The sequence below is a fragment of the Oryx dammah genome, unplaced genomic scaffold (genome assembly GCF_014754425.2).
Source record: "Oryx dammah isolate SB20612 unplaced genomic scaffold, SCBI_Odam_1.1 HiC_scaffold_7, whole genome shotgun sequence".
Taxonomy (NCBI): domain Eukaryota; kingdom Metazoa; phylum Chordata; class Mammalia; order Artiodactyla; family Bovidae; genus Oryx; species Oryx dammah.
Genome location: NW_024070191.1, coordinates 30207700 through 30279788, shown reverse-complemented (window position 1 = coordinate 30279788; position 72089 = coordinate 30207700).

Below are 72089 nucleotides of genomic sequence, written 5' to 3'. Positions count from 1 at the left end.
TGTTTTAAATACTCCATGAAAACTACCTAGCCCTATTCCTTTCCCTCTTGAAAATATTTCTCCTTTTTTATTGTTTTGACACTTTAATTTCTATTTTATTACAGGTTTGTTTTTGTTTTTGTTTTAATTATCAACTTACCAAGGAAAGATGATAGATTGTTCTCCCTGGCCTGGGAGCATCTGTGCCCATGAGTCTTAACCAGAGTCTCTCAAAATCACTGTTGAAGATTTTTCTGAACCTTAGCCTTTGATTTGTCTCCCTGCAGAGACGCAGGTCCTCTGATATGCTATGAGTCTCAGAGTTACTTTCACCAAAGACAGCCATCATATCGCTCAGGTAGATCAGGGCTATAAAGTAATATTAAAACCCACCAGTCTAGTGAAGAATATGTATTCCAGATTGAGTGGGGGTCATTAGAAAACAGAGTCTTAGATTTTCCCCCTGAGTATCTCATCTTTGTGTACACACGCTACTCCCTCATCCGGGAAGTCCTTTCGACTTTTCTGATTCACCTTTAAGTGCCTGGCTCAGTCATCTTCACTCTGGGATGCCGGCTCCAGGCTACCAAGCATTTGTACCAGCTTCTGTGTTCTCCTCAAACCTTGAAGTTAATTTTTGATGCCTTGCACAAAATCCTTGCAAAGTTTGCTCTTCCTCTTCCTCGACTTCCAAGTCTTGAAATTTAGGGATGATAGAGATCATATCTTTATATCTCGAGTACAAAAAAGCCTGCCTGGCTTACAGTGAGGGATCAATATGGGCCACTGAATGGATGAAAACGGATGCTTCAGGGAGAGGACAGGCTGAGTTTGAAGGAATTGAGAAATGGATTGTAGGGAGAAGTGTGAACAACACAAAGACCACCTAGGGGCCCCTTAACACGCTGAGGACAAAGACCAAAAAACCTAAGATGAATCTTCTCTGCTTCACAAATCTGTCCCTAGCCTGTTAGAAATTAACAGGAAGCAGAAAAAGCATCACTTTAAGTGTGAAGGTGTCAAGACTGCTTCTTTAGCTCCCAGTGTCCAGCAGTCCATTCTTCCTAATTTGGGGTGAGAGGGTAGATGCTAAGATTGCACCCCACTTGTAAGTACTGATAATTTTCTTGCTCCAGCCTCAACACGGCGAGCCAGAGGAGATGGCACTGGTGATGGGTTAAAAATAATAGAGATGCTCTGAAAGTATGATGAAAGCTTCAGGGTAAATATTATTTTAACATCAGAGGCTGCGGCAATAAGACTAAGCCCTAGACCTTATGAAAAAATAATGAGAAACATTTGAGAATATTGTTGTTTATAATAATAATAAAAAAAGGAAGAATGTTATCATTTAAGTCCATCAAAACTGAAGCAGCCTGACAGACTCCATAAAAAGCAGAGTTCCAGGAGCAGATGGAGACTTCCTTTGCTTTACACACGGTGACTGGGGGAAACTTCTCTCCTCCTTTACCTTTATATCAGAAAATTACCATGAGAGCAGGGCTCGTGGCTCTGCAGCAAAAAGAGAGAGAGAGAGAGAGAGAGAGAGAAAAGGCTGGATTCCTTAAATCTTACCTGACTTTGCAGATAATCGCTTGCCCAGATGCCCAAGGTGAGTGGAAATTGAAATGGTCCTCACCAACGGTAAAAGCAAGATGGTTCCCTCCTGAAAAATGCCTAAAATATACATGTGAACTCTGTCCCTGTGGCTGGCTACCCTGTTCCTCATCTGAATACCCTACTTTCATTCTCTGAGTCCCAGGGTTCTACAAGCAACTTATGCAGCTCAATTCCAGAAAAATAAACGACCCAATCAAAAAATGGGCCAAAGAACTAAATAGACATTTCTCCAAAGAAGACATATTGATGGCTAACAAACACATGAAAAGATGCTCAACATCACTCATTATCAGAGAAATGCAAATCAAAACCGCAATGATGTACCATTTCACACCAGTCAGAATGGCAGCGATCCAAAAGTCTACAAGCAATAAATGCTGGAGAGGGTGTGGAGAAAAGGGAACCCTCTTACACTGTTGGTGGGAATGCAAACTAGTACAGCCACTATGGAGAACAGTGTGGAGATTCCTTTAAAAATTGCAAATAGAACTGCCTTATGACCCAGCAATCCCACTGCTGGGCATACACACTGAGGAAACCAGAATTGAAAGAGACACGTGTAGCCCAATGTTCATCACAGCATGGTTTATAATAGCCAGGACATGGAAATAACCTAGATGTCCATCAGCAGATGAATGGATAAGAAAGCTGTGGTACATATACACAATGGAGTATTACTCAGCCATTAAAAAGAATACATTTGAATCAGTTCTAATGAGGTGGATGAAACTGGAGCCAATTATACAGAGTGAAGTAAGCCAGAAAGAAAAACACCAATACAGTATACTAACACATATATATGGAATTTAGAAAGATGGTAATGATAACCCTCTATGTGAGACAGCAAAAGAGACACAGATATATAGAACAGACTTTTAGACTCTGTGGGAGATGGAGAGGGTGGGGTGATTTGGGAGAATGGCATTGAAACATGTATACTATCAGGTAAGAAACGAATCGCCAGTCTATGTTCGATACAGGATACAGGATGCTTGGGGCTGTTGCACGGGGATGATCCAGAGAGATGATATGGGGTGGGAGGGGGGTTCAGGATTGGGAACTCATGTACACCCATGGCTGATTCATGTCAATGTATGGCAAAACCAATATAGTATTGTAAAGCAAACTAAAGTTAAAAAAAAAAAAAAGCCAGTGAAAAGCAAACACAAAGTTGGCCAAGTCACAAATTAGGAGCAGATTCTGTTTGGAGAAAACCTTGGGTAAAATTACACACACCTGCATAAGACCTGAAATTGGAAAGCAGGTGAGCGACCATAAGGAGGAAACACTCCAGTCTGGGGGAACCGCAGGGAACACAGAACCCCAGGGGAAGTGAGAAACAGAGTGACCCAGTTGCTCCAGGGCACCCTTTGTGGGTTCTCTGAACGTTCCTGGCAGCAAGTTAGTATTGGGATTAAAATAGCAAAAGGTGGGGGGTGGAGGGGCTTTTTCCCCTTCACCTGCTAGAGCTCCTATCTACAAAAATCACAGAACTGGGCAAAACACCTTACTAGAGTTTGTATTAAATTATTATTATTTTTTAATTTATTTATTTTTTATTTTACTTTACAATTCTGTATTGGTTTTGCCATACATTGACATGAATCCACCACGGGTGTACATGCATTCCCAAACTTGAACCCCCCTCCCACCCGCCCTCCCCACAACATCTCTCTGGGTCATCCCCGCGTATCAGCCCCAAGCGTGCCATATCCTGCATCGGACATAGACTGGCAATTAGATTCTTACATGATATTATACATGTTTCAATACCATTCTCCCAAGTCATCTCACCCTCTCCCTCTCCCACTGAGTCCAAAAGTCCGTTATACACATCTGTGTCTTTTTTGCTGTCCTGCATACAGGGTCATCATTGCCATCTTTCTAAATTCCATATATATGTGTTAGTATACTGTATTGGTGTTTTTCTTTCTGGCTTACTTCACTCTGTATAATTGGCTCCAGTTTCATCCATCTCATCAGAACTGATTCAAATGTATTCTTTTTAATGGCTGAGTAATACTCCATTGTGTATATGTACCACAGCTTTCTTATCCATTCATCTGCTGATGGACATCTAGGTTGTTTCCATGTCCTGGCTATTATAAACGACCCAATCAAAAAATGGGCCAAAGAACTAAATAGACATTTCTCCAAAGAAGACATATGGATGGCTAACAAACACATGAAAAGATGCTCAACATCACTCATTATTAGAGAAATGCAAATCAAAACCACAATGAGGTACCACTTCACACCAGTCAGAATGTCTGCGATCCAAAAATCTGCAAGCAATAAATGCTGGAGAGGGTGTGGAGAGAAGGGAACCCTCCTACACTGTTGGTGGGAATGCAAACTAGTACAGCCACTATGGAGAACAGTGTGGAGATTCCTTTAAAAATTGCAAATAGAACTACCTTATGACCCAGCAATCCCACTACTGGGCATACACACTGAGGAAACCAGAATTGAAAGAGACACATGTACCCCAATGTTCATCACAGCATTGTATTAAATTATTATCACAAAACCTAATAGAGGACTGACAAACTCTGGCATCGAGGTGTCCCCATCAGAACTCAAATTCCCAGATACGGTCAAAGCTCAGTTTTTGCTTCTCTGTTATCTGGCTGTTCCTGAACTCCTCTAAAGAGAAGCTGTGACTTTTTGAGTGACATGGTGGATGGTGAAATAAATGGAATTTATGAACATGCCCTCTCTTCGCAGGATGTTCCCTATGCTGAGGAACTGAACAAACTAAATCTAAACTAGGGGCAAGGAGTGATTACTGTCAAGAGTGAATAGTCCAGTGTAAAGAGCACATGACTGGTGGCATGCTCCGTGATTCGAAACTGATTGTGGCAGAAACTGCCGTGTGCTTGCTGAAACTGGCCTCATTTTCCTCTTGGGCACAAAATAGACTACATTTACCATATTCCTTTGCTGTTTAAAGTGGCCATATTACTAAGCACTGGCCCACAGAATCATGGAATATGAGTTGAAGTGATATTTGTCATTTTCATGCCTGGCCCATAAAAATGAACTTTCTCTTTCCCTATCTACTGGCCGAATGAAGGAGACGCAATGCAGATCACCTAGAGAAGGGTGCAACCACACGACGGAAGGATGCTGGGTCCCCGCAGGGCCACGTGGAATACCTCTCCCTGATGGCAGATACGTCCAGTGAACTCTGCGTGAGTGTGAATGTTTTCTTTGTTAAGCTGCTTGGATGTAGGCAGTCTATTAACACAGCTTGCTTCATTTACCCTAATCAAAGTAAGTGCTTATAGGATGAACTTCATGGCTTCAGTTTCTTCATCTTTAAAAAAGGGCTATTATCCTTCCCTTTGGGCTTCCCAGGTGGCTCACGGGTCAAGAATCTGCCGGCCAATGCAGGAGACACAAGAGACCCTGGTTTGATCTCTGGTTGAGGAAGATCACATGCAGGATGGCATGGCAACCCCCTGGAGAATTCCATGCAAGGAGCCTGGTGGGCTACAGTCCATGGGGTCAAAAAGAGTCGGAGGTAACTTATCAGCTAAACAACAGCAAAAAATTTGTTACATTTGACATTCTTTTCTGTCACTTAGTTACATCCTAAGGCTTCATCTGAAGCCGGAGAGAAATCTATTCAGAGCGCCATACACTGTTCCTGATAAGCACTGTCAGGACCCAGAAGATACAAACAAGCAGAACTCTCATTTCTTCTCAAGCATTTTGTCTCTGTGTAGATCTAAAGACTGAGAGTAAACGCAATAACAAAGCTAGTGAGAAAGCAACTTCTTCTAAGTTATTATTTATGTGTGCATCTGTGTGTTTATTCAGAGATACAAGTTAATAGATTTTTTTGGTATAATCAGATGCAAAATGTTAGGCACCTTATTTGGGAAAAGAAAAGAATGTGTGAACTTGACCTTACGTTGGCTTGTTCATCCAAATGGTCACATTTGGACACATAAGCAGCCAGAGAGTTTCATATACATAGAACAATGCACTTAACTAAATACTATCTGGATTGGTCGGTTGGTCAATTCTGAATGAATAAAAGCAATAGAAAGCAAAATAGACTTTGTTTTAGAAAAAGGCAGTCAATCACCCTTTAATTTTCCCCTTAAGAGCACTTAAAAAATGATATAACTTGGATTTACTTCTTGTTTACCTAAAGAAACATTTGCATCAGCATCTGGAGGCATTCCTATGAAATACACATGTATTTTAAAACACCTGTAAAATGACCCAGTGCAGCTCCGTCAGGCCCATGGTACATGAAATGCAAAATAAAAATAAAAACAATTTCCAGCTTCTTCTTTTCCCTAACAAGCAGGAAAACCTATTTTAATACCTGAATATTCAGCTGTAATGTGTGTAATTTTGTAGTCCCGCCATAAAGAATATATTTCCTCCTTGTACAAAGACATAACAGATGCAATTAGAGGATATTATATTGTCATATGCATCAGAGGAATAGAGTTGGTATTAAACCTTCCACATGGCACTCAGGCACGAAGGCATCAGAAAAGGAAATGGCATCACTCAGAACCCCTTTCACCTTTCAACCCCGGGGGGCCTCATTATATCCGGGGGAAGGTATTTGTAAAAGTCAAATGCAGAATGGGCTGTAGCTTGGTGGGGAAAAGAAGAAGGCTCACTTGTCAGAAGCAGCACCCTCTCAAGGACTGGGTGAAGTGCTGATTTTACATGCTTTGTTGATCTCAGATACTGCGGGGATAGGATGGGAGAGGTTTGATAGATGAGACAGCCCATTTAAGATCCCAGACAAGGGTAGGTGATGGTGTTGAATAACAATGACCAGAGAATAGTTCATGCACCATCACTTGCAAATCCTGATTACAGACAAGACACCTACAAATGACTCTGAGATTTGAAGGTACCACCGTCCATGTTTGATCAGCAACTTGGAGCAGCCTCTGCAGGGTCATCAACTGCCAGTCTTCATTGTATTAATATTCTAGGTTTCATATTCATTCAGATGAAAAAGTAATGAAACTTCAAAACAATGTAATCATATTATGGTATGTCTAAACCTAGCTTCTAAGACACCCCCTGTGCTTTGGATAATGCTTTGTGTCATTCAGCAAGACATTTTTTCTTGCTGCATTAGATTTTGTAAAAAGCCAGAGAAATAGTGATATCTGTGCAGCTTTTTTGAAGGATGCTTCTCAATTCCTGAAATATATTTTTCTTGCATAGAACTTTCTTCTCTATACATGGGAAGAGAAGCTGATTTGAAGGGAAATTGAATTTCTTTCATTTCAAACTAGCCCATATCCAAACAATGTATTTTTAAATTCTTGCTGCTGCTACTGCTAAGTCGCTTCAGTCGTGTCCAACTCTGTGCGACCCCACAGATGGCAGCCCACCATGCTCCCCCATCCCTGGGATTCTCCAGGCAAGAACACTGGAGTGGGTGCCATTTCCTTCTCCAATGCATGAAAGTGAAAAGTGAAAGTGAAGTTACTCAGTCGTGCCCTACTTTCAGCGACCCCATAGACTGCAGCCTACCAGGCTCCTCCGTCCATGGGATTTTCCAGGCAAGAGTATTGGAGTGGGTTGCCATTGCCTTCTTGAGCACCTATTAAATGCCAGATATTTTACACATGCTATTTATTCATTTAATAAATATTTGGGGACTTCAGCCGTGGTCCAGGGGTTAAGACATCACCTTCCAATGCAGAGGGTACAGGTTCAGTCCCTGGTCAGGGAGTTAAAATCCTACTTGCCTTGAAGCCAAAAAACCAAAACATAAACCAGAAGCAATATTGTAACAATTTCAATAAAGACTTTAAAAATGAGCCACATCAAAAAATCTTTTAAAAAATTGATATAGCTATAAACAAGTCAGGTAAGCTTGCTTTCTTCATGGACCTTTCCATTTGTGGGAGGCAAAAAATGAACAAGAAGCAGATAAAGACAAACAGAGACTGTAAGATATACTACACTAGAAATAAACTGAGTATGCCAAAGATTTATTGATTATCTATCATGTGCAAAGCAATGAATGATGAACAGTACTGTGTGCTTTCAGAACACAGTAATGAATAACAAAACCATCATCCTCTCCTCAAGAGGCATACCAAAGTTTGGGAAATGAAAATCACCCATCACTTTGCTCATGTCAAAGCATTTTACATATTGTCATTTATGTGGTTTGTGAGAACTGGACCTTAAAGAAGGCTGAGTACCAAAGAATTGATGCTTTTGAATTGTGGTACTTGGAGAAAACTCTTGAGAGTCCCTTGTACTGCAAGAAGATCAAATCAGTCAATCCTAATGGAAATCAACACTAAATACTCATTGGAAGGACTGTTGCTAAACCTGGACCTCCAGTACTTTGACGTGAAGAGCTGACTGATTGGAAAAGACCCTGATGCTGGGAAAGATTGAAGGCAAAAGCAGAAGGGGGCAGCAGAGGATGAGATGGTTAGATAGCATCACCGACTCAGTGGACATGAATCTGAGCAAACTGTAGGAGATAGTGAAGGACAGGGGAGCCTGGTGTGCTGTAGTCCATGGGGTCATAAAGAGTTGGACATGACTTAGCAACTGAACAATAACAACAAACTCTAAGCTCAATTCCTTATGTTCGCCTCCACAAAAAGTTCATATATGAGAATGTGGTAATAAACAACAGCTAAATTTAAAAGAGTTGCATGCAAATCTTTGAATTTAAATCCAAGATAGGAATTAATTGAATTTAAATCTAAGACTCCAGTCAATGACCTGAATTTAAATCCAGGAGAGATGCTTCCTAGAAAGTTTCATAAAGAATAATTTTGTAATGTCAATGTGTATTGGGGGACAATAACATAAATCTCTCATGTGTTCCAAAATGTAATAAGCTGCCCATCTAACAATCAAAAGTGGTGATTTGCCTGATTTTGTAAGAAAGGACAGAAGTTAAGCAGGTTGTGGAGACACACACATGCACACACAGACGTTATCACACACACACACCTGGCCCGGAGTCTAAGCAGCTGTAGGAGGGTCTAGGGGAACATAGACCCATCACAGGCCCAGCTGCTGCTTCCTGCCAAGAAGGCAGGCCAGTGGATCAGCAATGTGTGTAAGTGTACTGTGAAGATTCAAACCATCCTTCCTATCTTGGCATACCTGACAATTTTCATATCACGTGGTAAGTTCTACAGTCAAGGCATACACTTGGGCTTCAAGGTCTATAGAAGCTTTTCTCCCAGTGTGGGAGGCCATCGAAAACTTTCTAACTAAATCTTAAATAATATGTATGAAATAAGGACACAAAGAATGATAAGAACAGAGTCTCAAAAAAGAAAGCATCACAGTTAAGACACACAGGGAGTATGTAAGTCAAGTTTCATTAGAGGATGCTATGACAAACAGCAAAATCTCAACACAGGTTTTCTTTTACTCACATTAATGTTCAGTGCACTTGGCTACATCTCTCCTAGTTTTCCTCATTCCAAGCCCCAGGCTGGAAAAGCAACGCTCACATAAGACACACCTGTCGTAAGGGAGAAGTAAAGGAACAACTACGTACATGACATAATGGCTCTCTTAAAGCTACTTGTGAAAATTACAGAATTCATGTTCTCTCGTATTTCCTTGGCCATATTTCAAATAAGTAAAACATCGGTGTCTTGATCCCAAATATTTACTTTTTTCCCTTTGTATGCTAATTTCACTCACTCTCCCTCTTTTCCAGGGAGACACCCCTTCGCTTGAGTGTGGTTGGAACCTAAAATTTCTTCTAACTAAAAACAGTATAAAATCAACACACAGAAATCCCTTGCATTCGTATACACTAATAATGAGAAAGTAGAAGAAGAAATTAAGGAAACAATTCCATTCACCATTGCAACAAAAAGAATAAAATACTTAGGAATATACCTACCTAAAGAAACTAAAGACCTATATACAGAAAACTTTAAAACACTGATGAAAGAAATCAAAGAGGACACTAATAGATGGAGAAATATACCATGCTCATGGATTGGAAGAATCAATATAGTGAAAATGAGTATATTACCCAAAGCAATTTACAAATTCAATGCAATCCCTATCAAGATACCGGCGATATTTTTCACAGAACTAGAACAAATAATTTCAAGATTTGTATGGAAATACAAAAAACCACGAATAGCCAAAGCAATCTTGAGAAAGAAGGATGGAACTGGAGGAATCAATTTGCCTGACTTCAGGCTCTACTACAAAGCCACAGTCATCAAGACAGTTTGGTATTGGCACAAAGACAGATATATAGATCAATGGAACAAAATAGAAAGCCCAGAGATAAATCCACATACATATGGACACCTTATCTTTGACAAAGGAGGCAAGAATATACAATGGAGTAAAGACAATCTCTTTAACAAGTGGTGCTGGGAAAACTGGTCAACCACTTGTAAAAGAATGAAGCTAGATCACTTTCTAACACCGCACACAGAGATAAACTCAAAATGGATTAGGGATCTGAATGTAAGACCAGAAACTATAAAACAGTTGGAGGAGAACATAGGCAAAACACTCTCTGACATAAACCACAGCAGGATCCTCTACGATCCACCTCCCAGAATTCTGGAAATAAAAGCAAAAATAAACAAATGGGATCTAATTAAAATTAAAAGCTTCTGCACAACAAAGGAAAACATAAGCAAACTGAAAAGACAGCCTTCCGAATGGGAGAAAATAATAGCAAATGAAGCAACTGACAAACAACTAATCTCAAAAATATACAAGCAACTCCTGCAGCTCAATTCCAGAAAAATAAACGACCCAATAAAAAAATGGGCCAAAGAACTAAATAGACATTTCTCCAAAGAAGACATACGGATGGCTAACAAACACATGAAAAGATGCTCAACATCACTCATTATTAGAGGAATGCAAATCAAAACCACAATGAGGTACCACTTCACACCAGTCAGAATGTCTGCGATCCAAAAATCTGCAAGCAATAAATGCTGGAGAGGGTGTGGAGAGAAGGGAACCCTCCTACACTGTTGGTGGGAATGCAAACTAGTACAGCCACTATGGAGAACAGTGTGGAGATTCCTTAAAAAATTGCAAATAGAAATGCCTTATGACCCAGCAATCCCACTGTTGGGCATACACACAGAGGAAACCAGAATTGAAAGAAACACATGTACCCCAATGTTCATCGCAGCACTGTTTATAATAGCCAGGACATGGAAACAACCTAGATGTCCATCAGTAGATGAATGGATAAGAAAGCTGTGGTACATATACACAATGGAGTATTACTCAGCCATTAAAAAGAATACATTTGAATCAGTTCTGATGAGATGGATGAAACTGGAGCCAATTATACAGAGTGAAGTGAGCCAGAAAGAAAAACACCAATACAGTATACTAACACATATATATGGAATTTAGGAAGATGGCAATGATGACCCTGTATGCAGGACAGCAAAAAAGACACAGATGTGTATAGCGGACTTTTGGACTCAGAGGGAGAGGGAGAGGGTGTGATGATTTGAGAGAATGGCATTGAAACATGTATAATAACATGTAAGAATCGAAATGCCAGTCTATGTCTGATGCAGGATATGACACGCTTGGGGCTGACGCGCGGGGATGACCCAGAGAGATGTTGTGGGGAGGCGGGTGGGAGGGGGGTTCATATTTGGGAGCGCATGTGCACCTGTGGTGGATTCATGTCGATCTATGCCAAAACCAATACAGAATTGTAAAGTAAAAATTAAAAATAAATAAATAAATTTAAAAAAAATAAAAATAAAAATAAAAACAGTAAAAACACACAAAGGTGTTGGGATATCACTCTGGTGATTCCGTTAAATCATATGGCACAGATGAGGGATTTTACAGATAAACACCCCTAATTAGTTGACTTCAAGTTAATTAAGAAGAAGATTATTCTGGGTGAGCCTGACTTTTCAGGTGAGCTATTGAACGAGGCTCTGAAGATCAGGTGCGGAAGAAGCCAGGGGAATGGTCTCATGCTGGCCATTGAGAAGCCAGAAGCCTCGTGATTACTTTCCGATCAGCCAATGAGTGATGCAGGGGGTGTGGCCATAGCCTAATTTAGCAGGTAAGGACCACCTTCCTGCAAACAAGAGGACGTGAATTCTGCTAATCACCATAGCGCTAAGAAGAGGCCTCAAGCCGCCTGTAGGATGCGGGCCTTGACTGAGCCCTTGATTGTAGCCCTGTGGCATCGTGAGTAGGGGATGGGAGACCCAGACTCCTTACCGGTGGAAACAGAGAAACGTAAGTTGTTTCACAGCAATAGAAAATATTGGTAATGTACCACATTTAGTATATTATGTTAAGAGGCTAACATGGTTTTCTAAACCTAATTTAAGATTCTATTTTTATTTGTTTTGAAAAATATTTATGTGGCATGCAGGATCTTTAGTTGTGGCATGAGACGTCTTGTTTGCAGCATGCAAAATCTGTTAATAGTTCTGGAGCCTGAGATCTAACTCAGCCCCCTGCATTGGGAGTGTGGAGTCTTAGTCACTGGACCACCAGGGAAGTCCCCTACGGTTCTTTTTTTTTTTTTTTTTTAAGCTTTCAAACATTTCTTTTTGCCTTAAGCTTGTATTCACAAACACTAAATGCTAAGTTAAGACTCTGGTGCCAGAAGCAAGCTGTTTTGTAGATGGCTATAGAGCAATGGAACTCATCTCAGTCATAATTCTCATCACTTCTCCTCTTGAGCCAGCGTGTTTGCTGTGGAGAAACAAGGGGAGCAGGTGTGTCCAGTCAGAAGGACAGGATTTGCTGACACTCAGCCCTTCAGGAAAGGAAGCTGGGCAAGGAGCCGGTGGGGTAAAAGGCTAAATGAAGTTTGTTGAGGATACTGAGAGTGAGAAGAAAGGGGTAGAAAGGGAAACAAAGGAAGGAGAGGAGAGAATAAGCTTCATGGCTGCTTGATAGACCCTGAGTACATGATGGCTTCTGCCATTTACCCTCTTCAAACCAGCAAGGGAGAGCCTGCCTAGGAGCAGGCCGTGACCCTGCAATGTCCTTCATAATGAGTCTTGCCCCTGCAAAATGGTCCAGAGTAACATTAAGCCATTTTGGGACACCCAATAGGCCTGTCTAAAACCTTCTATTTTCTGTCGTGTCTGTGGGCTCCATTACAAGCGAGGAGGAAGAGGCTTAATATCTGTTGGCTACAACAAAAATTAATGGCCGTGCAGGAAGAAAGCATTAATGGTGAAATGGAAAGAAGTGTAAAAACGTTTAGTAATGTATGAATTCCCATCATTTCTACTTACATAAAACACATTTAACATTTCAGTTCTGTTCTAAAGGCTCACATTAGAGCCAGAATGCAAAACTTTATGAAATTGCTAAGTGTTTCAGACTAAATGATGAGTAATACTTTGGGACATGGTGAAAGATTTGTTAAACACACCACGGAGCAGTTTAAAGTGTGCGATGATTCAATAAGGTACAGGAGATATGGTGGGAGCCTTAGATTTATTATTTATGGAATCACTCGGGCTGTGGCTATGCAGTGATTTTTCGATGGTAGGTATATATTCTTGACTGCTATGGCTCATGGTTATGGATAGAGGGAAGGTGGAGCTGATTATCAATTTAAGATGGAGAAAAATAGCTTTACTGAACTCAAAATAATCTACCTGAGAAAAGACAGATATCAGGACAATGGCCAGTATGAACTTTTCACCAGTACATAATTTGAGAGTAATTTGTATATTTAAGATACTACCTTTAAAACACAATCCATTCATTCATTCAAAAAATGTTTTATAAGTACATATATATCCTTTATTCACAGTGATCTAGACACATCTTTCATTCAGCCAAAGAGATACATTAATCTCTTTCATTCTCCATGTATAAAGCTATTTGACTAATTACAGTATATAATGGTTTTGTCAAAAGGCCTTTACCTATGTGAGAATTCAATTAAGTAGGATACGCAGAATTAATCACTAATACTTTTACAGTTTGCAGCCATCTCCTTAGCAAGAATAGTCAGAAAGGGAATGTAGTTGGCCAGTAAGTTAAAGATACTTCTGTTACTTGTCTGCAGTATATAAAATGAGGGAGCTCGTTGTTTATAAATTTATGTTTTGGACTGAACAAAATAGAGTTCAGACTCCATACTTTATAAAGCTCCATCAAATATTTTAAATCTGACTAGATAAGTAGTTGAAAAACTAGTAAAATTAATATTCCCTTATGCCAGAAGAGAGAAAAATTATAATCAGTAACAGTCTGATGTTAGTCACTCAGTAATGTCCAAGGCTTTGTGATCCCATGGACAGTAGCCCATCAGCCTCCTCTCTCCATGGGATTTCCCAGGCAAGAATACTGGAGTGAGTTGCCATTCCCTTCTTCAGGGGATCTTCCTGACCCAGGGATCGAACCAGGGTCTCCTGCATTGCAGGCAGATCCTTCCCCATCTGAGCCCCCAGGGAAGCCCTAAGAGTCTGGTAAGAACCATGAACAAGTATCTGGAGGGAATTATCCCAAGACTGAAAGAGGCCAAAAGCTAACTGTGGAGGGGACCCAGGGCGTGCCAGTCCTGCCTCTGAGACCACCGATTCTCAAGCGCTCGGGGGGGGAACAGGCATCCTTATCACTCTCAGCAATAAGGCATTTGAAAACCTTTCAAACCAGAGAATACATTTGCCTTATACTCTGTCTAAACTCATATATATTGTGTACTATCTCCATGTACAACTTCTCAATCTACCTTTACAATATTTTTTCATAAAAAAGATGATTTTTTAAAAGAACTTTTCAGCTCCCAACCCCCTAAGAATAAAAGAAGAAGAAGAAAAAATCCCAATCTTTTTGGACTTCAGGCTTTTCTAGGAACTATTATTTTCCCTACAATCTAATCAGCGCTCTTGTTTTCGCCTCTGGACTCTATCCAGTTTCCAGACATTAAATTGGTGCAATGTTCTGTTAAGGTCTTGGCCAACTTTGAATAGCATCTCTGTTTCCGTGTCTTATTAAAACTTCAGAGTCATTGACAATGAGTCCTTCTCATGCTCAAGGTCAGTATAGCCTGGCTTAGCCCTCTTCAAACCTGAATACTGCAAGGGAGAACTTCATCTATGATCACTGACTAAGGAAGTTGCTATGGGTTCTTAGAGAAACTCAGGCTCTCTAGGTATCACTGACATTGTTAGCTCATCGGCAAAGGACTTTAAGCAGTGTTTATTTATAGACTCTTCCTCACTGAAGTGACAAGAGGCTCCCAAATGCTGTTCAAATCACTGCATGATGAACTGCAGGTTAGATGATCTTATGGCACTTATGATATTAACTCCCAAGAATCACTTTAGACATGTGTATCTTCTTTCTTAAAACTGTGGATAAATCAAATAATGGTTGTTTGACTTCACAGGATTTAGAGCTGATCCACAATAGGATTCTGTGCCTTGTTGATATAGTCATCAGCTGAAATCTTCTCTGGTAAAATAGTTAAACTGCCCTGAAATAACATTCACAGGAATATACATTCACAGCCACAAGGGAAAAAGAGATCTCAATTATAGGGCCTTCTACATTTGTTTTTACTTTTCCCTAATGGTCATCTGCATGCATTGCATATTGCTGGAATTTTTTTTTTTTTTAATCACAAGATGTTTACATTTCTTTGAAGATGTTCTGACAATAGATCTGGAAAGAATCCTTGATTCAAATGTTGTACAGTATTAAATGTTTTAAAGGGGTGTTTACAGATGGGATTTGCATCTGAGCTGTTATCCCCAAACAAGTTCTCAGCTGCAAGAGGCCACTTAAGTGCAGCTAATTCATTAGAACAAGAGCTTGAGTTAAATACATTAGCGATGAACTGTTCATCTGTAATAAGGCTGACTCATGCTGGTAATTTCTTGCATGGTGATTATTCAACATGTGCTCTGGAGTCCTGGCTGAAGGAGAGGGAAACAGTGAGAAATACAGCTTGTCTTTTAGTATCTGGGTTTGAGAATGTTCCCTCCATGGCTCTAAACTAATTTGAGCATGGCGGTGCTACACCTCATAGGCAGGCCATTGTTAGAACAGGCTAAGCTCACTTCCCATAACATCAGGCCCCTTAGGGAAGGCCGGAGATGCAGAAGTTTAAAGAACAATATGAAAGGATGGGTGAAGTCATTTTTAAAGCCTCATGCTGTCAATGTTGGGATTTAGAATTATCTCTTGACCACAAAGGGAGCCCTTCTTAGGGCTGGTGACTCACCAGCAGCCCCTTGTTCCCTGAGCAAATGAATTAATTTGGCAGTTGCTCTTCCTCTCCCCAGACCAGACATTGCTCTAATTGCCTATTTCCTCCTTCCCGGCTTGGAATGAAATACCTCCCCCTCCTTCCCGTATGAAATCAAAGCATGTGTCAGTATCTTGAGGCCTGGAACAAATGTTCCCACTTGTCCTGCCTGCCCCTCCCACACGCCTTCCACCCTGGTTGAAGGATTCAGGCCTTTCTCCCCCTATCTCATGCCTTCTCTGCTGCTGCCTTCTCTAGAGACAGAATTTCCAGGGTCAGGCCTCCAAATTTCGTTATTTTTTGTTTAGGTACTGCATCTGTAAGAGGCAAACTTCTCCGGTAGAGTGTGAAAAATTGAGATTGGGATTGACACATATATACTATTGATACTATGCGTAAAATAGGCAGTTATGGGAACACACTGCAAGCACAGGGAACTCTACTTAATACATGGTGGTGTCCTCAACGGAAGGGAAATCCAAAAGGCAGGAGATCTATGTATATGTATGACTGATTTATTTTGCTACACAGTAAAAGCCAACACAACATTTTAAAGCAATTGTACCATAATATAAATTAATAAAAATACAGTTGGAAAAAAAAAACCCTCAAGCTTCTAAAGTAATCATCAATATCTTCAACAGAGATACATTTTTGTTTTAAAAATAATTTTTTAAAAAGCCCTGTGATTATACCTGTAAAATCAGTGCTTTCTTTGCTAGTGGATTCATACCGCTGTCTAAATCTCTCTCCAGTCCCAATCAGACTTTTAGAAATATATGCATTATAGGATCCCTACAATCAGTTGGCAAACATTGCACTACCCAAAGTTAATCTCTAGTTTAAAGAAAATCCCATCAGTTCTCCTAAAATTTACCTTTAAGAAAACACTATGTAAGATATATTCAAGAATACTTCTTAATATTCTTGAATATTAAAGACTTGAACAGAATAACCAAAATAAATACAAACATGGTTAGAAGGAATCAGTGTTCTCTTGTGGAGTGTAGTCAAGACTAAGTACCAAAATGTGATCTGGGATTCATGTTAAAAATATATACACTGAAGCTCTACCTCCTAACCTACAAAAGCGTGATTTTGGGGGGCTAACACCTGGGAATCTTTGTTTTTAAAGCCCATCAGTTAAGAAGGAGAAGGAAATGGCAACCCACTTCAGTACTCTTGCCTGGAAAATCCCATGAATGGAGGAGCCTGGTAGGCTATAGTTCATGGGGTCACAAAGAGTCAGACACAACTGAGCGACTTCACTTTCACTTTCAGTTAACCATTTCATTTGTTCCCGTCTCTTAGGACATAGATTGCCTTTGTCTCTTTTGCTCACTGCTAAGTCTGAAGTGTCCTGACCAGGGACTGACATACATTGGTTGTTCAGTATTTATTGGCCAGGTTTGGAAACTATTGGATTGGTGGATGAAACTTTGAGGCCAGAGAGTGCTTGATTTGAATCCCAGTTCTGACAATGGTTACCTGTGTGATCGTGGGCTAGTCTTCAACATTTTGAGGTTCAAGTTCCTCATTTTAAAATGGGAATCATAAATCTGAAAATAAATATTTGTTGATGCAGGGAGTGAAACTCCCAGGTCAGTATAAAGACTGGGAACAGTATGTACTACAGACAATGCCTGACTTAATAAAGGGCAACCCTTAGTGTTATTTGGATGTGGAGCAGAGGATTGGACAGTCAGAGGTCATTTTTGTGTTGACGTGAAGAAGCTCATAGGAAGACAAACTGGACAAAATGAAGTTAATCCTTTGTTCTTGTGTGTGTCAGGCGCATCTGACTCTTTGTGACCCCATGTACTGTGTAGCCTGCCAGGCTCCTCTGTCCATGGGATTTCCCAGGCAAGAATACTGGACTGGGTTGTCATTTCTTCTCTAGGGGAACATTCCAACCCAGGGACTGGCTTAGCATCTCTTGCTTGGTGGGTGGATTCTTTACCACTGAGCCACCTGGGAAGCTCGAAGAGGTTAACAGCTGGCCCTAAAAACTCAGACTGCTGTGTCTGGTAATGGTCCTCTAAAGCAGCAATCCCCATCTCTTTTGGCTCTTGGGATCAATTTCATAGGAGACATTTTTTTCCTGAACTGAGGGTTGAGGGGATGATTTCAGGGTGATTCAAGTGCATTACACTTATTGGGCAATTTATTTCAATTATTATCCCATCAGCTCTACCTCAGATCATCAGGCATTAGATCCCAGAGGCTGGGGACCCCTAATGTAAGGAAGCAAATAATCAGGCTCTCTCTAGTGGAAGGAATGTAGTGTAAATTCACACCAGAAGTAAAAAAAAGGAGGGTAACCAATCTCATTGGTGGTGCAATAGGGTCTCATAGAGACTCAGGATTTTCAGACACCCCTGGGGCCCCAGGATCCCCACAGAGTCTAACAATCATTTTTGCCCAACTCCATACTCTGCTCTACTTTCACTCTGCAGTACCCAAGTGCATGTCTAAAGAATCCAACATTCCTCTTTCCACTCTTTCCGAATCTGTACCTTTCTTTTAGCATATTACGATCTTCTTACATGTCTCGGATGTAACTGATAAAATTCGATCTTCTCTTAGAAAATACTATCATTGTTTAGATAGACCACCCCTACTGAGTAGACTTTTCAGATGATCTCTCATGGCAGAATTTCATCCCAGCACATAACCCTTGGTGGTCAGCGTGGCAGAGTCAAGTGGCTCAAAGTTAAACAACTTATGTGGGAGCAGTTCTCTTCAGTCATTTTGCCAAGGAGATTGTCATTTGCTGAGGTTGTCATTTTGCTCTCACGGCTCAAAGATTGTATTAAACAGCTGTCTATGCAACTCCAAGCGCCTGTCAGCCTACTGGTCCCTTCAGGACAGTTTCTAGTGAGGAAATACATTTTATATCCTTATAAATAACCATTTATGGCAATCCTAAACTTTACGAACCTTACAAAGTAGTCATCTGGTAAGATATTTTAGATCATATCACACTATCCATTTATTAAGTTCTTAAACATAAAAAAAAAACCTCTTTCCCATCATAGTCATATTGTTGTACATGTATTAAGCTTGTGGATAACACACACTTAACTGGAATATTCAGAGGGAGATGATACACAGGCACCTGACTTGGTCAGTGGTCTGTAAGCAGAGGGTAAAGAAGATAATGAATTCTTTAGGGTATGTTGTCTCTCAGACTGTTCCAGCCTTACCCTTCAGGAACAAGCTGTTAGCAGCTTCCTAGGAAAGAAGGGGCTGAAACCAAAAGCAGGGCAAGTAAAAGTAACATCCTTAGAGCCCAGGCTAGAAATTAAATACATTAAAAAATTCTCTTTTATGGCTTTAGTGACAGACTATAACACAGGTGGGAAGGGAGACACTTTCTCCTTCTCAGTGTGATGAGTACTGGAATAAAATAGAATAATGACTATGATAGCAGCATATAGGAGGGAATGGCAGAGAATGAGGCCTCCTGCAACCATGAGAGGAAAGCCAGATGAAAAAATAAGAAACAGTTTCATTCATGAACCAGGTAATCCTGCCCTGTCCCCTCCCACACACTCAGATCCCCCTAAAACAGAATTCAGAGGTCAAATTTCCAGGGATCCTTCTAGAGCGTAATAAGTCTCATCTTGGTTATCTGTTGCTGTGTACTTGCCCTAAAACTTTGTGACATAAAACAGCAAACATTTATTATTCCACAGTTTCTGCGCATCGTGAATTTGAGTGGTTCTGGCTCAAGGTCTCTCATGAGGTGGAAATGGAAATGTCCCTTGGGGCTCCAGCCATCTGAAATCTTGACTAGAGCTGGGTGACCTGCTTCCAAGCTCACTCAGTGATATTTGCCCGGAGGCCTCAGTTCTCACTTCATAAAGCTGCTTGAGCGTCCTTCTGTACGGCAGTTGCCTTTCCCCAGGCAAGCAATCCAAGAGAGAGAAAAAGGAGAAAGCCACAATGCCTTTTATATCCTCATCATGGAAGTCATGCTCTGTCACTCACACCTAACTCGATTCATTAGAAATGAGTCACTAAGTCTAGCCACACACAAGGGGGAAGAGTACTAAGCTCTACATCTTAAAGAGAGGCATATTAATCTATAGATGTGTTTTAAAACCACCACTCTTTGTACTCTGGCCATGACTTGTATATTATTTATCCCACATGCAGAATACATTTACCAATCCCCTCCCAAGAACCCCAATGGAGTGTTAGCTTAAAATCCAAGATGGTGTCATAGAAATGAGATTGAGGCACAAAGGCAGGTTCACAGATACCATGCTGTAGGTATAGATCTTTGAGTACAGTTCCTTTTGACTAGAGACCTGCAAACTAAAGAAACAAGTTGTCACTCTTTCCCCTTGGGCTCAGTCATTCAGCTGTATCTGATGCTTTGTGACCCCATGAACTGTAGTTTCCTCTGTTCATGGGATTTTCCAGGCAAGAATACTGGAGCGGGTTGCCATTTCCTACTCCAGGGGGTCTTCCCAACCCAGGGATCAAACCCACATCTCTTGCATTTCCTGCATTGGCAGGTGGATTCTTGACCACTGCACCACCCTTTGCCCTGTACTCAATTGTGGGATAGACACAGGATAACCCCTAGAGACATGGAAGATACCCGGAGTCACTGGTCCATACCATTCTGAAATCCAGTCTAACAGAGGTTAGCAATTTCTTCAGTGGGACTCAAAACCTGGGAATAATTCTCCATGGTTCTTGGCCCCAGGAGTCATAGAGAAGTATTGTTTTTGCCGTCTAAGTCGTCTTTCCTTTTTAATAAAAGGCAACATGTGTTTGTAGCTGAGTAGCTTTCTATGTCTGATTCCTGTCAGTTGAATTAGGGGATGGGGAGGTGTTCCAAGATCTCTTTTTATTTAGCAGTATCTCTGTTGCAGTCTAAGCTGACAGTGTTTCTGCTGATGTAATTCTTTAAAATCTGTGGGTCTCCTGTGAATGTTTTTGGGCTCCAATTCGTTAGATAAATCTACACCTACAAATTGAGATAAACTCTTCTCTATCCAGGGCTTCTGCTGAGGGACAAAGCCCTTAAGGTTCTTAGAAGTCATATTATTTGATTGAGGGGAGTTATGAGATATACGGGTCTGGAGGGGGCCCTTTTTTCTGATTAAATGGTATTCTGAGGCAGCACCATTGATCCTCCTGAAATCTTAATAAGAGATTTTATAGCCACATCCTCAGCTTAAACATCAGACCTGGCAGAGTTCTTGGTTTCATATTCGTGCAGAAGCTATTTCTTCATTTTAGCATCTCTCACCATCTGGAGAGGCTAGGAAGTTTTTAAGCCAAAACCCTAGCTTCTTTTGGTTTGGCAGACCTTGCATAAATTTATGTCTCTCCTCTCACATTTTACTCTAAGTAGAAAGAAAGCAAATAGCACCTTCAATATTCCCTCTAGAAATTACTTTCGCTTGTTCACTCAATTCATTAAGTCATTTTCTACTGTCCGTGTTATTGTTGGTGACAGTGTTGCCAACCTCTCTGACACTACTTAACAAGGATGCCTTCCTTTCAGTTTCCAAAAAGATAGTTCTTGCTTCCCTTTCAGCCTCTTTGACAGTCTCAACTTCTACAACTGTCTGTTTAAGGTACGTAAGCTTTCATGAACATTCTCTTCAAAGTTGTTTCTAGCTTCTGGACTTAGTTGCAAAGTCACTTCACATTTTGGGGCATTTATGATTGCAGCTCACGTCCAGGTACTAAAAATCTGTGTTTGTTATCTATTTCACCATAGCATGTTATCCCAAATCTTAATAAACACTCATTATTTCACAGTTTCTGTGAATGGTAAATTCAGGAATGGAATTAGCTACATGATTCTCACTCATGGTATCTCATGAGATTGCAGTGAAGTCCAGGAGGAAGCCACAATATTTAACATCCTAAATATATCACAGGCCCTCACTTCTGTCACAAAGGCAAGAAACAAGTCATTAAGTGTAACCCCCCAAGAGGAAGGGTATTAAGCCCCATATTTTGAAGGAGAATATATCAAAGAATTGCTCGTCATAACTTTAAACCACCAGAAGCTGGAAACTGTTTTATAATTGATATTGAAACTATATTGTACCCCTAGGGAGACATGGCATAAGAAAATGATGACTACATTAACATAATCAGAATTTGCCAAGGCTTTCAGCTACCAGTAAGCTCTACATAACTGAATCTAATGAACAAATCTCAGTCTTTATCTTACTTAACCTTTCAGTGACCTTGGGCATAGTGGATTTCTCTCCTTACTCCTTCAGTTTCTTCTTTGGCCTTGCAGGACATAATACCCTCCTGCTTTTCTTCTTTCCTATATCTAGCTCCTTGCTTTCAGCCTCATGTAGCCCTTCCTCTTCATCTCTCCGACCTCATAACATTGGAGCCCTAGAGTTCTTGCTTTGTAGCTCTTTTTTTTTTTTTTAATCCACTCCGTGCTTTAGAAACATGCAGCTCCAAGTCTTGAAATACAACATGCAAACCCCTCAAGCAATTCCTCCTCAACTCTAGACTCACACAATCCATCTGCATTCAGTATATGACAAGAATCATCTACTCAACTGGCGCTAAACAGAACATTGGATCTTCTACCTCAAACGTACTCTTTTCCCAATCTTCCCCATTTCATGGCAACTCTATCCTTCCGGTTGCTCAGAACTTGTTCTCATTCATATTCTCTCTCCCTCTCCTTCCCTCATTTCCTTCCTCCTTCTTCCTACATTCTTAATCTGTTGGCAAGATGTGGGTGTGCTGCAAGCCTGGCATGCTACAGTTCTTGGGGTCTCAAAGAGACACAACTTTGTGACTGAACAACAGTAACAGCCTACAAACTACATTCAGAATTTGACCACTTTTTACAAACTTCATAACTACTGCTGTGGCCCAGGCCACCCCTTGCTGTCTCCTAGGTCCTCGAACCACACAGCTGTGGTTTCCCTCCACTCCTGCCTGCTGAAGTCTGTTCTCGGCACATCATCCAGAGAAATACTGTCAAACAGAAACAAGTTCATACCATTCTTGTATTTTAACCCTCCAATAACTCCTTATCTCATCTTGCTCAGAGTAAAAGCCAAATGCCTTAAAATGACCCCAGGAGCCTGCACCAGTCTATCTCATCTGCTAGAGTTCTCCCTTTTGTCATTTTGCTTCAGCCACATACCCTGCCAAAGCTTGCTCCCACATGCCAGGCAGAGTTTTACACCAGAGCCTGACTCCCCTGCCTCAATACTCTCTGCTTAGATGCGCCATAAGATTTACTCTCTCACCTCCTTCAGATCTTACTCAAATATCAATCTAAGACCTATCCTAACTGTGACTTCACAATAGTCCCAAGTCATCTCTTCTGCTTTATTTTCTCCATAGCACTTATCTAACAAACCATTCATTTTACTTATTTTTGTGGGGTGTGAACAACAAGGGAAGTGATTTTTTTTTTATTGCTTTATTCACTGTATTATTAGCTTTTGCCACATAGGCATCATTCCATGTGTGTATGTGTGTGTTGTTGTTTTTACAAATAAATGAACTGTCCATTATTTTCTTCATCCTTATCTTCATGGAATTTTCCTATCTTATTGTCTCAGAGCATCTAAATCCTGAGTTAACTGCACTTCCTTGATCAAGACTAGTCTCCTCTGGGAGTCTTTCCTCACTGATTGAAGCTTACATTGACCTTCCTCATTTTCACTTTCCTCGGCACTCCTGGTCATAGCGCATGTTACATCACCATGTAGTTGTTTGTGTGTTCTATTTTTCTCCATCTTGCTCATATATTTGTGTCATTTCTGTGTAAATAGATCCTTGAGAACCCATATTCTTTCCTCTTTCTGAACCATTCTTTTGCCCCTTTGTAATTATGCAACATGTACTTTATAAATCTCTGCTTTGGAAACAACTGTGAACCCAGATGACCTCCCTAACCCCGCACAGCTGATGGAAGATGCTACATCAGGACAACACAATGTTTTTGTAAAATGCATACAATCATTTTCAATTTATTCAGTAATAACTTCCAGGTAAAACCAGCTGAGCTTACACAAGCAACTCTGTTCTAATACTCACATACTTATTACATTCTCTTTAGGAAATAGAATCCACTTTTCTATGTGGACTGAAAATCCTTAGATGTTAAAAAAAATTTTTTTTTAAAGCTCCACTGAGATTTAGCTTCTTGCCATGATGCTCTAAATTATTTCAGTGTTGTGTAAGGCGTTATAAAACACTGTAATTTACATGCTCCTGAGCAAGTGCCTCTTAAAATGTTCGCCAATTAGTTCATTTCAGAACCTGCTTCTGATATCCCTGAAGGTAACTGAGAAAAATCCCTTCCTATGTACTCTGAGTATAGAACAATATCAAAATTAGTTGTGTCAGCTAAATATTGTCTTCAGAGCAGCTCTGAATTTTCTGATATTTTGGAATGTTAGGTTCATCAAATGATTGTATGAAGAATTATGCACATAGATTTTCCTTCTGTGAATTTTACATAATCCTCTTTTTTAAAATGAATCTTCTTATAATAGCATGACTCAGATTTTGCTTAGGATTGGGATAGATTGAAACGATCTTAATCAGCTCATCTTCGTCTCTCTCACCTTACCTGTGATACCATTATGGCTGCTCTAGTTGCAATCAGTCTTTTTAGATTTATGTACTCCTGCCCACAAAACGTCTAAATACTGACTTACGAATATTAGAGCTTGTGACTAACTCTTCTTGGAGTAGAAAAGTTAGTATATAAAATGAGAGCAAAAGATTTCTTGACTGCATTCATATGTTGAATTAGAACTGTCATTTAATCATCTGATTCTAATTCAGAGTTCATTAAGCTCTTTTATTGAGTTTATTCATAAATAAACTCAACTAGATATTTCTTTTTCCCATAAAGAAATTAATTAAACACATTAATATGTTACTTTATGTTGAAACATTTATTAATTTAGTGTTTTAAATAATTTGGGTGAATATATGAAGCAATATGAAAAATATTGAAACTATATATCACTTTGATTTTACTGTAAGTTCCTGTTATTGACCCATACAGAGAGTTGGAATCTGTTATTACTATTTTTATCAAAGTCATTACTAAAGTACCATCTTAACAGCTTACTGTTTTTTTGGATGGGAGTTGTTTTGGGGGGTGTTTTTTAATTGAAATATAGTTGATTTACAATGTTGTGTTACTGCCTGCTATACAGCAAAATGATTCAGTTATATATATATATATATATATTCATTTTAAAATATTCTTTTCCATTATAGTTTATCTCAGGACATTGACTATAGTTCCCTGTACAGTACAGTAGGTCCTTGCCTCCTGCACTGCAGGTCGATTCTTTACCTGCCTAGCCATCAGGGAGGGCAATCACTGTGCATGATGGCTTACATCTACTAACCCCAAGCCCCACCCACCCCGCCCCAACCTTCTTCCCCTTGGCAGCCACAGATCTGTTTCTCTATGTCCATGGCTCTGTTTCTGTTTCTAGATAGGGTAATTTGTGTCATAATTTAAATTCCACAGGTAAGTGGTATTGGGGCTTCCTTGGTGACTCAGATGGTAAAGAATCTGCCTGCAATGCGGGAGGCCCGGGTTCAGTTCCAGGCTTGGGGAGATCCCCTGGAGAATGGAATGGCTGTCAACTCCAATATTCTTGCCCGGAGAATTCCTTGGATGGAAGAGCCTGGCAGGCAATAGTCCATGGGGTCACCAAGAGGTGGACATGACTGAGTGACACACACACATAAGTGGTATCATGTAGTGTTTGTCTTTCTCTTTCTGACCTGCTTCACTTAGAATAATACTCTCTAGTTGCAGCCATGTTGTTGCAGAGGACACTATTTTGTGCTTTTTTTGTGGCTGAGTAGTATTCCATTGTTTATATATACACATCTCCTTTATCCATTCATCTATTGGTGGACATTTACGTTCTTTCCATATCTTGGCTATTGGGAATAATGTTGTTATGGACATAGGGGTATATGTATCTTTCTGAAATATATTTTTGTCTGGATATATGCTCAGGAGTAGGGTTGCTGGATAGTATGGTAACCTTATTTTTAGTCTTCTGAGTAACCTCCATACTGTTTTATATAGTGACTGTACCGGTTTACATTCCCACAAACAGTGTAGGAGGGTTCCCTTTTCTCCACACCCTCTCGAGCATTTGTGTTTTCGTAGACTTTTTAATGATCGGCATTCTGACTGGTGTAAACTGGTACTTCATTGTAATTTTGATTGGCATTTCTCTAATAATTAGCAATGGTGAGTATCTTTTCGTGTGCCGATTGGTCATCTGTATTTCTTCTTTGGAGCAATGTTTGCTAGATCTTCTGCCCATTTTTCAGTTGGGTTATTTGGTTTTTTTCTTGTTGAGTTGTATGAGCTACTTGAATATTTTGGAACTTTAGCCCTTGTCAGTCACATCATTTGCAAATATCTTCTCCCATTCTGTAGGCTTTTCATTTTGCTTATGATTTCCTTTGTTATGTAAAAGCCTATAAGTTTGATTAGGTCCCATTTGTTTTTATTTTTATTTCTATAGCCTTGGAAGACTCACCTAACAAAACGTTGGTACAAGTTATGTCAGAGAACGTTTTGCCTATGATCTCATCTAGGTTTATGGTCTCATGTCTTGTGTTTAAATCTTTAAGCCACGTTGAGTTTATTTTTGTGTACGATGTGAAAGAGTGAGTGGCTCAGTCATGTATGACTTGAGAAGCCTGCAAAGCTTCTCTGTCCCTGAAATTCTTCAGGCAAGATTACTGGAGTGGGTTGCCATTTCCTTCTCCAGGGGATCTTCCTGATCCAGGGATAGAACCTGGGTCTCCTGCATTGCCAGTGGATTCTTTACCAGGGTGTATTCTAACTTCATTGATTTATGTTGACTGTCCAACTTTCCCAGCACCACTTGATGAAGAGACTGTCCTTTTCCCATTGTATATTCTTTAAAGGCTAACTGTTAAGACAGGGATTTACACATGTCTCATACACATGTATATAATCTTAGAACTAAACAGACCTTAGAGATTGCCTAGTCCATGGGTTTATGGTGTTTATGCCACTCACCATACCTGAGAAGCACACTGACCATCAACCGAAACTCACTATGGTAGTGTATCAGTTGCCTGTTGCTGCTATGACAAATTACCACAGGTTTAGTGTCTTAAAATCGCACACACCTATTATATCACAGTTCATACATCAGAGCCTGAAATGAGTCTCACAGAACTAAAAATCAAGATGTTGACAGTACTGCATTCATCCTGGAGACTCCAGGGGGAGAATCTGTTCCTTCTTCCAGCTTCTAAAGGCTACCCAGCCTGCATTCCTGGGCTTCTAGTAATAACAGCTGTTGGGCCTCCCCTTTTACTGTCTCTGACACTCTTGCTTCCCTCTTGTAAAGACCCTAAGTTTGCACTGACTCACCTAGATAACCCAGGATAATCTGCCCATTTAAAAATCCTAACCTTCATCGTATCTGTTAAGTCCCTTTTTCAACATTAGCTAACATTTCCAGTCGTTTCAGGGATTAGGAATTAGATACTTTTTTAGGAAGAGATTATTCTGCCCACTAACGATAATGTTCTCAAGTAAGAGAGGCGAGAGCCTAGTAGCACATGCTATTTGAAAAACCAGCAGTATTGCACTGTGGTTAAGACTATGAACTCTGGTGCCAGATGACCAGACTTCAGGTCAGTAGATATCATATCTTAAGCAAATGAATGAAACTCTACTTTTTACTCTAGAAAACCAAGTTGACAATAGTAAACATTTCATACTGTTTTTTTCCCAAACTAAATGAATTTACATATGTAAATGAACTTAGAAAAATTCCTGACACACAGTTAATGTCCAATAAACATTTACTTTTATCATGTGCTCTCATGCTCCAAAAGGATTCATCCAACCCAAGCTTCTTTTGCAAATGAAGAAATTAAGTCCCAAAGAACTTAACTGATTTACGCAATGTAGCGAAACTAGATTTTAAAACTTGTCACATTAAGATCATTTTGTATTGTTGAAGCAGCATCTGATACGTCTGTTTTCAGTGGTATCAGAATGTTAAAAGTACCTATTTTCTTATTACTAATAATACTTGATTAACCTGATGATATTATCAATAACACACTTAACTTTGCTTTAGTAATGGAGTCCTATGAACATACCTCTCTCAAATTTTTGCAGCTTAATAGGGTTATATTACCTCCTGTAAAGGATAAGATATTTTGACCAGCTCAAGAATTGAGAGACCCCAAGGGCCCGCATATCACATGATGTGCTTGTCTTTGTCTTTTCATATCCAGATACTAGTACGTTGTCTGACTCTTTGTGACCCCATAGACTGTAGGTCGCCAGGCTTCTCTGTCCATGGGGATTTTCCAGGCAAGAATACTGGAGTGGGTTGCCATGCTCTACTCCAGTGGATCTTCTCAAGTGAAGTGAAAGTCGCTCAGTCGTATCCAACTCTTTGCAACCCCATGGACTATACAGGCCATGGAATTCTCCAGGCCAGAATACTGAGTGGGTAGCCTTTCCCTTCTCCAGGGGATCTTCCCAACCCAGGGATTGAACCCAGGTCCCCTGCATTTCTGGCGGACTCCTTACCATCTGAGACACCAGGGAAGCCCCTAGATACTAGTACATATTGTTATTAAAATATTTACATGATTTTAAACCTCTACTCAAAATGTCTCTGAAATGTACTTATAGTTTTGACATTATCAGTCTCTTAATTCTGTAACACAAATAGCCATTTACACATTAAACTTACTACTAGAATGTCCAAATTAAATAATCATTCAAGATGATGAATTTTGATTATTTTCATTATATAGAAATTTTCATTGGTTCTTAATTTTAAAATATGTTTGAGAATTCTTCCAATCTGGGATTAGAATTCTGAGAGTAAATGTGTTATCTTTCTTAGTTATGATCCTTCCACCTCTATCAGGCTTGAAGTGAATTTTTTTTTAATCTCTTTTACTGATATGTTAAGGATAAAGTACAATGAGGAAGCTATTTTATGTGAAGAATTACTAAGTCAAGGGCATGTTATTTTATCTTTTGGATGAGATAGAATTTTCCTACTAAATTTACAGTCTCTCTTTTTCCCCCTTACCTAACAAATTGAATAGAGTCATGAAATTTAAGAGCTGGAAAGAAACAGAGATTATTTGGTCAAAAGCTTTCATTTTGTAGATGACGAAGAGTACAGGGGGTGGAAAGAAAATTGAGCAAGTTAATTTTAGGCATCTGAAAAAATTCAACACAATTTTTTTTTTTTTTTTGGCTTTAAGCCCAAGACATTTCATTTGCTTGTGAATAAAACATTTTCATTCACTCTAAGCTCTCTCACTGCTCTATTCTCCTGAAGGAGTCAAATAAGTGTTAAATATCAGAAAGGCATTGACGGTACTGTACCCTTTTCTAAATGACTTATACTGTTGTTTTGCTGCCAGCCAAAGCTGGCCTTGCACTGGCAACATATTTTCAGTGACTGTTCTACAAGAAATGTTTATATATCCCTAAATTACTGTGCTTATTCAGTTGTCAAGCATCAAGTTTGCAGTTTTATCCTTTTAATATTATTCTTTTTAGAAAAAAAATCAGCTCTGAAAGAAAAAGTGTAAGCCTTTCCTAAAGTCTATAACCAACTCTGTCCCCCCCACCCCACCCCCCTGCCGATCCCGAGTGAACTTGATCAGTTACTAAAATGTTATGTTTGACTTTCCTTCTCCTTAAAATGAGGGTAAGTAACACAAACCAAATGGGGTAATTGTAGATCAAAGGGAGGTTGCATATGTAACTGTTAATTGTCATCCCTAGTAGTTCTAATGGCCAATTGGAAAGGACCCTGTTGCTGGGAAAGATTGAGAGCAGGAGGAGAAGGGGACAACAGAGGATGAGATGGTCAGATGCCATCATCTACTCAATGGACATGAATTTGAGCAAACTCCAGGAGATAGTGAAGCACAGGGAAGCCTGGCATGCTGCAGTCCATGGAGTCTCAGAGAGTCAGATATAACTGAGCAACTGAACAGCAACAAGATATATTTACTGTGGAATGACCCTTCTCCATAAATCCGCTGCCCAACCTAGACAGCATATTAAAAAGCAGAGACATTACTTTGCCAACAAAGGTCCATCTAGTCAAAGCTATGGTTTTTCCAGTAGTCATGTATGGATGTGAGAGTTGGACTATAAAGAAAGCTGAGCGCCAAAGAATTGATGCTTTTGAATTGTGGTGTTGGAGAAGACTCTTGAGAGTCCCTTGGACTGCAGGGAGATCCAACCAGTCCATCCTAAAGGATATCAGTCCTGAAAATTCATTGGAAGAACAGATGCTGAAACTGAAACTCCAACACTTTGGCCACCTGATGCAAAGAACCGACACATTGGAAAAGACCCTGATGCTGAGAAAGATTGAAGGCGGGAGGAGAAGGAGATGACAGAGGATGAGATGGTTGGATGGCGATGGACATGAGTTTGAGTAAACTCCGGGAATTGGTGATGGACAGGGAGGCCTGACGTGCTGCAGTCCATGGGGTTGCAAAAGAGTTGGACACGACTGAGCCATTCAGCTGAACTGACCAGTCACCTATCCACTGTTCCTCCCTTACTGAGTACCTGTGCTCTCCTGACACTCCAAGAAGTGACTGGCTGTGAAATCACAGGATTTAATAGTCCTTTCACTCTTTTTGTCCCTTTCTATTTTTATTTTAACTTTTATTGAAGTATAGTTGGTTATTTCTGTCCTTCTTTGTCAGGTCTGCGCACACTTGTCAGTTTCAGTGAGGCTTTACTTGACATCCGTTATAGCTGTGTAATCCCACGCCCTGAAAATGTGTCCGCCTGCATCATTTCTTTGGCTCCGTAGTATCTGCCACCATCTAGCACATTATGTGTCCATACCCGTTCTGCGCCTTGTTTCCTCCCGTGAGAATACCTAAGCTCCAATGGGATGGGGACTTTTGTTGTCGGTTTGTCCACTCTTGTATTCCAGAAATTAACATAGTGCTTGGTATATAACTGCTATTCCGTTATACTGTGATTACGGGCACCTTTTTAAAAAAACTATGATCCACCAGAGACTATAAAGTTTACATTTACTGTCCTGCTTCTTCCTGAACCATGATTTTACTCATTCAGCGTTCATTCAACATATGCTTCTCAGTGCCTTCTATGTTCTATGCATGCTCTTTGACAGATAACTGCACACAGATTGCAGAATTAATTATAAATTGAGCCAAGTGTTTTGTAAGAAAGAAGTTAGAGAACACTTAACAAAGCAACCGGACATAACTTGAGGTAGAGAAAACTTAATTAAAGAAATGTCGTTTGAACTGAGATCAGAAGGGTGAGTACGGAGAAGGATTTTCAGATGCAGGAAACAGTACATGCAGAAGTCCCGCTAAGGGAAGAGCACAGAAGTAAAAGGAGCCCTTGGTAGTTCAAATGTAACACAGATGGTGAAACGAAGAATGTGTAAGAAGAGCCCAGAGAGGGGCACAGGTGCCATTCAGACCATTTGAAGGGTATGGGTTTTTTTTAGCCTAAGAGCAATGGAGAAGCCACTAAAGACATTTCAGGATGAGAATGCCCTCACCAGGTTTGTGTTTTTAGAAAATCTGATATGATAAAGGATGAAAGGTGAGGTAGAAAGGATACAGAGAGACTCTTGTAAGAGTTAGGGTCTCCATATGGGAATTTCTCAGGACATTTGTATTTTCTGAATCCCAAGAATAATCAGTCAAGAGTTCAGAAAAACAGGAAAAAGTAACATAATCCTACTGATAGAATTAAAGCTCCATGATCCACCTAGGGACTGCTGAGTTGAAGAAATGCACTGACATCAAGTGATAAAGCCAGCGCAGGAAATGTTGACAGGGACAGGCAAGAGTGGAAGGAGCTGAGTCAGGAAGACAGGAGAGACGTGGTCAAGGTCTAATCCACTGTTCTTGGCTTGTAGCTCTGGTCACGTTGCAAACATGTATCTGTGGCCCTGTATGCTGAGAAGAGGGAGTTGTTCTTACAAATAAAAACAGTTAATACATTTATTCATATAGTATACTTCATGCAAATCCTATGTTTGATGTTCTGAAAAAATAACAAGTTTCTGATGCAAAATCCTTAACTTGGCAATTTTGACGCATGATTCCAAGTAGTAGTATTAAGCTTACTAGGAGGTCTAAAGTCATGTTATTTTAACACTTTGCAATAAATTATTCACTAGTGTTTTCTAGTGTTTGAAGTTTACTGTGGGTTACAGTTCAGTGTAAGCACGTTAACAGAGCCTATGTAAAGAGAAGAGGATATTGTTGTAGGTACTTCAGTACAAAATTATAAACTAATCTAAACTCCGAACTAGCAAAAACAATATGGATTTCATGGCAAAACCAAAACTGGAGCAAGCAACAGAATGTTGATTAAAGAAAATTAGGTCATATAAAGTAACATGTACCTCAATACCCACCTTAAAATTCTCCCGAGAAAACTCTTAAAAGTTTGACTACCAGTGAACAATGTAAGAAAATTTTCTACATCTGCAATATTTGTCATGAGACAAATATCTAGGCCAGTAGGGAAATTAATGCTTTTGTTACTTTTAAATTTCACTTTAAGAATAACTTAATTATTTCATATTTCAACTTCTAAATGATTTTTATTTGGCATTTAATTTGTAACAATATTCCCTTTATTTAATGTTTTCTGTTACTAAATGTCTTTTATCAAACATCAATTTTATGTATTATTGAAATGTAGGATCTTGTGACAATATGTTGTGACATTTATAAAAATGATAAAGCATGCATTTATTATTACTTTTTGTAGGAAATCTCTGAAACTTTTAGTACAATCCGATCAAAGAACAACGATTCATGCTTTATTATAACCATTCATTACTTTTAAGTAGATGCAAATATTATTAAAATATATCATTACACCCTCCTTACCAAAAAAACACATAAATTGTTATGAAAAATAAAGAGTAATTTTTGAGTTCAAGATTCCCAAAGAATTCCCAAGAATTCTGATTTCTCATCCTAAATCCTGAAGTTTCATATCTGTCACGAATTTTAAAACACTAGCAAAAGTACAAGAAAGTGAAGGCAGTATCTTGAACTGTAGTGGTAGCAATGGAGAGGGAGAGAAATAGACAAATTCAAGAAATATCCAGAAAATACAGTTCATAGGAGCTAAACTTTAGCTGGACTGGGGAATGAGGTTAAGTAGTATCATGAGTAACTTCTCTGTTTCTGATTTTTGTGGCGATGGGTGCCATTTATAAAGATAACACTAGAAGAAGACCAACGGACCTATCAGGTGAGGTATGCTTCAAAAACAAGCATTTTCCATTTATTAATGATGGAGGGAACAGAGGTGCTAAGACAGAAAATAGGTTATTGGTCACCTGGAGCTGGAGGTAGGGATTCAGGCAAGTGGAAACAGGAAATAACTGCTGATGCAGTTTGTTTGCAGGTATTGAAAATGTTCTGACAGTGTATTGTGGTGACGGTTACACAACCCTGAATCTACTAAAAACCACTGAATTAATTTTATGGTATGTGAAATGCATCTCCAAAAAATTGAAAGACTGATTCCGTTCTCATTTACACCACATGTCCATTCCCGGTGAAATAGCAGCTCTGTTCCATGACATATTCACGTAGGAAACTAACTTGATGACTCCTCCACCATCTGACACAGGGATTTCTTTGGTAAGATGGAAAGGAATGCCATAAATTTTACAATAGCTCTTAAAGACTTAAGTTGGAAGTGGCACATGTCATTTCTTCTCATACACCATTGACCAAAGAAATGTCATGTGACCACACCAAACTTCAAGGGCACAAAAAGGCACAATCTCTTCCTGGAGCATAGATCAGAGAACTCCAGCCCATGGGCTAAACCTGGCCCACCTCCTAATTTTGTAAATGCAGTTTCACTGAACACAGATACACTCATTTGTTTACATACTGTCTGCATACTGTCTCTGGCTGCTACAAGAGCAGAATTATTTAGTTGTGACAGAACCCACACAGCTTAACAAAGCCAAAATTCTTTTCTATTTGGCCCTTTGCAGAAAAAGTTTGCCAACCCCCAGTCTAGGCCACTGCAATAGCCCCTGCACAAAATGAGCAGAACCGTCAGATTATGACCTTAATAGTTCATTCTGGGTTGCCTGGAGGGCTTCTCTGGTGGCTCAGACAGTAAGGTATTGGCCTGCAATGCAGGAAACTCAGGTTCAATCCCTGGGTTGGGAAGATCTCCTGGAGAAGGGAATGACAACCCACTCCAGTATTCTTGCCTGGAGAATTCCATGGACAAAGGAGCCTGGCAGCTGTAGTCCATGGGGTCACAAAAGAGTTGGACATGTCTGAGGGTTGCATGGGGAATGAGATAGCTGGGGCTGAGGGCTCCCCTTTCTCTTAGAAGATAGGGGGCTGCACCCAAACAAGGTTCTCATGAGGTTCTCATGGTGTCTGTAACATTCCTTGGGCAGCTGGCCATCCTAGAGAACTCCTGTGAACCAATGGCCCCCAAATCCAAATGGCCTAGTGCTCCGCAGCTTGTGTAGCCCCCACTGACAAGACAGTTCCTTCATGTCTCCCCTATAAAGAGAGGAATTGTCAGGAGTATGTTCTCTTTACTGAGACCCACTACACTCTGGCATTTAGCTCACCTCTTCATGACATGGTGAGAGACTGGAGGCTCTGGGCCTTTTTTCTGACTATCTTGGCCCTGTAAATTTTAATTTTCTTCAGTACAGCCCCTTTTGGCTGGTCCTCCCCAGCCAAAAAGAAAATTACAATATACCAGAAAGAAGATACTCAGCAAAAAGGAAACCCACTCCAGTATTCTTGCCTGGAAAATCCCATGGACAGAGGAGCCTGGCGGGCTATAGTCCATGGGGTCACAAAGAATCAACATGACTTAACTACTGAACCACCACCGCCAGGACTAAAGGGAGGATCAAGAGTGTAATTGTAGACATGTTGAGTTCGTGTGTGTTTGTGTGTGCACACTCAGTCATGTTCGAGTCTTTGCTCGAAAAAAGTAGACCTCATCTATCAGTGTCCTATAATGTCACATTTCTCCATGTCACACACACAGACACAATATCACATTCTGTCACGACTTCTCCCCTGAGCTATCTGGAATTATAATTATTAAGAGAAATTGATAGACTGTCAAACTCTCCTAGGTGTCTTAGAAAAATTGAATGTAACTAGAAAGCTGTTGGTATTTCATGTCTGTCAAACTTTATTTGAAAGGCCACCTGGTCAGTGAAACCACTGATATTACATATGTTCACTTTTCTTTTCAAATTCCATAGCACTTTATTTAGATCTTTTTAATAATAAATTTCATACTCCATCACTAAATATGTTTATATGCTTGCTTTATCTTTACTACTATACCATAAGTCTCTTGAGTTAAGGTTTGTGTTTTAACCTTATAGCCATCAACACATTCTACATGGTAGTGTAAAACAGAACAGAAAAGTACATACTTGAACTTCTTTTCCCCAAATTAACTATTAGCTCTGTAAGGACGAGTAATATGCCATTTATTTTTGTGTTTTCCTTTCTGCCTACCATAATGAATTCTATTGAATACATAGTTGCCATTGATAAATGTATTGATGGATGAATTAATTTGAAGACAAATTAAGACTTTCCTTTTTCAGAAATTTGTGCTGCTTCCAGGTGAAAATATGTGTGTTGAAACACCTGATACATTCCTTTCACTTTTCAACAATTCAAACCCAGAGTCAAAGCTATTAGCTACGATCAGCACAGAATCAAAAATGAACTAGCCTTCTCTATCTCTGAAGTATCAGGCAAATGTTATAGTTTTGCCATATACTTTACTTTTAGTTAAGTATTCTTTGTCAATGAAATCCCATATTCAAAGTTTTATAACAATGTTCGTGTCATTAGTTCTCACAGATTAAATTGTTAAAGTTGAATATACTTATGTATTACATATACTTGTGCACATATATCACATATAATATCATTATTTAAGATATCACAAGTGACTTAATTTGTAAATACTTTATGACAAATGCTATAGTCACATAGATTCAACATAATTATAGTGTAATGTATTTATATAACATATAATAGTTATAATCAGTTCAAGAATATAAAAATATGAGAAGATAAATGCTCAAGTAAAATAACTCACCTTGTAAGAATTGTTAAATTATCAAATTAACTGTGATACCAAAATGTTATTTAAAAAATGGCACAAAATATAATAATAATAAATCTGTAAAAAACTGAGATGTACAAAATCTAAGCCAAATCGTTAAGGCTAGGACACTTTATTTTATTTGTATATTTTACAGAATTTTGAAATAAAGCCAAAGTCTAGAGACCCAACGGTATGGTCTTAAAGATTTAAAACAAACTCAGGCCTTCCCTCGTGACTCGGTGGATAACAATCCACCTGCCAATGCAGGAGACATGGATTCCATCCCTGATCTGAGCAGATCCCACGTGCCGCAGACAAAACCCACGCGCCACAGCTACTGAGCCCGTGCTCTAGAGCCCGAGAGCCGCAACTGCTAAGCCAGTGTGCTACAGCTACTGAACGCTGTGTGTGCTAGAGCCTCTGCTCTGCAGCAAGAGTGCACGTGAAAGGGGCTCAGTCGTGTCCTCCTCTTTGTGACCCCATGGACTATACAGCCTGTGGAATTCTCCAGGCCAGAATGCTGGAGTGGGTTGTCATTCCCTTCCCCGGGGGATCTTCCCAACCTAGGGATCAAAGCCAGGTCTCCCGCATTGCAGGAGGATGCTTTACCAGCTGAGCCACCACAGTTAGAAGCCCGTGCACCACAACTAGAGAGTAGCCCCTGCTTCCTGCAACCAGAGGAAAGCCTGTGCAGCAGTGAAAACCCAGCACAGCCAAAAACTAAATAAATAAAATTAAAACTAATTCAGTTCACATGTAATTGTTGCATAGTCTGCTAGGCTTCTTGAGAAACTAGCAATTATTTCCACCATAATATCCTCCTAAGACAGACTTCCTTTTTGATTGACACTGCTTCATTTATACTTTATATTAATAAATGCAATATAAATAAATATGAATTAATATATAAATTTACATTTATATAAATAAAATGCTTAAAATATACATATAAAATATATTACAAATAAATGTGTATAAGTAGACAGAGCCACCCAGAACAAGCTTTCCATTGTAAATCAACCCTGTGCATAATGAATCACAGGGAGGTGAGATTGAATCAGAAAATATTGAAATAAATCAATGGAACAAATTTCTTACAACTCTAAACTGTGATTTGGCTTTCTTTTCAAAATTATGATTCAGTGAAATACTGTAAATATTTTTTGAGTACCTGCTATATGCCAGTTACTCTTCTGAGGCACAAAACTAAAAAAAAAAAAAAAATGCAATTTTTGCCCTCAAGGAATTTGGACCCTAATTACATAGTAAAGGCCAAATTTTTTATTGTTGCTGCTGCTGCTAAGTTGCTTCAGTCGTGTCTGACTCTGTGCGACCCCATAGACGGCCGCTGACCAGGCTCCCCCCCCCCCCCGGGATCATCCAGGCAAGAATACTGGAGTGGGGTGCCATTTCCTTCTCCAATGCATGAAAGTGAAAAGTGAAAGTGAAGTCGCTCAGTCGTGTCTGACTCCTAGTGACCCCATGGACTACAGCCTACCAGGCTCCTCTGCCCATGGAGTTTGCCAGGCAAGAATACTGGAGTGGGTTGCCATTGCCTTCTCCTTTTATTGCTACTAGATTTTAAAAATGTTTTATAGTTGGCTCTCATTAGTTATCTGTTTTATACACACAGTGTGTGTATGTCAGTCCCACCCTGCCAATCCATCTCACCTCCCCGTTGCCCCCTTGGTATCCATATGTTTGCTCTCTATGTCTGTGTCTCTATTTCTGTGTTGCAAATAAATTCATCTGTACCATTTTTCACCAATTATTTTGAGAGTTGATTTCTTTTCACTGAAGGCCTTAACATGCTAGTTCTCATTCCTTATGAAATACCAGCCCCTTCACCTTCCCCTTGGACTGCGGGTCGATGGTAGATCTGTGCACTGCATTTTACTAAGCAAGACAGGTAAATGCTGACGCTTCCATTTGGGAAGTAGACAGTCTGAGGTGAGGCTGTCATCCTTAAATATGCAGAAATAACCAACTGTCATACTGATCCCAACAACAGATTAGCTCCGTCAACTTTAATCACCTCAACTTTCACCCAGTGGGGGGAAAAAATGCCTCACTCCTCTCTTTTTACATTTAAGCCACTCAGGCTGATATATCCTGAATGTGTTAGCAGGGCCCTCTGGGTCCCCCGAGACATCCGGTCACATATAATGAACTGTAATGGAGCTCGCTACTAAACTAAGGCTGATAATCCCAGCCCTTGAGGTTTATCCTGCAGTGAAGCATGGACTCATTCCCAATCAGATCCCAGCTCAGCATCTGATGCTGAAGCAGAATCATTTCCAATTACCAACCATGTCTAAAGACAACCACGAACACTCACCTGGTCATGCCTATTTGCATTCATGAAACAGATGGAGCACACACATGCAAACGCTTTATTCCTGAGTCAAAGCAGAGACCCACAGAGTTTGAACAAGTCAATAAATGCTATGAACTTGATCTTGGCAATGGATGCTCTTGCTATCAGAAAGGCAGGGTTTAGGCTGGCAGTGTAAGACATTAGTGCCTTTAGGCGTTTTGTAGATACCTTTTAAGAAATGGTTCCTCTCTGTTCCACCTCCATCACCTAACCATAAGCTCCCCCACCCCAGGCCTTCTACCAGCACCTACAGGTATCACAAAGTTAAATCTCTTAACACTAACCAAATTTTGTTAGCAGGAAGCAACAAGGGGAGTTTGCAGTCAAGGCCAGAAGTCCTGAGTAGGATCCTAAGCTGCTGCTTTTACTACCGGGTGAACTTGAAGAAGAGAAATAACATCTCTGAGCTTCAGTGTTTTCATCTATGAAATGGCTAATAACAATACCTAATTGGAGAAATCCAAAAATGGGAATATAATCAAAGTTTTCATAGAAAATTGACAGCTGCAGCCAGGTCCCCATGAACTTGCTTTGTCATGATGAATGTTACAAAGCCTCGTTCTCCATCTCCATCTTGCAGGCTCAGTGACAAAGAGAAGGACAGAAGGACAGCCTTCCCAGTGAAGCTGCATATTAGCCATGCACACAGAGATGAGGACGTAACTTCTGAAAGCCTGTGTTTCATTGAAGTTGAAACTATAACTACCACGGGGCACTGGGATTCTCTGATCCGCCCACTGTCTCCTTGAAGGCAGAGTCTTTCAGAAGCTGGATTATTATTCCAACGATGCTTTCTGAAGATACAGAATATTTAATTATCTAAAGTCTAGATATTTAAGTGCATACACTTAGATCCATGAACCTAGCCTCATCCCAAGGATATAGTTGCCCCCAGAACTGGATAGGTCAAGTTCTTGGGCTGGATACTGTTTAGTGGTCATGGACAAAGGAGGCCTGAAAACTGCTCCTTTACCTAGGTTTCTATTGTTGGTGGCAAATCCCTTCACAATTGGTATATTCTTTCCTTAGGAAATTCAATCAGGTTGACATTTCAAGTGCAATCAGATGTTTCTACCTAGAAACATTCTTGACCCTGAGTGGAGATTTTGCAGACCTTTGCTTTGATTGTATGCTGATTAAAGATACACCTCAGAGGAATATTTTATTTCCAAATTTTGTATACATTTGTGGGATTTAGGATAGGGGAAGGAGTTGGAAACTAGATGTTCAGAATCTCATTGATCTATTTTGAAGATTTAATGAAACATATGAAGCAATTGTGAGCATCTATGTGCTTTCTCTAATGATAGCTATAGAAACATAACTGTAGAAATAAAGCTGGATAATGCTGTTGTAGTGCGCAGGCATTTGTTATTTGGTTAAAGGAGCATGTGTAGTGTAGAGGGTTGTTTCTAATTTTGTTTGTTTGTTTGTTTAATTGGAGATGAACTGCAAATATTTAAAGTAAACAATGTGGTCAATTTTGACCTTTGCATAAATCCCTGAAATAATTATCACATCAAGATAATGAACATATACCCACCACCACACCAAGTTTCCTTTCCTTTTACCCCTTCCTGTCCTGCTTTCCCCAAGCAAACATGGGAAGACAGCAATCACTATAGACTAGTTTGAATTTTTTAGAATTTTATATAAATAGAATAATACTATATATATATTCTTTGGCTTCTTTCAGCATAATTACTTTTGAGACTCATCCACGTTTTGTGGTTATCAGTAGGTCTTTTTTTATCATTTATCATTTCATTATATATAGATACCACAGTTTACCCAGTTACATGTTGATGAACATCAGAATTATGTCCAGGTTTTTTGTCTATTACAAATAAAGTTGCTATGAACATATACTTTCATTTGTCTTAGGGAAATAATTAGGAGTGGAATGGCTGAATTAATGATAAGTACATGTCTACCTTTCTGAAGAAAATACCTAACTTTTCCAAAGTGGCTATCCTGTTTCACATTACCACCAGTGATGCATAGTAATTCTAACCCTTCCACATTATTGCCAGCATTTTCTATAGCCAGTCTATGCTTTTAAGCCATTCTAGGAGTGAAATATCACTGTGGTTCTAATTTGCATTTCCCCAAACACTAGTAAGTTTTCATAAGATTACTTGCCAGCTCTATGTGCTCTTTGAAACATTTGTTCATATCTTTCCCCTATTCTATAATCAGGTTTATGTTATTAAGTTTTAAGAGTTCTTTATGCATTATATTTTGATTACAGGTCCTTCATCGAATGTCGTTTGCAAATATTTCTCCCAGTTTATGACTTGTCTTTGAATTCTCTAAACAATGACTTTCACAGTGCAGAAGCTTTAAATTTTGATGCACTTCAGCATAAAAGTACAGTGCAAAGTGTTAGTCGCTCGGTTGTGTCCGACTCTTTGCAACCCATGGACTATAGCCCACCAGGCTCCTCTGTCCATGGAATTCTCCAGGCAAGAATACTGGAGGGGGTAGCCATTTCCTTCTCCAGGGGATCTTCCTGACCCAGGGATTGAACCAGGTCTCCTGCACTGAAGGCAGATACTTTACTGCCACCAGGGAAGCCCTGTATATAAACAGTCAAATTTATAAATTGTATATAAGCAATCCATTATATAAACTTATTATTTTATGAATCAGGCTTTGGTATCATATCTGAAAAATATTTGCCTAGCCCTAGGTCATAAAAATTTTCCTCTGTTTTCTTCTAAAAATTCTGTCATTTAGGTATTATATCTAGATTTATGATTCATTTTTAGTTAATTTTTGTACACAATGTGAGGTATGATTCAGTGTTCTCCATTATCGTTCTTTCTTCCTTTTCTCCTTTCTTTCATATAGATATCAGTAGGGTCAACATTATGTGTTGAAAATAGTTTCTCTACTGGATTATTTGTGTGCCTTCTCTGGTGGCTCAGATGGGAAAGAATCTGCCTGGAATACGGGAGACACAGGTCCGAATCCAGGGTTGGGAAGATCCTGTGAGGAAGGAAATGGCAACCCACTCCCAAAATTTTGTCTGGAGGACCCTATGGACAGAGGAGTCTGGTGGGCTACAGTCCATGGGGTCACAAAGAGTCAGACAAAACTGAGTGACTAATGTAAGGTAAGGGAGTTAGGAAAGGCGAGGTTCAGAAAAAGAGGGAGACCAGCACTTTACAGGAACAGATCACCTTTAATGAGGCGAGAAGGGGCAGCAGTCAGATTAGTGAGCTGCGGCACTAACCCAAGGAAAGAGTAGGTATGTATAGGCATGTATGTGGAAATCGGCCGGAGCCTGGACCGGCTGGGAGCTGGGTGAAATCAACCCATTTTTTTCTTCTGGTGAGAGAGTTCTTTGTTTTGCATAGAGTGGTGGGGAGGACCTGGAGGGTAATTTTAACTCCAGGCTATTTTGAGCCATGTAACATCCCTTCAACTAACACTTAAACTTGTTGAAAATTAGCTATCCATATATGTATGGGTCTATTTTTCAAATGTCTATTCTGTTCTATTGTTATGTGTCTATCTTTATACCAATATCACTTTTTTATGATTACCATAAGCTTATAATAAGTCTTAAAATCACTCAGTATTAGTTTTCTACCTTTATTTTCTCTTAAAGTTATTCTGGCAATTCTAAATCTTTTGCAGTTCCATATGAATTTTAGAGTCCAGAAATTTTCTTCTGTGATTTGTGATTTAACTCTGTTTTGATAAAAGTGCATAATTTGTTTGATTTGAATTATTTTCAATTTGTTTAGATTTGTTTTATTGACCAGCTTATGGTTTACTTTGATAAATGTTTTCTGGACATTTGAAAAATATATGCTGATGTGATAAAGTTGTGGATGGAGTTGTTCAGATCTACATCTCTATGGATTTTTTTTTTCTACTTGGTTGATAATTTATCAGGAGAGGTATTAAAATCTGCTGTAATTGTGAATTTTTCTCTTTCTCCTTAAGGTTGTGTCAGGTTTTGCTTTACATAATTTTGGAGCTAAGTTATTCAATGAATAAACATTTAACACTATATCTTCTTGAGAATTGACATCTTTATTATTATGAAATAAACTTGGTCCTTGGAAGTATTATATGCTCTGAAATCTTGTTTCGTATAAGTGTGGCCACTCCAGTTTTTTTATTACTATTTCAATAGTAAAGCCTTTGACTGTGTGGATCACAATTAACTGTGGAAAATTCTGAAAGAGATGGGAATTCCAGACCACCTAACCTGCCTCTTGAGAAACCTATATGCAGGTCAAGAAGCAACAGTTAGAACTGGACATGAAACAACAGACTGGTTCCAAATAGGAAAAGGAGGATGTCAAGGCTGTATATTGTCACCCTGCTTATTTAACTGATATGCAGAGTACATCATAAGAAACGCTGGACTGGAAGAAGCACAAGCTGGAATCAAGATTGCTTGGAGAAATATCAATCACCTCACATATGCAGATGACACCACCCTTATGGCAGAAAGTGAAGAGGAACTAAAAAGCCTCTTGATGAAAGTGAAAGAGGAGAATGAAAAAGTTGGCTTAAAGCTCAACATTCAGAAAATGAAGATCATGGCATCTGATCCCATCGCTTCATGGCAAATAGATGGGGAAACAGTGGAAACAGTGTCAGACTTTATCTTTTTGGGCTCCCAAATCACTGCAGATGGTGACTGAAGCCATGAAATTAAAAGACGCTTACTCCTTGGAAGGAAAGCTATGACCAACCTAGACAGCATATTCAAAAGCAGAGACATTACTTTGCCAACAAAGTTCTGTCTAGTCAAGGCTATGGTTTTTCCAGTGGTCATGTATGGATGTGAGAGTTGGACTGTGAAGAAGGCTGAGCGCTGAAGAATTAATGCTTTTGAACTGTGGTGTTGGAGAAGACTCTTGAGAGCCCCTTGGACTACAAGGAGATCCAGCCAGTCCATCCTAAAGGAGATCAGTCCTGGGTGTTCATTGGAAGGACTGATGCTGAGGCTGAAACTCCAATACTTTGGCCACTTCATGTGAAGAGTTGACTCATTGGAAAAGACCCTGATGCTGGGAGGGATTAGGGGCAGGAGGAGAAGGGGATGACAGAGGATGAGATGGCCGGATGGCATCACTGACTTGATGGACATGAGTCTGAGTGAACTCTGGGAGTTGGTGATGGACAAGGAGGCCTGGCATGCTGCGATTCATGGAGTTGCAAAGAGTCAGACACAACTGAGCAACTGAACTGAACTGAACTGATAAATAGTTTTTCTATCCTTTATTTTTATTTGTGTCTTTATATTTGAAGTACATTTCTTCTAGACAGCATGGAGTTGGATCTTGCATTTTTAAATTCTATGTGATAATCTCTGCCCTTTAATTTGACCACTTATGTTTAAAGTGATTTTATGCATAAATTTAAAACTAGTATCTTGCTATTTGTTTTCTGCTTATCCCCTCTGTTCTTTGTTTCCCTTTTTCCTTTTGTTCCTGTCTCCTTTTGGATTATTATTTTTTAATTTTATCTCCATTGTTGGCTTATTATAAATCATTTTTAGTTATTTTATATGGTTTATAGTATATGTTATTCATTTCAGCTTTATTGAGGTTTCAGTTCAGTCGTGTCCAATTCTTTGCAACCCCATGAATCACACACGCCAGGCCTCCCTGTCCATCACCATCTCCCTGAGTTCACTCAAACTCATGTACGTCGAGTCAGTGGTGCCATCCAGCCATCTCATCCTCCGTCATCCCCTTCTCCTGCCCCCAATCCCTCCCAGCATCAGAGTCTTTTCCAATGAGTCAGCTCTTAGCATGAGGTGGCCAAAGTACTGGAGTTTCAGCTTTAGCATCATTCCTTCCAAAGAAATCCCAGGGACTGACATATAAAATTGTAAGATATTTAAAGTGTACATCATGGTGACTTGACATACGTATATACTGGGAAAGGATTCCTCCATCTGATTAATTAGCACATTGAGCACCTCACATTTTTTTGTTTGTTTTTTTTGGTGAGAACATATAAGTTCTACTTTCTTAGCAAGTTTCATTTATTTAATACAATGTTATCATTTATAGTCACCATTATTTGCATTAGATCCTCAGTCCTTGTTCATATCATAGCTGAACATTTGTATCCTTTTCCCAACCTCTCCTAACCACTCCTGCCCCAACCTCCTGCAATTACTCTTTGACTCTGGTTCTATGAGTTTGACTTTTTAAACATATATAAGTGATACCATGCAGTATTTGTCATCGTGTATCTGGATTATTTCACTTAGCATGGTGCCCTCAAGATCATCCACATGGCTGCAAATGGTAGGATGTCCTTATTTCTCCTGGCTGAATAATATTTCACTGTGTATATATACCATATCTCCTTTATCCATTCATCCATTGACAGATTGCTTTCATATCTTGGTTATGTGAATAATGCTTCAATGAACACGGGAGTGCAGACATCTCTCCAATATACTGATTTCATTTCATTTTGATATATACCCCAAGAGTGAGACTCCTAGATCATGTGGTAATTATATTTTTAATCTTTTGAGGAACTTCCATACTGTTTTTCATTATTGCTGCACCAATTTACATTCCCATCACCGGTGTATAACAGTTCACTTTTTTCCACATCCTCACCAACACTTTTTAGTTCCTGACTTTTTGAAAGTAGCCACTCTAATAGGTGTGAGGTAATATCTCACAGTAGTTTTATTTGCATTGCCCTCATGATTAGATGTTGAGCACCTTTTCATGCCTGTTGACCATTGTTATGTCTTCTTTGGGAAAATGGTTATTCAGGTACTTGCCCATTTTTAAAAATCAGTTTGGGGATTTTTGTTATTGAGTTGTATGAATTCTTTATATATTGTGGATTTTAATCCCTTACCAGATATGTGATTTATTAATTCACTGTTGTCTCACACTGTTTACAAGTGAATATCTTTATTACTTTGTATGTATCATCTTTTATTTGTTTTATAATTTTATCTTTCTCACTGGTTTTTGCTATTAATAGTCTGGGTATAGTTTTTTCTTGTTTCTTATCTGGGCATTAATTAAGCTTCTTGGTTTTGTAAGTCTATAGCTTTTATAAAATTTAGAAAATGTTATTCATTATTCAATTATTTCTTCTTTGCTTATCCACCAACCTACCTGTCTCTCTTTAGGGAACTTTCATTACCTGACTATTAGGCTGCTTGAAGTTGTCTCACAGCTAACTGATGCTCTGTTTATTTTTTATTTTACTATTCTCTTTTCTGTGTTTCAATGTTAATATATTCTATCACTATGTATTTACTAATATTTCCTTCTGTGATGTCTAATTGGCCATTAATCCTATCTTACATATTTTTTATCTTACGCATTAAAGTTTTCAGTCTTTAGAAATCCATTACGGGACTTAAATGTATTTTCCATGACTCTACTGAACTGTTTGAACATATGGAATACAATTATAATGACTCTTTTAATGTTCTGTTTTGTTAATTCTAACATTTGTGTTTGCATGGGGTTGATTTTGATTTCTATCTCTTTATGTTTTCCTGCTTCTTTGCATGCCTTGAATTTTTATCAGAAGCCAGACATCATATATTTTATGTGCTGAATGCTTTTGTATTTCTACAAATATTTTAAAGCTTTGTTCTAAAATGCATTTAATATCCTTGGAATTGGTGTGATGCTTTCAGTCTTGATTTTAAGATTTATAAGGCTAAGAGCAGTGCTTAGTATAGGGCAATTTATGCTCCATGACTGAGGCTAGACTCTTGTGTATTTTCCTCACTGCCTCAGGGATTATGAAGATGTTTTCCAAACTGGCTTCTGAAAATAAGCATTATTTCTGGTTCTGTTTGAGATTCTATTATTTCTAATCATTTCAGGTGGGTCTTTCCCCAAACTTAAGTAGTTTTGTCAAACAAACTTTTTAGTATTCCACTGAATACTTGAGATGAACCCTTTGCAGCTCTTTGAAATTATTTAATTATTTCCTGTGCAGTTTTTACCTCTCTGAAACTCTGTCCTGTGGACCCCAGTTGCTTTGGTCTTTCCAGACTAGCAGGTATCTTTCCTCAACTCAGGGATTTTCCCAGGCTCCATCTGGATTCTTCCTACAGCACCTTGGCCTGGAAACATTTTCCAAGCAATAATCTCAGGCAACTGTAATGTTCATCTCATCATATATTTTTGTTCATTTCCTAAGTTCCTGTGGCTCCATCTTGGCAGAAGCAGAAATCTTTGGCATGTGGCCTTTATATTTACTTTATTTTTCATAGTAAAAAAAATAGTTCAGAAAAGGAAGATGAGGTTTTCTTCTACTGCATATACAACTTTAAGTTTTGTCTGCAGCTTGAACTCTCCTAGAGTCCTGTCTCTCTTCACCAGCATAGATGGCTCTAGGATCACTGTCTGTGTGGCTCAGATGGTAAAGAATCTGCTTGCCAATGCAGGAGACACTGGTTTGATTCTTGGATCAGGAAGATCCTCTGGAGAAGAAAATGGCAACCCACTCCAGTGTTCTTGCCTGGAAATTCATGGACAGAGAAGCCTGGTGGGTTGCAGTCCACAGGGTCACAAAGAGTTGGACACGACTGAACGACCAACACTTCACTTTCTCATATACTAAGCCAACACTTAGCAAATTCAGATATTCTCTCGGTGCATTTTCAGATTACTTAAGTAACTCCATCGTAAGTAGTGGTGGAATATATTAGTGAATATATTGCTTGAGTTAGGTGTCACTGTGGAAATGTCAGTAACTCTTAAGGTGTTTTCTTCTCTACTTTCTTAAAAATAAAATAATGTTTTATTATTATTATTTTATTATTTTTAAAACATAAAAAAATGTTTGCAGTCAACATAGGTTCATGGAAAGAGGACTAAGCTTTAGAAAGCATTAGCCAATGCTTTCCCTGCCTTTCTCAGTCACAGATGTTAAGTGTGGCAGCAAGCCTTACTATGACATAAGATGAGCAAGTGCAAAAGATAAGGTCGCAATTAGACAGCTCATTCTTTCAACTTTTGAGTGGGCATGAAGAAACCACTGTTTTGCTGAGCAAATTAATTCTTGGGCCTGCTGAATGTAAGACATTCATGGAAACTGCATAGATCTTATCAGAACCTGATGTTAGCTGTTTTCCTGGAAGTTGTTTATAATCAATATGAATCTCTCAACTCTCTCTGGGGAAACATGTGACTTCTACATGCATAGTATTTTTACATATATTCTTTTAATGTTAAATATAACCCTGACAGCGTTATTCTCATCTAGCAGATGAGGTAAGTGATGTTGGAAAAGTTAGGGAATTATTCCAAAGTCACATAGCTGGAAAGTGACAGTCAGTATTCAGATTCGATTCCTGAAGCCCAGTTTGGTTTCAAATTTCTTAGTCTTTCTAATGAATCATGCTGCCTCCAAGATAAACATAACTTTGGTTCAAATCAGATTTTCACTGTTTCATTTCTGTTATATCATTTGGAAGAGGCATGAAACTTTCAGCCAACATATGTGCTTTGTACTAAATAATTACAACTTTTCTTATTATGATTGATTAAAGTTCAAATATCATCTGATAGTGATTTTAAAAAATTTGTTTTGCTGTTTATTCTGTCTGTGAACCTTATGAAAAACAAAGGTTGTCATGACTCTATGACCCCAAAGCACACCATTCAAAAAACCACTGCCATTTAATTTTGATAGAATCCCCAGCAATCAAAGAAACAGAGTCTTGTCCATGTGAGAGATTGTATGATATAATTTTTCATGCTGGGGATAAGGATATTTTCAATAATTTCAAAAGTTAATCAAATGTCAAATCTGGGAAAGTAGTAAAATATAGATATTCAATACAGCATTGTAAGAGGATTTCATAAACTAACAGAGCATTATATATGTCCTTTTAACATCTGTTCTCTTTTCTAAAGCAACCAAATCATGTGGATGGAAAGAAAGCATAAAAACCCAGATTCAACTCTAACAGTGCTTTTAAGGAGGTATATGACCTTGAAAAGTCACTCACCTAGTTGAATTCCTTAATTTTAATCAGGAAAATTAGGATAAGAGAGATTTCAACATTATTGTTCTGGTCTTTTAAGGTAAAATATAAAATCTCTCAGTGCATGAATCCAGGAAATCAAGCTTGATGACATCATATTCTTCAATAGATGCAAAGCAAGCCCTTTATATAGAAAACTTATTTGGTTCCTACATGAGGGTAATTTTCAACTGATTGTCAGAAATACTAATATGTAGAGTTTTCTTACTCCCTATTTCGTGGTCAGGTTATCCAAGAGCATCTAAGCATAATAATCAGATGCTCGAGTCAGTAAAAACAAAATAAAGAAAGCAATGAGGGTATCAAGTATGTATGACTCAATTACTGAAAAAATTTCTGTCTCGATTTGCCCGATTCTAAGTCACTGTAGCATTCTGATACATTTCTATGGTATTACTTTCCTGTATGCCTTCAGATACCCTGATATTCACAATTTCCGTGGCCAAGAAGGTTTCACAGCAAGTACATAATCTTGATCCTTACATCAAATATCCACTACATAAACACCAAACATGCATATGACAAATGAATGGTGAAATTTTCTATCTTCAAAATACCTCTGCCAAATACTCGCTGGTTTCCGCTCTCTCCCTATTATTTTAACAAGAGCCTGCGGACACAAGCTAACAAACGTGCCAAAAACAAAACAAAAAACTCTAATAGAAGGCCATCTAAAAAACCACCAAGGAAATAAATTCCAAAAGGAGCGTATTGTCACTGAAAACAAAATGAAACCAGCACAGCATTCAGCGACCTCTTCCAAGAACAGGCAAATCACTTCTAACAGTTGTTCATAAACATTATTCTTTCCTTCTATTTAAGCCTCTATTGAATAGCTACTACGTGAAAGATACTGTACTCTTTGTAACAGAAAGCAAACTAGGGTCTGAGATCCTAAGTAATTTACCATCTAAGAAGACAGGCAGATAGTTACATGTGTTATAAATCAAAACAAAATGTGATGGAGAAAAAAAAATTACAAAAAGTATACTTAGCATATGATAAATTTACAGACATAAAAAAGAATTTGAGTCAGAGTCACAGAATAATGATTCAATATGGCAGTGGTTTGGAACAATAAGAATACATTGTAATTATCCGAGGAGCTTTTTGAAATTATCAGTACTGGGGCCTAACACTTAAACTATCTGATTCTGCTGGAGTAAGGTGAGGCACCGGTATATTATAAAGTCTTCACAGGCTTTGCTAATAGGCAGGCAAGAGCGGAGGACCAGTTCATTAAATATCTTGTGGATTCCTACTGAGAACCAGACGCTCTGCATCCCCAATACCTGGAAAAGATGAATAAGTCCTGATCCCTGCTTTAAAGGGAATCGCTAAAAGGGATTCTTGAGCAGCTATTGACATTAGTTAACAATTGGATGACTGAGCCTTTATGGACTTTAGGGAAATTCACATGGAATCACATAAACCTCTGTCTTCTACAATGAGTTGATTAAAAAAAAAAACAACAACGACATTCAATACATCTGTGGATCATCTGAGACTGGCTAGGAGTTTGTAAATTTGGAATAATTTAAATAAAAATTCAAGAATATTATAACCCAATAGAAAATAAATCTTCAAAAGACCCAAAAGGCCTAACATCAACAGGACTAAGATCAGCTACTTGGATCCCTAAAGTCAACTGCATAATTAATCACAGATGAGACATAGATTAGCAAATGCTAGAGAATCACTGGTGAACTCATTTGGAATCGACAAAAGGCTGAAGCTTCTAAAGAAACTGTGAAATCATAATCTAATAGAACGGTGCGTGCATGCTCAGTCACTCAGGCTTGTCCGACTCTCTGCAGTCCCAGAGACTGCTGCCCACCGGGCTCCTCTGTCCATGGAATTCTGCAGGCAAGAATACTGGAGTGGGTTGCCATTTCCTCCTCCAGGGGATCTTCCCAATGCAGGGATCAAACCTGAGACTCCTATGTCTCCTGCATCGGCAGGTGGATTCTTTACCACTAGTGCCACTGGGAAGTCGTAATAAAACCATAAAATCTAAAATTACTGATAACATAATCGCACTTTCTGTCTTGTTGGCTAAACCTGGACCAAGGCTTCTGCCCCTTCCCTCACTCTTGCACATGCAAGAGAAACAGTGTACATTAACCAAGGCTATGGAAAGTTTTGCACCCAATTTAAATAGAGTATTGAAGGAAGTGGAGTAGAAATGTCAGAGTTAGGGTTCTGTTGCCTGAAAGTATCCGAGTAAGAATTGTCACAGACTGAATATTTGTATCCCCCAAATTCATATGTTGGAGTCCTAACTGCTCCCCGCCCCCAACCTTTCCCAAGTGTGATGGTCCTTGGGGTTGGGCCTTTGGGAAGTAATCAGATTTGGATGAGGTCATAAGGATGGAGGCTTCATGATGGAATCGGTGTCCTTGTAAGAAAAGAAAGTGACCAGAGCTCACTTGCTCTCTCTTTACCACGTTACAGACACAGTGAGAGGTGTCATCTGCAAACTAGGAAGAGCAACCTCACCAGAGCCAAACCTTGCTGGCCCCCCAGTTTCATATAGCCTCCAGAACTATGTGACAGTGGGTTTTAACAGGTGAGCCACCCTGTCTGTGGTAATTTTTAATAGCAGACCAGGCTGATTAAAACAATGATATGATGTTTTATTATCTCCTAAACCAAGAAGTCTAGAAGTTGGTGCTTTAATATCAGTTCAGTTCTTAAATGATATTGTCAAAGCCTAAATTCATTCTATCATTCTGCTCCATTCTCCTCAAATTTCTGCCTTTTATTCTATGGTTTGGCCCCTCAAGGTTGCAAGATGGCTGCTATGCTATCTCTTTCCAACCTGATGTCCAAATCAAAAAAGTGACTTTCTCTTCTTTTGCTTTAGTTTTTTTTAACTGAGCAAAATAGAAGTACCCTATATTGTGCCATTGTTAGAACGGGCCTAGATAACTACCTACGAATAATCTGTGGTACAGGAGAATAAAGCAACCCAAGACAAGTTTGGAATAATCATGATTTGTTTTCAGAAACTGAGAAATTCTTGAATATGATGCACTCCAATAACTAAATAACACTGGGGGAAATGATTGTTGAGCCAGTAAATCAAAGTATTTTTGTGATGTTACAGAGAAGAAGGGCCCAATAGTTATCTTCCAACATTTTAGTGAAATAAACTGTAAGATAGGTATTGGCCTTATTTAGTGTAGAATCAAAAGGTAAAACTAAGATCAATGGGAGAAACCCATAGAGAGAAAAATATTTTTCATACATCTGAGCAAACTCACCCAAATATTTGGATTTGCTATCCTCAGCAGTATATAAGGATGAAGAAACTCAATTCAAGCACTGGGAAAAAAAAAAAAAAAACAAGTGCTCAGTTATGTCCAACTCTTTGGAACCCCATGGACTGTAGCCTGCCAGGTTCCTCTGTCCATGGGATTTTTTTCAGGCAAGAATACTGGAGTGTGTTGCTACAAGCACTGAAAGTTTTGTTAATTCAAAAGGCCTTTGAGATAACTTTAAACCTAAACTTCCAGAAATGAATCTAACAGAAATATTTTTAATATGTGCATCTGCCACTGAACACATGAGAACTAAAAAGGTAAACTTCCTAACGGTATGTAAGTTTATCTTTCTTCCTTTTTAAAAATAAATGTATGTGTTTGTTTCTGGCATGTTGGGTCTTCATTGCTACATGGGCTTTTCTCTGGTAGCAGCAAGCGGGGGCCACTCCCTGGCTGTGGTACACGGGCTTCTCCCTGCAGTAACTTCTCTTGCTGCGGAGCACAGGCTCCAGGGCTCGCAGTGTTCAGCAGCTGTGGTCCCCGGACTCTAGAGCACAGGCTCAGCAGTTGTGCATGGGCTTAATTGCTGCACAGCGTGTGGCATCCTCTTGGACCAGGGACCAAACCTGTGTCTCCTGCATTGGCAGGCAGATTCTTTACCACTGAGCCACCAGGGAAACCCAGAAATTCTTCCTTTTAAAAAATGCTTTGCATTAATTCTCTCTTGCCACTATAACATGTTGTCACACGTCTAGTGGTTTAAAAAAATACAAATTTATTTTCTTACAGTTTTGGAGGCCAGAAACCGAAAATGGGTCAGCAGGAATGTGTCCTTTCCAGGAGAATCTATACCCTTGCCATTTCCAGATTCAAGAATCTCATGGGTCCACATCACTCTGACAGCTGCTTTCATCATCACATCTCCTTTTCTCTCTCTGCTTCCATCCAAAAGGTGTCTCTGACTCTGACCCTCCTGCCTCCCTCTTATTAAGACCCTTGTGATTACCTTGGACTCATCCAGAAAATCCAGCTAATTGCCTCATCTCAAGATACTTAGTCATATCTGCAAAATTTCTCTTGCTATGTAAGGTGGCATAGTGACAAGTTCAGAAAATTGGGACGTTTAGAAACCCAACATTCAATTTCTCATACACTTCAAATAATTTTCATTTGCTCTGTTTAGAATAGCCTAAAAATTCGTAATTTCACCCAAGAAAGCAATCATATTAAAGCCACACTTCTTCTTTTACATTGATATTTTACATTGATGTTCAAGAATAGAATTAACACTTTATGAGATTTTCTGTAATATGGGTGCACTAGTAACATCACTGGTTACAAGATAAACATTGACTCTAGAGAAACTCTATTTCTGAAATAATTATCTATTACTGAACCTTGTGTGGATCACAATAAACTGTGGAAAATTCTGAAAGAGATGGGAATATCAGACCACCTGACCTGCCTCTTGAGAAACCTATATGCAGGTCAGGAAGCAGCAGTTAGAACTGGACATGGGACAACAGACTGGTTCCAGATAGGAAAAGGAGTACATCAAGGCTGTATATTGTCACCCTGCTTATTTAACTTATATGCAGAGTACATCATGAGTAACGCTGGGCTGGAAGAAGCACAAGCTGGAATCAAGATTGCCGGGAGAAATATCAATAACCTCAGATATGCAGATGACACCACCCTTATGGCAGAAAGTGAAGAGGAACTAAAAAGCCTCTTGATGAAAGTGAAAGTGGAGAGTGAAAAAGTTGGCTTAAAGCTCAACATTCAGAAAACGAAGATCATGGCATCCGGTCCCATCACTTCATGGGAAATAGATGGGGAAACAGTGGAAACAGTGTCAGACTTTATCTTTTTGGGCTCCAAAATCCCTGCAGATGGTAACTGCAGCCATGAAATTAAAAGACACTTACTCCTTGGAAGGAAAGTTATGACCAACCTAGATAGCATATTAAAAAGCAAAGATATTAGTTTGCCAACAAAGGTCCATCTAGTCAAGGCTATGGTTTTTCCAGTGGTCATGTATGGATGTGAGAGTTGGACTGTGAAGAAGGCTGAGTGCCGAAGAATTGATGGTTTTGAACTGTGGTGTTGGAGAAGACTCTTGAGAGTCCCTTGGACTACAAGGAGATCCAACCAGTCCATCCTAAAGGAGCCCAGTCCTGGGTGTTCATTGGAAGGACTGATGCTGAAGCTGAGGCTCCAATACTTTGGCCACCTCATGTGAAGAGTTGACTCATTGGGAAAGACCCTGATGCTGGAAGGGATTAGGGGCAGGAGGAGAAGGGGATGACAGAGGATGAGATGGCTGGATGGCATCACCAACCCAACGGACATGAGTTTGGGTAAACTCTGGGCATTGGTGATGGACAGGGAGGCCTGGCGTGCTGCGATTCATGGAGTTGCCAAGAGTCAGACACAACTGAGCAACTGAACTGAACTGTACCTTGTAAGCATGTTTTCCTTCTTTGGGCCACACTAACTGAAATACTAAATTTCAAAGAAAAAAGTGTGTTCCATGAGTGGTTTTAGGAAGAAGCTATTTCAAGTGTCTATCCTATTATCTTGAACCATAGGAAATTGCTATTTTCCTGGGGCAAACACAATTGAAGACAACAAATTCCATACAGTTCAACTTTAATGTTATAATTTTCCCCTAAGTTTCTTCTACAGTATTTTACTATGAAATACTGCAAACATATAGAAAAAGGAAGATTATAATACACATGGAATAATATACATGTATTCCAAGATATACATGGAAATCCATGTACCCACCACTAATATTATCAAGTATTGTATCAATAATGTAATGTATTTCCTTTTGAAGTTTTTCAATAACTAGAATGATGCAGTTTCACCCTTTTCCCAATCCTGGCCTCTCCGGAGGAGCTACAGGAAATATTCATTAGGATTTTATAGCTTCCTAACTGTATGTAAGTTTATCTTTCTTCCATGAAAGCAAAATCAGTTTATAGTTTCTTTTTGTCCATTGTGCATCAGTTTTTTTCATGAAAAATATCTTTCCTATGCTGGTTTAGTCAGATTCCATTCAAATTACTGAATAGCCTTAGAACATTCTATCAACTGTGATGGAGAGAAGGAGCAAAGATAATCCTGAAGGCTGCCCAAGAGTGATCTGATTGAATATTCATACTGGTCCAAACCACCCAACCATCTTCTGTCGGGTACTCTCAAAAACTCTGAAAAAAAGATTAAGATTAGAATGAAAAAAAACAGGAATGAGAACAGCGTTTTCAGAAAAGTAGATGATAAAATAGACGTCGAATCATTAATTTGTTCTATTTTCTCACTCTTGACTTTGTGTTTCTATAAGTTCTTTCTCTTTTTATCCCTCTTGTCTACTCAATATTCTACACACATTTGTGAGATTATCTGCCCTTCTTGTTCATGCCATTTGGGGCCTTGGCTTTAGTATACACAGTACTTTGTCAACACGAATGGAAAAATCAATCATGATAAGGGAAAGCATTCATGGTGCTCTGAAAAAAGTCAAGCGGTGGGAGTTTACCTCAGGGGTCCCCCCTAACCTCTGGGATCTAATGCCTAATGATCTGAGGTGGTGCTGATATAGTAATAAAGTATGCAATAAACGTAATGCTGTTGAATCCTCCCCCAACCATCCCCCCATCCATGGAAAACCTGTCTTCCATAAACATGGTCCCTGGCGCCAAAAAAGGTTGGGGACTGCTGGTTACCTGATTTTATCCAGAATAGAATTGTTCATATACAAATATATGCCTGCATGTGTAAGTACAGCTATAGAATCAGAGGTAGAATTTTTTGAATAACAGTTTATTGGGCTGTAGGAAATATCTACCCCTCAGGAAGGAACTGGAGAAGGCAATGGCACCCCACTCCAGTACTCTTGCCTGGCAAATCCCATGGACGGAGGAGCCTGGTGGGCTGCAGTCCATGGGGTCGCTAAGAGTCGGACACAACTGAGCGACTTCACTTTCACTTTTCACTTTCATGCATTGGAGAAGGAAATGGCAACCCACTCCAGTGTTCTTGCTTGGAGAATCCCAGGGACGGGGGAGCCTGGTGGGCTGCCGTCTCTGGGGTCGCACAAAGTTGGACACGACTGACATGACTTAGCAGCTGCAGCAGCAGGAAGGAATAGTTCAAATATCCTTTTCAATCTCTAATTTTGATTAAGTTCACATCATTGCCTCATGTCTGTATGCAGGTAGCCATTTCATCCTGAATTACTCCGGCAGCCTTCAAAATTTAGTGGAGGATGGTGAGTTTCTGCTGGGAATGGATGAAAAATTGAAGTTCCCAATGAAGCATATTCTAATTGGAGTTTAAAAGTCTGCAGACTTTTCTTTGGCATGTGAAGTCTACAAACTTCTATTTCTTGTGCAAAGCTTTCCTTGCCATGATCCTAGAGATTATCATACTGAGTAAAGTAAGCTAGACAGAGAAAGACAAAATATATGATACTGTTTACATGTCAAATCTAAAAATTAGAAAATATTACAAATGAGCTTAATATTTAAAAAAAGGAAAAACAGAAACAGACCCACAGACATAGAAATTATGGTTACCAAAGGAGACAGGGAGAGGATAAATTAGGAGTTTGGGATTAACTATACACACATCTATATATAAAAAATATAACCAACAAGGACCTACTATATAGCACACAGAACTATATCCAATGTTTTGTGATAACCTATAAAAGAATGTGAAGTAGTATGTGTGTGTGTATATATACATACTATACATATATATATTTCTGAAAATTTTAAAAAGTCTACATTTATATGTGTGCATCTGAATCACTTTGCTCTATACCTGAAATTAATACAACATCGCAAATCAGCCTAACTTCAATTAAAAAAAAAAAAAACTTTCCTTGCCAAGAAAACTCTACATTTCAATTGTGATAGAGTTTCAGAGACCAGGAAGTAAGAGAACTGGCTTTTGTCATATAGACAAATAAGAATATTTGGTTACTTGTGTTTTAATATCCATTTTTTAACTAGATTTGGGGAAAAACAGTGATAATTGCTTTTGATACAAAAACACCATTTATTTCCAGTGAGATAATTTGAAAACTGCCAAACTAGTTATCACCAAAGTTTTCAATGTAATTTGTCACCAGAACTGGAGCAAAGATGATTGTAACCTTCCACACTCTTTAAGATTGTATATGCGGGCATGTTTAAATGCACACAATTCTAATAGTACTGTACACTGGTATATACAGGTAAGCTTTCATTTGGCAAGTAGTTTGATATATGACCAGACTTTCTGATTGAGTGATTCAATCTTTAGAATAAATGGTCATGTCGGACACGACTGAAGCGACTTAGCAGCAGCAGCAGCAGCAAGGTTCTGAGCATGAAGCTTTTCAAAATCTCAATTACAATCATCCCACTCTCCAAATACCATCTCCTGTTATTGTAGTCTGTTACCTCTGGTTTGCTGACTCCAACAATCCACAGACATCATTAGGATCTATGATCCTCTGATAGACTACCTCATCACCTGTCTGAATTCCGTGGTCTCTCTGAGCTACCTCACTCTCCAGCATTACCTTTTTGTGCTCTAGTGCCGTGTCCAGATCGCTGCTTCAGGGCACAAGCATCTAGTCACCTAGCTGCTAATGTGGCTGGCTATTCTTGGCTCACAGTTGAGTTGTTCCTCACAGGATTTGCCCTCCACCAGAGAGAGCTGACTTGACCAAGATTATACCTTTTCCCCAAGGGTAAAGCGTCTGCCTGCCGTGCGGGAGACCCGGGTTCGATCCCTGGGTTGGGAAGATCTGCTGGAGAAGGAAATGGCAACCCACTCCAGTAATCTTCCCTGGAAAATTCCATGGCCTGAGGAGCCTGGTGGCCTACAGTCCATGGGGTCGCAAAGAGTCAGATACGACTGAGCAACTTCACTTCACCAGGGTTTTACATCCAATGACTGACTGATGTAGGGGTACAAAGATCCAGGATTTTTTTCTTTTTTGCCTCAGTCAGCGACATCTCTGAACGGCCATCCCAACTCTGTTGTCCCAGTGAGATCAGCTAAGGCCTCTGCTCTGTTATAAATGCTTTGCATTTCAACTTCTCCCTTTGCCCTACTCCCCTTTCCTCCATTGCTACCACAGAAAACACCAGCACACATCTTTATCTCAGAGTCTGCTTAGCAGAGAAGGGAATGTAAACAGTATGATAAGTGACCCTAGAGGGCAGATTCTGCAGTCAGCTTTTGGAACTGCAGCATCAGTCTCCAAGTTGGCATGAAGGACAGCATCACAGGTGGGAAATGGAGTTATGACGGGTCCTGAGCATGTTGCCATGCTGCGATTGTTATACTGCCTTTGACAGGGTATACCCATGGAAAAGAATACCAGGAAAGACACAGTGTCTCAAGCATTCAGAGCTATAGGAAATACTAATTATAAGAATATAGAATTGAAGGGCTGTTACTGGAGGCTGTTAAGCATGGTAGAAAGATAATGAAAGGCCAAGGGTAATAAATCATCAATTTAAGGCAAACAGTGAAAGCTGCTTTGGCAGCATGCAAAGCTCATCTGCTGCAGCAAGAGAAAAAAGAAAGCTAAAGATCAGGTCCAGGAATTAATTGGTAGTGGAGTATCATATAAGATTTAATTCTGAAACCTGGCAAGTCTATTATGCCAAGGTTAAGGCCTTGATTGGTAAGTAATGTGACTCTGAGATGAAATGGGAACATATGGGCATTTGAACAGTTTGAATGTCTAGATTTCTCTTGACATTCTGGGACTGCAGACATGACCCATGCCTTTCTGTTAAAGGTTAGCTCACCCCTGGCTTGACTGGAGAAGAATCAGCTTCCAGGCTACACTGAGGTTGTTGGCAGGATTTAACTGTAGGAGTAAGAGCTTCAGCTTTGTTGTTATCAGCCAGAGTTCGCCCTCAACTACTAGAGATCAAGTATAGTTCCCTCCCACAGGTGGTTCACAATATAGTCTCTTAGATTGTCAATACTAGCAGAAGAGCAAGAATCTCTACTGGCAATAGTCTCACACATTGTAGTCTGGAGCTCATTTCAATGACTCCCATGTTACTAAACCCAATAGACAATTCTCCTTGTTTGTCTTGTAAGCAACAATTGACACAGTTAAGCACTCTCTTTCCTGAAATACTGTATTCTCTTGGTTTCTAAGATTTCATAGTATCCAGTTTTCCTTTTACTTCACTAGACTCACTTTCTCAGTCTCTGCTACCAATTCCTCCCCATCTTCATAATATCTTGCTGTTGGAGTACCCCAAAATTCATTGTTTAGACTTCTCTATTGAGAATTCCTCTGATAAATTCACTTGTATGGTATAAAAGCTAATGACAGCCATATCTATATTTTCTACCTGGGAATATCCTCTGGATTCCAGACGTATATCCAATTACCTTTGCAAATTTTGCACATGAATGTCTAATAGACGTTTCAAGCTTACTAGGCCCAAACTTGAAATCCAGTTCTCCGTTCCCAGCTCTTCCCCTTCTACAGTCTCTTCTGCCTCCATTAACCACTACCCTCTCTTCCTGTTTTCTTAATCAAAAACCCCTGGGGTTATTCTGGAATGCACTCACTTATCCACTGTCTTCGTTCAGTCTGGCTGCTGTAAGAAATAACCATAGATTGAATGACTTATAAACAACAGAAATTTATTTCTTACAGTTCTGGTCGCTAAGAATTTTGAGATCGTGGTAGATTCGGTGTCTGGTGAGAGCATGCTTCCTGGTTCACAAATGTCCATCTTCTGTCTGTGTCCTCATATGGTAGAAGGGGTCAGGGAGCTCTCAGGGGTATCTGCTATAAGGGCACTAATCCCGTTCATGAAGCTCCACCCTCCATACTTAATCACCTACCAACACCATTACATTGGGGTTAGAATTTCAAAATATGAGTTTTAGGGAGACACAGACGTTCAGCCTGGACAACACACAGTATCCAATCTATCAGTCACTCTATCAGTTGTTTTTTTCAGGGTGTATGCAGAAGCTGACCACTTCTTCTCTCCTCTGCTACCTCCCTACTCCAAGCTACCAAAACCTCTCCACTTAATTATTGCAACAGTATCCTAATTGGTTTCCCTGATTCCACACTCACTCCTTTAACACCTGTTCTCAGTACAAGTTCCAGAATAATCATCTTAAAACAAGCTTCATATATCATTCTTCTACTCAGTAATTTTCAAAGGCTCCCTGACTTACTCCAATGGAGGCCAGTTCCTCTACTGGTTTATCTGCCCTGTGCATTCTGACATCCCCTCCTCTCCCTGAACTCATCTCCCAGGATGCTCCTGCTCACTCATTTTATTCCAGCCACACTGTACTCAAAATATCCATGAATTCCCTGCCTTCAGGCCTTTGCAGCTACAATTTCCTCAGCCTAGAATGCTTCCCTCAAATGTCTACTTTTTTTCTCTCCTCTCCTAAATTTTTAACCAAATGCCACCTTCTCAGTGAAACCTTCCCTAACCATATCATCTAAAATCACACCCTGTCCCTTCCCACACACATGCTTCCTACTCTTTTCCCTCCATAAATCTTCATAACACTTTCCACTTTCTGACATATTCTAATTCAGTTGCTTCTTTCAGATAGTGTCTGTCTCCCCTGAATAGACCTAAGCTCCATAAGGGTGGAGATTACCTGCTGGGTTTTTTTGCACAATATTTATTTCCCTAAGGCACAGAATAGCATAGTGCATAGAGCCCAGAGTACATACTCCGTATGTGTTGAATAAATAAATCAATAAAGGATTAGATGAATGAGTAAATGAATGAATGAATTAGTATAACTAAGGTCCACTTTGTTAATATCAGTCAGGGCACCAGCAGGAAGCATGTGGAAAATTCAAACGAGGAAATTTAGGTAAGTTTAAAGAAGGAGGTATTTACAAAATGGAAAGGAACAATAAGGATGGTGAAATACCCAAGAGCCAAAGACAGTGCGGTGTCTACACCTCATAGAGCAAGGGCAGGAATCAGGTGCAGGAATAAGAAGAGGGAACTTGTAAGACCAATTTGGTGATGGGGAGGGGCTTCCCTGGTGGTCCGGTACTTAAGAATCTGCCTGCTAATGCAGAGGACATGGGTTCTTTCAATCCCTGGCCGCCTAGGAAGATCCCACATGCTGTGGGGCACCTAAGCCCAGGCGGCACAGATACTGATGTCTGGATGGCCTCGATCCTATGTTTAGCAGTAAGAGAAGGCAGCACAATAAGAAGCCCACACAGCAAAACTAGAGAGAAGCCCCCACTCTCCGCAACTAGAGAAAGCCCCTGTGCTAGCAACAAAGACCTAGTACAGTCAATAAATATGTAAATAAACATTGTTTGAAAAGACAAATCTGCCCAGCAGTTGTGGACTTCATTTGGGATGCAGCCAATCAGAGGAGACCCAGTAGGAAAGGAGCCTGGAAGATAAATACCCAGAACTTGCCTCCTGTTGCCTCATGTATCCTGCTGATGCCTTTCATCAGCCAAACCCAACTGCAGGTCGTGGGCCAGGAAGGCTCTTAATACAGCCCTGAGCAGCCAGGGCTCAAGCACAGAGCAGGTGGGAAATGTTGGAAAGTGACTCTGGAAAGGAAAATGGAAAATGTCCTGCACACCTGCTGTCACCCTCTGTCGCTTACAGTATTTTATGGGATGGGATAGAACAAAACTATTCTTTGGAGTTAGCACACCTTTGCTATGGAAGGTAAATTTCATCTCCATCAGAAACTTTGTATTTCAGACTTTTGCCTGTAATCACTTCTTGTTTGTTCCCTTTTAAAATAAAAATATTCAATCCTTGGATGATTTGGATTATTTTACTTTAAATCACTACAGTTGAGATTGTTTTCAGCAAATCAAGTACTAACCTTTAAGAGGATGTCTAAAGGCTACATTCTTTGGCCTGTTCTATTTAGGTGACTAGGAAGAAAAAGCATTGAAATTTGCTGAAAGCTTCTTTAGAAATTTTTTTTTTTTGAAATGAGCCTTAAAAAAAAATGGAAGCAAAGTAAAATAAAAGGAGCTGAAGCAACAGTCCTACTTGGAAAGATAAAACTAACAGCCCTGGCTAAAAATAGCATCCATAACTGCTGATGAGAAGAGAAACATCTGGTGGAGAGAATGCGTTTATCAGGTGACATTTTTGAGAAAGTGCTCAATTTATTTAGGACATCATAACCATACCAAGGTACAATACCCCTAAGAAGATGGAACAGGAAACAGACAAAGTTTGGCATCACTCCTGATGTTGAGGGTGTATTGTAAATGGTCTTAACCTTTTGTCCTGTTGTATTGGGACTTTCTACCTATGAAACACATCTCCTTTCTTCACTGTGCATTTTCTTTGTTGTTTAGTCATGAAGTCATGTCTGATTCTTTGCAACCCCATGCCAGGCTCCTCTGTCCATGAAAATTTCCAAGCAAGAATACCAGAGTGGCTTGTCATTTCCTTCTCCAGGGGATCTTCCTGACCCAGGGATCAAACATGCGTCTCCTGCTTGGCAGGCAGATTCTTTACCACTGAGCTGCCTGGGGAGCCATGTTTACTTTAGGGAACTTAAAGAGACATACAGACACATACTCACCCAGAAAGGGGAGCCAGTGACTCCACCTGGAGGTTGGGTAATAGTATAGTCACTGGAAGGACGCTGGCTCCCTTCTGGAGGGAGGCTGAAATAGGAGTTCTTTAGACATAGAGGATGCTGGCATAACACAGTAATTGAGTAGTAGGACTAGAGATCTCTAGGGATTTTGTTTGGGGCTGTTGAATGTGGTGGTACTCTCTGGTAATCTGGAGACGCATAGTTTGCCGTGGAAATACTTAGAAGGCTGTTTTGTTTTGCTTCTGCATTCCATTGCTCTGCAGGGTAGCTCACTCTTCTTTCTGTCCTGAGCTCTCGGGTTGTGTGATCTCTTTCTGTTTTCTCTCATGACTGGAACGTGCCACTTTTACCTCTTCTTTATGGATGTACAATTTTTTTCTCTATGCTGTTTTTTTTTAATCAGCAAAGAACTTATGTTCAGTGTAATGACGACTGCTGCTGCTGCTAAGTCGCTTCAGTCGTGTCTGACTCTAATGTTTACTAATTTTCAGTAAACTCACTGCCAATCTATTCAGTCCCTTTTTACCCTTTTAATGAATTCTTGGCCTCTCTGAATCGGTGACCCTACCATATCGTCCTTCCCCATCCCAGTAAATCTTTAACTATAAATGATTAAGAAATTGTTCTTTCTCACTTCTCTTTATCATTTCTCACTTCTTTTGAGCCTCCAAACTGCTTTTTTCCCTGCAGCCCTGACCCCTACTTCAAACCTTCTAGGCCTTTAATAGGTTTGTATCTAACTGACTTGTAAAACCTGTTCCATCTGTTTGTTCTCTTTAGATCTTACCTAGATTATTTTCTCCATTGTTATCTACAAAACTGAGTAACAATAGGACACTATTGGGAGGTATCAAGTTGGATGCCACTGCTGTGTCTATTCCTGCGGAAACAACAGGTACCCTATGTCTAGGCTCTGCTCCATTAATGATCGCATCTGACCCTTCCACTAAAAGTGAAGTGTTCTCCCCATACCAGAGACTTAAAAACCTCAAGATTCAAATTGAGACCATCATGGTGGTAAATGGAAGAAATATATAATGGAACTACTTTTTAGTACTTCTCAACCCTCGTTGTTCATGGGAGTCATGTGTATCAGTCTCTTTCAAAATTGATTGCACACACAAATCACCTGGATCTTAGTGAAACACAGATTATGGTTCAGTAGATCTAGAGAAGGTCCTAAGAGTCCGCATTTGTAACAAGGTCTCAGGTGGCGCCAGTGCTGCTGGTGGCCATGGGACATACTTCGAGTAGCAAGGACTTAGAGTGCTTTTAAGAATATATTTGCCAGACTCCAACACACTAATGAAGTCTTTGAAGATAGGGCACCAAGTGACTCAACTGGAAGTGCATCCAAAATAAGATAGCTTGATGGATGGCTGCATAAATATGTGATAAGGCAAGAATATAGCAAAATAAAACTTTTCATTTTTTATTCTATATTGGAGTAACTGATTAAGAATGTTGTGATAGATTCAGGTGGACAGCAAAGGAACTCAGCTATACATATACATGTATCTCTATTCTTCCTGAAACTCTCCTCCCATCCAGGCTGCCAAATAACATTGAGCAGAGTTCCCTGTGCTACACAGTAGATTCTTGTCAGTTATCCATTTTAAATATAGTGGTGTGTACATGTCGATTTCAGTTTTAAGAGCTAGGTGGATATGTGGCTATTTACTCCAAGTTCTGCATATTTAAACTTTTTACAATGAAATATTGGAAAAATAGGTCGGGAATAAAACATTTTGGGGACTGTGAAACCTTTTCTCCCCCATGGTGTATACCAATTATTAATTCTTCCCCTCAAAAGTAACCCCATTTGTTATAGTTTTAAATAATTTTTATTTCATTTTTACAGTAAAGTTATTCATTCTTGTTTCACTGATGCAGACAGTTCCAATCTTTGAGGTGATTTACTATATTGCAAAGCATGAAATTTGGGGTCAGCTAAACATACCAAAATTTAAAATTTAAATCTACTCTGCCCTTTACTTATTAGTGTACAATTTTAGCCGAATTACCTACCTGATCTTAGTTTTATAATCTGAAATGTTATAATACTAATAATAGAAATAATACTACTTTCCTCAAAAAACCAACATGGCAAATTGACATATTTTAAGATATCTCTTCTTCCTATATACTTTTTAAGACACAGAACCCAATCACAGTCTTTGTTATCCCAAATAGCTATGTTTCATAGCACATGGCTTCTTACTGAACTACAACCACCCTCCCCAGCACACTCACACAGAAAAACAAGTGATGAACAAACTTTAGACTAGTTGCCAGTAATACTGACCAGCCAGCAACTTCTAACTTTTAAGCTGGTTCAAAAGTGAAAGTGAAATGAAGTCGCTCAGTAGTGTCTGACTCTTTGTGACCCCGTGGACTGTAGCCCACCAGGCTCCTCCGTCCATGGGATTCTCCAGGCAAGAATACTGGAGTGGGTTGCCATTTCCTTCTCCAGGGGATCTTCCTGACCCAGGGATCAAACCCAGGTCTCTCACATTGCAGGCAGATACTCTAACCTCTGAGCCAACAGGGAAGCCCCCTGGTTCAAAAAGACTCACTAAAATCATAAATCTCTCTCTCAATAACATAGACCAAGAGACTCAGAGAGAGCTGGCAGTTGGTAGTGGGTCCCAAGCTGGAAGATCATATAGAAACAAGGGCCTGAGATCATCTTCATTTGGGTCAAATTTATGACTGCTACATATATAAAATTTATTGAGGGAGGAAGAAAAAATAGTAGGTAAGCTTTGGGAAGTAGAAATGTGAGGCTGCTTCTAAGATATAAACAAATTAGCTCCAGTTTCTGGCATTTTAGTGTCTTGTTCCAATGAAACCTACGTGTTCTTGGTTCTAATATATGATGTGCCTGAAATTCCCTGTTGAATCTCTGATGTGCCTGAAATTCCCTGTTGAATCTTTTCACTAAACTCCCCTTCATTTGAACTCAGCTGAATGGATCTCCAGCAGTCAGGGTAGACTACAGTACGCTATTCAGTGTGTTAATCTCAGTGGTTTAAAATAACAAACATTTCTATTTCTCACCCTGTTCAAGTTAGCTGGGGTTTATTCCACAGTATCTGAGGTTTCAGTTAAAAGAAACTTCTTTTTGAAACATATCAGTGATCAATGACATGGGAAGCCACCATGCATTGCTTTGAAGCTACTGCACCAAAGTCATACTTGCCATTTTGTTCGCATTTCACATGACCATGAGTGAGTTCACTAGGGCAATATCCTCAAAAGGGACCACGGAAATCTTGGCCAAGAAAACAACCTATCACAAGATATTTGCTGTTTTCTTACTTTTTTTTTTCTGTAAAAAGAGATTAACTGAGAGATTATGTACAGAAAATGGTTGTATGTATTAGATAATAAATCAGTGTGATATTTGTCCTTGTGAAGGTCTTCGCCCATTGAAGGCCTTTCTCAGAGAGTCAGAATGATTTTTTATTCATTCATTCTTCAGATATATGGAGTGTCTGCTATATGCCAGGCAGGGTGCTAAATGCCTGAAATAAAATGAGGAGCAAGACAGACACAGATCCTATACACAGCATGCATAGAGAATAGCGGATAATAAAGACCAACAAATGGGCAATTCCAATCCCCATTGTGATGCCTTTGATAAAGTAAATATTGGGTGCTTGAAAACCTGGGAGGTGAATCTCACTGATATCTGGAACATAGAAAATGTTTCTTAGGGGAAGTGGCAACCACAGCAAGCCAGAAAAATGAAAAGAATTAGGCAGGCAAAGGTCAGGAGAAGAGAGTTCTCAAGATTTAAGGCCAGATGTGAAGAGAGCATGAAGAACCTAGGAACTGCAAGGGAGAAGATGGGGGCAGGCAGATGTAGACTGTGCTGTGGAAGTTAGACAATATTTGAGGCACAGAGGATCCATTCAAGAGCTTTAATGGCTAAAAGGCATTTAAGGAAAGGAACTTCAAGTGTGTGTTTTTGAATACTGTGAATATAGTACATTTCTAGGGCCTAAGGCCCACTGTGAAAGCTATGCATTCTCAGCCAGTTCTTACCTCCTGTACACACACCTGTGCTTATTAAAGGGAAGAGAATGGACTCATGCATGGCTACAATCTGTCCATCATGCAGTTAACTTCTTCCACCTGGTGGGGGCCTTCAGTATCTACAAGACAGCTCACAGGACACGGCTCGGAATATGTTCTATAGCCCTTGAGAAAGGGCTAAAGGCCCTTGACTTTGCTCACTGACTAAACTCTTACTGTTTTGTCCTGTTTGACTGTTTTCCTTTGCTTTCGTATTTTTTCACTTCTCTGATGAAATGTATTCTTTGGCTAAAGCTTTTCCACAGACAACAGGAGGGTGGAGGACATGGCAGGGAAGGACTAAAGGGTCCTGATGTGTTTCATTAGGACACCTATTTTTCCCAGGGTAGCTGTGTTCTTGACTAGAGCTGTATAAACTGTTTTTGCTTCAGTTCAGTTCAGTCGCTCAGTCGTGTCCAACTCTTTGCAACCCCATGAATCGCAGCACGCCAGGCCTCCCTGTCCATCACCACTACTGGAGTTCACTCAGACTCACGTCCATCGAGTCAGTGATGCCATCCAGCCATCTCATCCTCTGTCGTCCCCTTCTCCTCCTGCCCCCAATCCCTCCCCCCAGCATCAGGATCTTTTCCAATGAGTCAACTCTTTGCATGAGGTGGCCAAAGTACTGGAGTTTCAGCTTCAGCATCATTCCTTCCAAAGAAATCCCAGGGCTGATCTCCTTCAGAATGGACTGGTTGGATCTCCTTGCAGTCCAAGGGACTCTCAAGAGTCTTCTCCAACACCACAGTTCAAAAGCATCAATTCTTCGGCACTCAGCCTTCACAGTCCAACTCTCACATCCATACATGACCACTGGAAGAACCATAGCCTTGACTAGACGGACCTTTGTTGGCAAAGTAATGTCTCTGCTTTTGAATATGTTATCTAGGTTGGTCATAACTTTTCTTCCAAGGAGTAAGCGTCTTTTAAATTTCATGGCTGCAATCACCATCGGAGAAGGCACTGGCGACCCACTCTAGTACTCTTGCCTGGAAACTCCCATGGACGGAGGAGCCTGGTGGGCTGCAGTCCATGGGGTCGCTAAGAGTTGGACATGACTGAGCAACTTCCCTTTCACTCTTCACTTTCATGCATTGGAGAAGGAAATGGCAACCCACTCCAGTGTTCTTGCCTGGAGAATCCCAGGGACGGGGAGCCTGGTGGGCTGCCGTCTATGGAGTTGCATAGAGTTGGACACGACTGAAGCGACTTAGCAGCAGCAGCAGCAGCAATCACCATCTGCAGTGATTTTGGAGCCCCCCAAAATAAAATCTGACACTGTTTCCACTGTTTCTCCATCTATTTCCCATGAAGTGATGGGACCAGATGCCATGATCTTCGTTTTCTGAATGTTGAGCTTTAAGCCAACTTTTTCACTCTCCTCTTTCACTTTCAGCAAGAGGCATTTTAGTTCCTCTTCACTTTCTGCCATTAGGGTGGTGTCATCTGCATATCTGAGGTTATTGATATTTCTCCTGGCAATCTTGATCCCAGCTTGTGTTTCTTCCAGTCCAGCGTTTCTCATGATGTACTCTGCATAGAAGTTAAACAAGCAGGGTGACAATATACAGCCTTGATGTACTCTTTTCCTATTTGGAACCAGTCTGTTATACATATTAATTGATTCAAATTTGGTACAAAAAAGATCACTGATGGAATTGTATTAACTAGATTTTTTAAATATTTAGAATAATAAAAAAGAATTGGTTCCTATTTCAACAGAACTATGTGTTTTCTCTGTTTCTCATCATAACTATTTTGTAGGTGGCATACAATGCGTGGAAGTGGGAGCAAAATCAGTGAAATGAAAATCAGACAGGTTCCGGCTCCAATTACATCCTCAAAATTTGCTTTGGGGCAAGCCAATTAACTACTTTGGGAAATGGGTGAAGATAGGCTAACTTAAGAGCTTTGGAAAATATAAATCTATTCAATATGGCTACCATTATTGGGAGGTTTTGAACACCATTAAGTTTTTTTAAAAATCTGTGTTATAATCTAGTTGTGAAACAAACTACATTACTGTGGCATAATATCGACTTGTATCACCTGGATACATGTTATTACTAACCTCTATGAAATAAGATACTCAGGTAGTACTCTTCAGGTATTATTCAGATGTATTATTTGAAATTTTTCTTTGATTACGCCAGCAAGAGAATTAAACAGGAGCCTTTGGGAAACTTGATTAGCCTAACCCAAGAGCTATTTCAGAATCCTGAACTTAGTCCATTTACTCGCATTGTCCTTTCTTAGTTTAGGTTGGATTTTCCAATTTGCATGTGAAATTCAAAATGTCAGGCCTAATATTCCTGCTTCATCTCTGAGGGCATGACATGGCCTTTATAACTAAATGTTAAAACACAGCTCGATGCCTGATAGTTGCAGTTCCATTTTCTGGTCCTTGGTGCCATCGGTGGCACCGTGAGATGTGCCGACAAGCCAGCCTGTTCAAACGGCACAGAGCAGCCTCCTCTCAGGACACTGCTCCTAAAATAAGGAGCATCTCGTAGGGACTCCGCTGTCTCCCAGCATACCAGCAGTGTCTAGGATTCATTTTCATTTCTCTTCCTTTAAAATAGTTCACCAGAGAAACTCTTCTGGAAGATCCAGAGAGTCAAGCTCTGCAGAAGTAGCTAAAACTCATTTTAAAAAAATTTTCCCTAGTGATGACACGCTTGGGGCTGACGCGCGGGGATGACCCAGAGAGATGTTGTGGGGAGGGGGGTGGGAGGGGGGTTCATGTTTGGGAACGCATGTACACCTGTGGTGGATTCATGTCAATCTATGCCAAAACCAATACAGAATTGTAAAGTAAAAATTAAAAATAAATAAATTAATTAATTAAAAAAAAAAAGAGAGAAAATAATTTATTTTTCAGGTGAAGCAGCTGCACCGTAGAAAACTGTCCTGCAAGTAGGTAGATTCAAGTTTTGTCAAGAAGTAAGTCTGCAATGATTTACTTATATGAGAGCAGAAATATAATTAACATGCTCCGGCACAAAGGTAGCTTAAACCGTCAAGAGAAAAATAATCATTAAATTACTTGAGATGTTCATGTAAAAGCTAGAACGAAAATTATTTTTCAGTTCAGGGACCTAGCTCACTATGGAGATGATCAAAAAGTTACCTTAGTAGATGCTGAATAAAGACAAAAATGTTTTTACCAACAGATTAATGAATGATGAATTTTGATGAAACCAAAAAAACATACTAGGCTGTGGCTTCTCTTGAAAGTGAAAACATTAGGAAAAAAAAAAAAAGATGCATATGATCCTGACCTGTCAGTGAAGCTTAAATAAATGTGGCAAGTTAGGAAAATAATATGATAAAGCATTCCCCCTTCTGGGGGTGGAGGCATTTGTTGCAAACCAACTACACGTCTAATAAAAACTAGAAAAGCTAGGAAAAATTTTAAAGTTGTGTTTGAAGGTATTATGGCATTACCATGGCAGTCAGGACCTGAAGGCATGGGTTTCCAGGGGAAAGTATTTTTCCTTCAGGCATTTATTAAGGATCTGGGACAAAAAGACAAAGAAGCTAAGGAAATACCAACAAATAGCAACAGTTAAGAGGTTACGAAACTTAACAGAAATAGAATAACAAAAACATACTTCAGAGCCCACCAAGCGTATGAGTGCGTGGGTGCTCAGCCATATCTGACTCTTTGTGACCCCATGGGCTTGTAGCCTGCCAGGTCCCTCCATCCAGGGAATTTTCCAGGCATGAATACAGGAGTGGGTTGCCATTTCCTCCTCCAGGGGATCTTCTTGACCTAGGGATTGAACCCAGGCCTCTTACAGCTCCTGCACTGGCAGGCGGATTCTTTTTCACTGAGCCACCTTGGAAGCCCAAGTTGTCATGAGTCTTGGTAAACATCACAAGTTGTATACCAAGTTGTATGTTTTCCAGTTACATTCAACTCTTTGCAACCCCATAAACTGCAGCATGCCAGGCTTCCCTGTCCTTCACCGTCTCCCGGAGCTTGCTCAAACTCATGTCCATTGAGTTGGTGATGCCATCCAACCATCTCATCCTCTGTCATCCCCTTCTCCTCCAGCCTTCAATCTTTCCCAGCATCAGGGGTAATTTCCAGTGAGTCAGCTCTTCACATCAGTTGTATGAGCCCTGGTAAACATCGCAGACTGCTAGTTAAGACCCAGAAAGTCTACATCCTAGGAGGAAGAGCAAATAAACAGACCCAGTATCACAGATTCTAAAATCTTAACTTGAAAAAGCACAGTCCCGAATTCAAGCTACCTGTCCCAAAACAAAAGTAACTCTTCTCAGGAGAAGGACAGCCAAACCCAGAGTCTCAAGACATCTGCACAATTTTTCATAATGATGTCTGGGATTCAGTCAAAAATTATTAGATGCGCCCAAAGTTAATGCCAAATGACTGAAAACAAGGTCAAAAAATATTCAATACAAGCAGATTCTTAGGTGATCCAGGTATTATAGTTATCAGGTATGAGATATAAAATAGTTGTTATTAATAGTTTCAGGATAATAGAAGAATTTCACCAGAAAACTGGAATCTATAAAAGGAGTCATAGAAATTCTACATCTGAAAAAAATTAAAATGTAGAACTTATGTGTTTAAAATAGATTAAACACAGCAGAAGAGTGAACTTAACAGGCACATCGCCTAGGAAAAAGAAGCAAAGAATGTAAGACACTTTGGACAAAATGAAAAATTATGATATATGTGTAGTCATAGAGGAAAGCAGGGAGAAAGCAATTTATCAACCAAAATTTTTTCAAAACTGATTTTAAAAAATCAGACCACTGAAGCAAAAAGTGCTTTACTCTCCCCAAGTATTTTAGTTTTAAAAAGCCATACCCAACCACAGTATAATTAAACTCCTCCTGAGGACAAAAGAAAACAAGGGAAATTTTTCTAAGCAGCGAAGTGAAAAAGATATAGCCTTTAAAGAAGTAAGGCAATGGAAAGGAGTATTTTTAAAAGGATGGAGGAAATTACAACTACCAACATAGAAGCCTATATCCAGGAAAAGTCTACTTCAAGAATGAATACCAAAAAAAAAAAAAAAAAGTTTTGAAAAATGAGAACCAAGTGTTTTTTACTGGTAGACTTGCATGAAAAGAACTATTAAATTGAGTACTTTAGGTCAGAGGAAAACAGTCCTAAATGAAAACAGAAAAATTGCTGGAAAAATGAAGAGCAACTGGAAGAGTGTTAATAGATATGTGAATAAATATGCATAAATACTAATTATCTGAAGTGAGTCTTCTGGGGTGGAATATAGGTGAAATATAAATATGACAAAATGGCACAAAAGGTAGGAAGAGCAAAGAGAAGTAAGGATTCTTAGGTCCCTGCTTTATCTAGGAATTGCTTAATATTCCAATTTATACCGGATTTAATAAACCATGAATTTGTTTTGTCATCCCTAAGAGAACAGAAGATGAAAAATTTAAAAATATATAACTTGCAAACTAATAAAGTAGAAAAATTAAACAATAACTATCCTCCAATAAAAAATTAAATAATAATAATAATTGATCCAAGAAAGATGGGAGAGAGAGAAGAAAGGAATGGGTGAGATAAAAGAAAACATAAAATAGTAGGTTTAAAGCCAAATACATCAGTAATTACAATAAATTTAAATAGAACAAACTTTCCAATTTAAAGCCTACTATTACCAGCTAGATTTTTTAAA